The sequence below is a fragment of the Oenanthe melanoleuca genome, chromosome 4, assembly GCF_029582105.1.
Source record: "Oenanthe melanoleuca isolate GR-GAL-2019-014 chromosome 4, OMel1.0, whole genome shotgun sequence".
Taxonomy (NCBI): domain Eukaryota; kingdom Metazoa; phylum Chordata; class Aves; order Passeriformes; family Muscicapidae; genus Oenanthe; species Oenanthe melanoleuca.
Window position 1 is genome coordinate 24,721,290 of NC_079337.1, and position 72,089 is coordinate 24,793,378.

The 72,089-nt window shown below is 40.2% G+C and overlaps 1 protein-coding gene across 1 annotated transcript; it reads left to right on the forward strand.

Moving 5' to 3' along the window:
* The first annotated feature begins 18,196 nt into the window (after positions 1-18,196).
* ENPEP (glutamyl aminopeptidase) lies at positions 18,197-52,306 on the forward strand. The gene is made up of 20 exons (XM_056490352.1): positions 18,197-19,071; positions 23,937-24,078; positions 26,886-27,017; positions 31,086-31,206; positions 33,333-33,487; positions 34,113-34,226; positions 36,569-36,703; positions 40,575-40,640; positions 42,013-42,078; positions 43,258-43,409; positions 44,595-44,674; positions 46,510-46,637; positions 46,752-46,807; positions 47,637-47,787; positions 48,551-48,624; positions 48,720-48,821; positions 48,931-49,101; positions 50,871-51,011; positions 51,815-51,893; positions 52,102-52,306. Exons 1-20 carry the CDS (start codon positions 18,461-18,463, stop codon positions 52,246-52,248), a joined length of 2,823 nt encoding a protein of 940 aa, XP_056346327.1. The 5' UTR covers positions 18,197-18,460; the 3' UTR covers positions 52,249-52,306.
* Positions 52,307-72,089: the final 19,783 nt, after the last annotated feature.

The following is a 72,089-nucleotide window of genomic DNA, read 5'->3' on the forward strand; positions in this document are numbered from 1 at the left end:
TTAATGCTGTACTTGTTACTTGGCCAGCCAAATGAGACCATGAATATTATAAGTCAACGGCTGGGAAGCCTGGGGTTTAATACTTCATATAAATTCTGGCACCACTCAATTTTCTCAACAACATGTTCTCAGAGTCAACTGAAACTCCAAGGGGAGAAAAAGTGTTCCCATACATTAATGGGCTATGGAAAAACGCTGGTTCTGTCTTTGACAAAGTTTTAACCAGATGTATAATTCTTCTCATTAGCAAACTGAAGAGGTATGCATTTGTTACTGATGCAAATGAACATTTGTATGGATCAGTAAATAATTTTCCATAGCTATGTAAATAGGCTTGGCAGTTTGAATCTGCCACAAATTTCAGTGGTAATTATGCAAATGTCATACAATATCAAAGGAAAACAATTTCTTAAAATATTCATGTGGGAATATTTGTTATTATAGGAAGATATATAATATTCAAAGTGTACTGACCAACAAATGTCTATGACAGCTCTATTCTGCATTCTATATCTTACATGACCACCAGATCTAGACTGGCACTGGGCATATTAACCACTTCTGCCTCTGTACTATTGGGAAACCCACTGTCTTCAACTAGCAATATCTGGGCACGCAGAAAAATGCTACTCAGTCCTTTGTGACAAGGGACCCTTGACAGAATGAAGGATTCCCGACATTTTGACAATTTTAAAATGTAGCTTCTTGACAATGCATCATCACTTGTTGGCTCCTCTTCAGTGTTTAAAGGACCTGGATCTTTCCTAACAAGGTCACAGCACTGCCTATTTCAGGGAGATCCCACTATGAGTCCAGCTGGAATACCTACTACAGGTGTGGAAGCATGGGAATGCTAATAACCCTTCTGAAGATAAGCAGAGTAATTTTCACTGAGGTCTGTGGAAACAAAAGCAAAAATATGCCTATAATTCCTTTTCTGACCCTTTCATACCGCTGTGACCAGGATTCCAGGTTTTTAGATTAACCCACGACTGATGATGAAAAGGCTGGCCTCTATACCAGGCCATGACCACAAAGAAAGTGGCTATAAAATGGGAGATGTGAATGAAACTTGTGCAAGCCCTTAGACTGCAAAATCAGAGATTGGAAAGAAGAAAGTGGGTTGACAAAGAAATAGACCCTTGCCTCAGAAATCTGCAATCTGCCTCTTTATCTAAATTGGCCTGTACCAGTTGGCCAAAGGTTGTCACACTAGGGAAAGAGCAATAAATTATCATATAAATCTTATAATCTTTACTGCATTCATCCTGTTAATGATTATCTGCCTGCCAGCTGATGTCAGCAGCAAATTACACTATAGATGAAATCCCTAATTTCTGATCTGATCTCACTATTCCTTCTTTATTTCACAGTGTTACAATAGTACAGGCTACTCCAAAGATGAACTTCCTGCACTTCTAAAGTTAAAGTTTTTATAACTGCATTTAAGTTATGTAAGACTAACCTGTATTACTGATAATAATGATCTTTAACACAAGGATATCTAAGAAACAGGACATACTCTGAATCAAACATCACTGCATCGTTTTGGCCTAGAATACATCTTGATTTGATACTATGAGTATATATCTGACCATACAGAAAATATCCTTCTGCACCTGCAAATATCTCTGTATTTATTGTGCTCTGTCTAAAGAATCTAACAACAAGCCTTAGTATGGCAACAACTGTACAAATTCAAAGCTCTGCCTCCAAATTATTTTCTTGCTACCCATTTGGATTCAGGGTTAACATTTCCCTCAGCTGGTCTAGTGTAAGAGAGAGGGTAGGGTTCAAGAGGAGCACAAAATACAGACAAGGGCGATGGGTTATTCTGATCTCTTGAGGGAGCCTGTTTTGCCTTTTCCAAAGGACAACATCCAGTGCTACTCCATAGCCATACTAAATAACCAGCAGCTCAGTTTGTTGGCAAGAAGCAAAAAGCCCCTGCACCTCTGTGGCATTCACCTCTGCTCAGAGATCATCCTCCCCTTTGGATAGTGACATACACTAGCAGAGTGTCTCCTCAGCCCCTTCTCAGCCACACAAACAAACTCAGCACTCATCTGCTGCTGCTCATATTTCCAGTGAAGCACCCAATTCAGCTGCAGGCAGCAGAGGTCAAATAACTACCCTTAGGATCATGCAGGATCTGTTTTCCTCTTCTTCCCTCAGCTACTGCATTTGGGTGTCAGAATCACAGTCCCCAGAGAGCTTCTTTGAAAGAAATGATCCATGTAGTCCTTTTTTCCTGCTCATACCAGGAGCTGAGAAACTCCCTCCTCTCCAGGTCATGTTGCTAATACAGTGTGTGCAGCACAGTTCCCCCAAAAATGGGATTCAACAGGTCCTACTGCACCTGTTCAGCTCTTCTTCCTGTGGCCCTGAGGTTTCAACACACCCTAGAAATTCAAGTGTTTTCCTCTCCAGAACAGATGTCTCTAGTTATGTGGTATGCTCACAGAAGCTCTGCAGTAGCTATGTCTTCCACATGCTTTCAACATCCTTGCAACTTCCAAGGCTCCCTGATGAGCAGCTCCTCCTGTGAGCCAATCCAGCCACTTCTGCACCCAACAGCAACTGTGCTGTGAATTCACACACTCTTTCAGCTTCACTGGTAGGAAAAGCAGAGCTGGGGACTAAAGCTGGGAAATCAGCTGCTGTATCTAACTCTTTGTATTTTCCTACAGAATGAAAGCCAAAGCACACTTGATGGTGATTTCTGGATCTACAAAGAAGGAATCCTGAATTCTCATTCTCACTCTGACACATCTCTCCAGGCTGCATTGTTATTCCATAATCAAGTAGTTAATTTGAAACATATTAATGTTTTAATGAATATAGCCAAAATAATACTACTAATACTAATACTAATACTAATACTAATACTAATACTAATACTAATACTAATATACTAATACTAATACTAATACTAATATCCTGCAATGGTTAAATAATACAGCATATTAGGTACGTGACTCCATATTATTCAGAACTGGCTTTCGTGTCTCTGTATCCAACCCACCACCAATTATCACTAAAATGGGAGTGCTGGTTCCCAAGTCATGGTATCAGTAAGGAGTTGAATCCTTTTGCTATGCTGTTCCATATATACAATAACCATGCTACAACTATCATATATTTTTCAAACAGTTGTCTAAGCAATTTGCATAGCATGTCTTTTACTATTCTTGCTTTTTCTTATCTTTGGTGTGTGTTTCATCTGTAATTTAGATCTTGGCAAGTGCTTTGACGTACTTTGAGTTTCTTAAGGGAATCTCTTGCTAAGCACATTTCTATTTGCAACTTCATTTATACCTTCCTAGTTTTGAAGTTATTGCTGCTGATCACAGTAATCAGCATTTTGGCAAAGCTTCTTTTTTTATTGCTCCTCAAATACAGTCCTTGCTCAAGACCTCTTAGCAGTGCTAGAATAGTTGAATCTTACCTGTGTTGCCATGCCATGGTATAACACTCACTTGCCATTTCAATACTCTGCAAGAAAGGAAAGCCCTTTTTTCACCTTTGTGTCTGGCCTTGAGTGGCCTTAAAGGCCCTGACCAGCCTCACCTCAGATCCCCATCCACATCCCTACCTGTTGGGGCTCTATTTAGGGTCAGGTTGGGCTTTACCCTTATTCCCTTCTTCAAGCTCTTTCACAGCCTATGACTGGACAAGGACTCAAACTCTGGACTGACTTCCCAGCTAGACTCTAGCCTTGTGTCACCACTGTTAGCATCCAGATGGCATTCTGGTGCTCTCTCAGAAATCTCCCTTTTAAGGGTGGGGACTTTCCTCAAGGGATTATAAATTTTTTGTCCTATAACCAGGAAGTCTTTGACTTTCCCTTTGAGTAATGACAGCTTCTTCCTTGACATCAAAACCAGCCTATTCTGAAGTCCAAAGCAAAGGAAATAATAAGGGTTCAAGGAAAAACTGCTAATCCTGAAATATGCTAAATATCTGTTCTGTGGCCATGCAATGTTTTGCAAACCTTCCATTAGAGACGGAGTAAGGACCAAGATTTCAATCTTAAATCTAAGATGCTTCCAGGACAAAGAAACATTTCCAGGAATATTTAACATGGAGTCAAACTTCATGGCTATGCTCTGTTTTATTGTGAAATATAACATTTTATTGCTTTGTCTTCAGTTGACATAACTTAAGAATTTGAGCTCTCCTTGGCTTGCTTGTTTTTAAGTACCTTGCATGAAAATACCTAATCTCAGCACCATCTTTCATATTCTGAGCTGTAAGATGCCAGTAATCGTGTGATATCTAATGATGCTGCCACATACATACTGTAGAAAGACACTGTAATTCAAAAGTCACATCTCTGCACCAATTTTACAAATGCCTCAAAGGATGTTGAGTCCTCTGTTTATAATATTAATGGGAGCTCTTAGACCCTTCTTTTTGACAGAGTTATCCAGTGAAGGATATTGAGACAAGGTTAAACACTAATCCAATAACTTTCTGGTCATGGAAACTGAAGCCTTGTAACATTTGTCTTGTACCCAGGCATAGTGATAACAGGAGAATATCCTATGGGAGCACTGGATTTAATTTTTGTTAAGAGGTTACAGTATTCAGGTCTCCTGAATTGTGAATGTTTTTGTAATAACTGTCAATAAACTTATGGCAAACTGATTCTTTTTGCACTGAAATTTCAAGAATATGAGAAAACCCCACTGTTCTAACCCCCATTAGCATGACTTTAGAAAAAAAAAGTGGCATGTCAAGTAATTTCATTATTTCTTTAAAGCAGTGCAAGACCTGTCACTTCTATAAAATGCACATTGCTGTTCATGGCACTCTTTCCTCCTGCTCATTGCTCAGGCTATACTCTCATTCAGTATCCTATTAGTTGGTCAGTTTGAACATGAGTCTTTCTTGATTTGACATCCCTCTTCTCCCAGTAGAAAATTAATCTACTTATGGTATTTCTGATTTGCTAACCCTGAGGAACAGCATGCTTTGCCAGCTTGGAACCCAGCATTTCATGTCAGGCAAGCTGTACAACATGATGTGTTATCTGATAAAAAAACCTACAGGCTCTTCCTATTAACTGCTTCCTAATGAATGAGAGTTTAATTATTGTACTGCCCACCAGTCAGAATCTGCCACTAAAGACAACACTTTAGCTCTGGGAATGGACAAATGCTTCTAAGCATCTCCACTAAATAACTTGCTTCTGCAAGTGCTCCATCCTCATGTGAGAAGCATTAATACTATCCACTGGAAAACACACAAAATAAGACAAAATTAAGACTTGACAATAAGTACTGTACAGGTATATTGTTGACCAGGTCTCAGAGACTGAACACAGACAGACATGACATTATAGAATTGAGGAAAAACAGCTTCAGATGACATAAGAAAGTAACTGAGTAAGCATAAGTCTCACTGCAGTGAGAACAGTGAGCAGAGTCAGCAAAGTGTGAACTGGAACCTCACAGTCCTATGTGACATAGTGCAGCACTTCTCTTAGATAGCACCAGAATAAATACTGAGGATCTGAACAGCTAAACTTTGGGAGCCTGTGTATAGTCTTGTAAATGATCCCTGTCAACATCAGGTTTTTGAGAATAATAGAGTAGGGTCCTTTTTCATTACAGAGAAGTAACTTGCAGATATCAGGCACAAGGAATGGCACAACTCAAGTTATGTAGTAATGAAATATTGGAGTCTGGCTCTAAAAAGAAGATCAATTCATAAAAAGTACATTTGGGAACCAGAATGACTGAGTGCACCTTAAGTATTAGCAGCATTAAGCACCTAAATTCAGAATGGATGGTAGGGAAACTTAATCATTCTGCTGTTCCTATGAGAACACGAGTAATACAAGAGGTCACATAGAGGCATTAAGAGCCTGTCCTCTTAGTCTGTTGTTTTGGGATTTTTTAAAGGGGAAAAAAAAAAAAGGACACTGAAAGATTTACTTAAAGCACAGAAGTCATCAGGCAAGTGCTGGGCAATCTCCCAAATAAAACAACATTTGAAACTTGGGGCCTTGTTCCTACAAGGTTATTTAGCTGAAGGTCACTTTTCAAAATCTTCCTGTGGTAATAAACATTGATATCAGTCTATTTTTATTCCAGGTGAGAACACTAATGCTCTTTCTGTGCAATTTGACAACCATTAAAGCCACTCCTGATGAAAGAATAAAGTCCAACCAGATGTAATATGATAGAACCATTTCTAGCATTTCAAAATGTACTGCTGAATCCTGAGTAAACTATTAACCTGTTTACTGGAAGACTAATTGCAGTAGAACAGTACAGAAATTCTGCTGAAAATGAACACACAGTTTCTGTTCAAGTAATGTACTGCACTTAGAGCCAGCAGCTGTGGCTACCTATACTCAAAATACAGCAAATCTACAGCCCAAGTCTAAAACAGGGCAGTACCTTGACACTGTTTGAGTAACCAGACACATTGATTAGGGTTCCCTCACTGCCTCCTTCAGCTACAAACTCATTTGTTCTGTACTTCTGGGAAGGAGGAGAGAACAGGAGAGTTAAATCCAGTTGTCCTCAGGGCAGCATGGATGGGAGGGAGCACAGCCTGGCTTTTCCACTCCAGTCTGAATGATTGGCCAACACTGGAGCAGATTATCTTCACAGTGAAGCCAGTGTGAAGAAAGAAAAATTATACTAAATCAGAAGGAAATAATTTTATTATCCACACCTGCTCTTCATTGGTATGAAAGTGAAACATCTGTTCCTATTTATAAATGAGCAATGAAGCTGCACAGAGTAAAACAATGGAAGCTTGTCCTCACGAGAATAGCAAAACTACCTTTACAAGATAGGCAGCTCAAAAAAGCAGCATGAGTTTCCAGATTCTGGAACAGGAAGCTAAATCATAATCTGATATAAAAATCCCTCAGAGACATATTTCCAACACTTCTGGATTACTTAACTCACAACTTTTGGAATTCAATTATATAAGGTGTAGAAATAATCATACAGCTCTGGGGACAAGCAAAAACACAGGTCTGGTCCTGGCTGCCCTTACATTGATGGGAGATGGACATGAGAGGCTGCAGATGGAAGAGGAAATGAAATCAAAGTGTTATACATCTGTCATTGAGGCACACAGGTGCCAAAAATCAACCAACCAAAACCAAGCAGATTTCTTCATTAACTGCCCCATCAGGAAAATATTTTTACATATATCCATCCTACAGAGCATGTATATAGAAATCTTAGTGATCAGGCCTCACCTTAGAAAGCAAATTCCTTTAGCCATCACCTCCTTTGACCACTCTCTTCCCAGTGCTTTTATTCAGAGCAGTCGAGGCCATTCCCTCTGCTCCCTGGTCATTGCCTGGCTTCACCTCTTTCTTTCTGTAAATCCCAGCAGATCAAGGGATTTAGAACTGTATTTAAGATACTAGTTCATGCTGTTCCCAGGCAGAAGGCTGCTTTAGTGATTTGCTGAATAAAAGCACATTTTTTCCCTTGCTACAATGATTTCTGACACTACTAAAGCTATGAACCTGTGCTGGAAAATACCTGACAGGGTGAATTTTATACATTTTCCCCTAATAAAAGGCACTGATGTGTGAGGTGCTTTTCTGACCACAGAAGAGGAATGCAAATGCTTTGAGAAGACATTATAATTAGTGTTGCAGAAACAAATCAGAGACAGTAGAAACAATGGTCTGTCTGACTTGAGCTAGTTCCCAAGGATTTAATTAGCAAAGAGTATGACCTGACTGGATCCCTTACTGGAACAGACAGTACCCCACTTAGCCAGTCAGAGGGGTGGGATATAGGGCTGAATGTGGAATCAGCACTGCTTGGAAGAGTTGCTGAAATCCCTGCTACACTGGGTGCTCTGCCCTGGGTGAGGCTGTGGGATTAGTGCTAAATTTTGTTTTCTAGAGGAATGGTGGAGCCCTGCATTTACAGTCACCAGATAAAAGGCACATGGCCACAAAGAGAATTTGCTTGGACATCACCACTGGTCACGTGCATGACCTGAGGCAACATAACTCCTCTTTTCTTCAGGGCTCTGTAGATCAGGACTTTCAGTACATCTCAGGAGACAAAAAGTCCTGAGTCTTACTATACCTGCAGGAAAGGGATGGCACAAGGTGAATGCAGACACCTAGATAAATGTGGCAATGGCAGTAATCCAAAAGATCAGAGAAGCATAACCAGAATATTTCTGTTAAAATGAAGTGCAAGACTGTGTTTCATAGGATTCCAGGAATGTGAAGCTGCAGCAGGTAATACATACAGGCTTTCAGGATAATCCTGAAAAGCATGTACTGATTTTATTTTTCTACTACTTAAAGTTTTTTGTAAATTAAATTACAATTTTACTGTTTTGGTAGTTTGAGGTTTTGATTTTGATTGGGGTGTTTTTGGTTTGGTTTGGTTTTTTGTTTGTTGGGGGGGTCATAATTTAATTTTTTTTTCTGGAGAATTAGTGCTGAATTGGATACTTGAGTTCACTAGGAAGCATTTGAAAAACAGGGCTGCTTGTTAAAATGGTTCATGTGAATCTGGGAGTCTCAGATGAGTGTGTGCCTAAATAGTGTCACAGGACAATAGGGAACAGCTTGTGCAGCATGTTAAACTCCAGTGAGCCTGCCTGAAGGCAAGGCTCTGAACTCTGCTTTCTCTGCAGTACCAAATGTGCAGCTGTCTCTGAGAGGAAGATAAGAAAACCAAACTCCATCTTGGCAAAGCAGAAAAAGGCCTTTCTGTTTCTCTGTCTAGAACACTGAGAGGTTTTTACCTGGTATAGATAAAACTGCACATTTAAAATTTTCCACGTAGTCAGAAGCATTCCTTTGCAATCTAGGTGGAATATCCCCAGAATATCAAAATTCAGATATCTATCCTGCACTGGGACAATGGACAAATGGAAAATTAAGAAGGAAGGACTAGACCATGGAAATAGACTTCACTGTTCTTTTACATTAACAACTTTGTTACAAAGACAGTACAAAGACAGTTTTGTTTTGAGACACTCCATAAGTTGTTATTAGCTTTAGTTTCTTTTCCCAGTTTTCTCTCCTGTGGTCCCTTTGTGAAGATTTGAACATCTTTGTCAGTAATATATATTACAAGCCAAAATACATGAAAGGAAGGAGGTGTCATAGCTTTAGAAAGAAGACAGCTAACCCTCCAGCTGGAGTAGATGGTCTCAGATCTTGTAAAGAGATGCCCTTATAGTCAACTTGATTTACAAATTTTTATATAAAATTAAGAAAATTATTACAGCTTTGTCTCTGAGCTAGGTTTCTATTGACACTGTATAGAGTATCTTCCTCAAAAATCTTATTTCCATTCTAAGAGTCACGTTGAACTTAACGGTGTGAGAAGGATTTCAATAGATTGCACTTTGCTTTATTGTTATCCTAATTATATGTTGCGGAAACAACATTCTAATCTTGGAAAAATAAGATAGGGTCATTGTAAAACTATGCTGAACAGTTTGTCCTTTGACTTTTTAATCTTTAGACTGAATCTTCAATATTGAAAAATGTTGTTGACTGCATAGATATGAGTTCTGATAATTCAGTTGGTGATTGCTTTGTCTGAGAGTCCAAGAAGTGCTCTTCTTGGCTGAGCAGACATTTTAATGGAATTATTTAAATTAAAAGAACTTCATTTGAAGTTTTGCCATTATGAAGAGGAAGCCAACTGAATGAGAGCCTGTCAAGTAATATGAATTACCTGTAATCCAAATTGCATATGTTGAATTACAAATAATCATGATGAATAGCACATACCTACCTGCCCACATGGCTATGCTGATATAAGTGTCCTTATGCTTAATTCCATACTCCTCCTCCTTTTTTTAGTGCCTACTTTTCTCTTGTGTCTAAAACCAGCAGATTCAGTCTCTGGGCAAGGACCAAGCCTCTGATCTGTCTAAAACTATTAGGTTGCTCTTGAATATATGTACATAAATAGGAAAAAATTCTGTGAGAGACAAGAATCAAACAGTCTATGTCTAAGTGTTGCCCTTAGATCTAGCAATAAATGGAGGCAATTCTCTGCTTTACTTCTTGGTCTCTCTGTAGTGAATATAAATGGTATTACTGACTTCAGAAAGAACCAGAAACAGCATATACAAACTGTGCTATGTGTTTGTAAAAGACATTAGGACAGAGGCTGAAAAGTTGGTCTTTTTATTTATATATATATTTATATATATAATTTCTATTATTTTGATGTAACATTTCTGTTTCTTGGTATTTTTTGTGGCTTGTATCTCCAGAAGATCTTTGAAGGAAATTCTCTGTAGTAAAGGTAGGTTCCTGTTAAAGTCTGTCTTTGGCATTTGAAGAAAACAAAAATAAAAAAAATAAATTAAAGTAAGAAAGAAGGATCTGCAGGAAATACCTGGCTGTACATCCTGTAGTTTATCCTGGGAAACACCCAGCATTTAAATTTCTCCATGGACAGCAGAGGTAGCAATCCTACAAAATTAAAGGTGAATTGGTGCATATCATCCAATCTCATTTGGCATCTGATTACCAGTGGAGAAGCTCTTGGACAACAGGTTAAAACCTCTTATAGAATCCACATAGCCCAAGACACTAATGGGTTATTTCCCCAATGGTAAGCCTCCTTCTCTTCATTTGGTTTAGGACATAAAGGAAGCCAGTCCTTATTTGGTTTAAAAAAGAAGATTAAATACTCATCATCTGTAAGATTCCTGTATTTCTTTGATTTTGCTTGTGTCACATTTTCACCAGTGCAATTTTTAACAAGTGCTAATTTTTGCTGGTCTGTTTATTTATGCCCTTGGCAATCTTTTCTACTGTACACAAGCTCAAAATAATCTGTTATATACCTGAAGAGTAAAGATGTCCTTATTTTTGTGTGGGAACACCTATTACTTTGAATCCTGCTGGTAATAATAAAAATTAGTTTAAATATGAGGACTGTTGGCAAAAAAAATTGTACTCCCACATCAGCTTGGGTCTGCTAAAACAGAAAAGAATTATATTCTTCCTGTGTGAAAGCAATTTGCTGATTCTTGCTCTGAAGGACTGCTTTTTTCCTTTAAAAGCAGGGGCAAACTCAGAGGCAAAAAAAGAAAATGAAGCATTAGACAGCCCTGAAATGGTCTCTGCTCAGCCTGCAGGGAAGGATGGGACTTTCAAATAACATCAAATAAATATTGTTCATTTCAGAGCCCTCTTTCTTCAGGCAAATGTGCTATCTGGTATTCCCAGTGCATACACCTCACCTCACCACCTCACATACACCCTTTTGTGAAAGTATACGTGAGGAGCAATTTAGGAACTTGCCTGGGAATCAGTCCAGTCTCTGTCTATCTCCTGCTCTTCCCAACCACTGGAGCACCTGTTGCTGGTGGGTATGGGGAGGCAAGGACTGATGAAAACAGAGCTAGTCTGAGAGAGGGAGATATATTGTATGCAGGGCAAAACAGATGAAGCAAATGTTGTGGAAATCCCGAAGACATAGCTTGTTCTATTTCCATTTTGCATTCAAAGACATTCAGCTGGGAAGGGGGAAGGGAAGAGAGTCATATCTATAATTGTTGACTTTCTTTCATCCTCCAATCTCTTGATTCATTTTAAAATGCCTTAATGCAACCACAATCCTGTTTGCAAAGGGGAAAAAAGAGGATTTTTAAAATACAATAGCAAATGAAGCAGTTTATGCAACTGCAATTGTTTTCTTTTTCATCAGCTTCATCACCTAACCAAGAAAATGAAACAGGTAACAGACTTGGAAGTAACCTAAATACATATTGGCGGACAATTGCACTGAGATTATATCCCCAGCCAAGGAAAAGCTTGTATCATTGTTGTATCCTTTTCACTAACTTGGTTTCATTTAAGAAACTTTCCTAGCGCTGGAAATCACATGAGCAATTTTTTATCGGCAACTTGGAACAACTTCTGGTGCAGTTTCAGCAGCAAAGGATCACATGAATTTATACAGCCAAAGAGATCAGAAATCTCGGTCTGCTGCACTGCTTCTCAGTGGCTGGCATAAGGTGCTTCCCAACAGCATCTATGGCCCTTCATTATGAATTCTACATGAATGAGATATATGTGAGAATAACATGAACTGTTTCCTTCTAATTTGTGCTAAATTAACAACTTTTGAAAGTCCTATGAGTTTCCTTGCTATTATATGATGGCATAGTCAAGCTGTCTTAACCTAAGCTACACAATATTTTTACACTGTTATTAAACACTACTACTCTATTTCAGATTCTCAAATAGTTTGCTATTGACTGTTATGGAACTGTCCCCAGTGCATAGAGTTGTAAGAGTGGAAGATTCAGCCTCTTAATCCCTTTCAGTGATTAAAATGATGATTGATTCTTCTATTCTGCCTTGCCAGTTAGTTTGATGACTTCTTTTATTTCCACTGTATCTTTTCTAGTAAGATGAGAAACCCACAATTTACTGTAAGTGAAAACATGCGTGCAACTGCAAATACTGTTTTCCACAGTAATCTCCATTACCTGCTCCATGAAGCCAGTATCATACTTGGATTCAGTACTGCCTGTTCCTCGCTGAGCAGACACCCCTACTGGGCTGACTGATGATTCATTTTCACTCCTTCAGCCTCTGAACTTCCCCTGACTTTCAAAGGAGAAAGCAAGTTTGCCCTGGAGCCAGTCAAAGTAGGAAGGAAATTCTACACATCTTCTCCCTCAAAATGCTTTCCTTCTTGTGCTCTGCTTTCTAGAGATTGAAAAGGATCAATACAAGTGCATACTGATTGACACAGCTGTGCTTGAGGGTAGAGGTGGCGCCTCAGGAAACTCCAGCTCGTATTAAGTAGATTAAAAGCAGTCTCTTGATTTGCAAGTGGAGAGAGGAGGTCTTGTAAGACATCACTCTCACTCACAAAACAAAGTGAAGAGAGTAGAAAGCAAGTTTTTCATTCTAGAGGATAAAATGCCTCCAAAAGCTCATCAAGGAATTTCACACGGAATTTCTAAAATACAGTATTTCATTTTCCCGTGGGTCTGCTGGTAGGCCAATGTATCCTGGAACTTACACCATAATAGCTTGTTTCTCATTTTGTTTAGGAGTTTGTTAAACAAGATACATATTGAGTAATTTGAAAAAATTTGCTATATAAGTTAATTCATATTTTGTTGATACAATAGAATTCTCCTCAGGCATGTTTTTAAAGACATTGGAAGGTGAAGAGTGTATAGCCATAAACTGTAACTATTTTAATGGCCAAAAGGGTACAAAAATGTAAAAATAGTAAAACATGGTAGAATTGGACAGTTGGAACTGTATTCACCGGGATCCAGACTATTCTGGTTTTTATTAAAGGTTAATGATGAGAATGGAAAACCACAAGGAATCTCATCGTGGTAGCATTGCAGTGGAAGACGAAGTTATATAATAGAATATAATAAGATATCACATCAAACAATATCATCATGATTCAGTAGCAGAGGAACTTCTTACAAGGGCATGTAGGGCATGTAGGGCATGTAAGGATAGGATAAGGGGTAATGGCTTTAAACTGGCAGGGTAGATTAGATACTAGAAATTCTTCACCGTGAGGTTGGTGAGACACGCCCTGTTCCTGGATGTGTTCAAGGCCAGGTTGGATGGGCTTTGTGCAATCTGATTTAGTGGAAAATGTCCCTGGTCATGGCAGGAGGGTTGGGTCTAATTCTTAAGGTCTCTTCTAACTCAAGCTATTGTGTGATTTTATGGTAAGTGTTCGTTTGATTAGATATATAATATGATATCTTATCATGAACATAACATGATAGAGCAAACCAAATGAACGTTTGACTTGCTTTATTTACATGAATAGTGTAAGAGATGACATTCACATTTCAAGGCACAGAATCTACATCTAGGAATTTGAAACATGAAAAAAAGAGAGGAAGGAAACAAAGCCTCTGCTAATGGTAACACAGCAATTCACTGAGAACAGGCTTTGAGGTAACTTCCCTCAGCATCAACCCTAGTGATAAATACATCCAGCACTGACCTGCTGGGGAATACAGCAGAATCCAGAATAAGTTGTGGGGCTGCCCTGCACTTCAACTGGTGTGTTACAGACAGAACTTGTCAGTCTGCAGCAGGAAATAAAGCAGTCCTCCAAGGCAGAGCATCCAACAGTATCCCACAAACTGAGTACAGATTTTAAAGATCTGAATGGGAAAACAAGTAAGGCTAAATAAATCCTGACTTTCCCAAGTCAGTTCAAAACATTCACACTTTGAAACAACAGAAACACAAAAGAGCTTGTTTTGTAGTTAAAAACTGTCATAGAAAAGATTGTGAGTGGAACAAGTACCACTGCAAGCCAGTAATTACTAAGACTTGTGAACTCTAGGGGATTAATGATTGCTAGAGGATGCAAAGCCAAAAGATAGAGACAAAATCAGTCATTACAGACACAGGAAAACACTGGACAAGGGAATAATTTCTGACAATGTTTGTTTCTGACCTGGTGGAACAACAGTCTAACCAGTTTCATATTTCTCAGATTAATGACCTAAAGATTTTTTTGGTAGGGGCCACAGGGGAGAAGTCTACAAGTGCAGCTGTGCCAGAAAGCTGTCACGACAGCAGATTGCTTCATGTCTTCTTATTTTGCAATGAAAAATTGAAGGAGTGTTATTTTAGCATAAAGAGAGACAAATTCCTCCTGATGGAGGCAGAAAGGATCCATTTATTATTCCAAAATCTTGCAGGAAGGGCAGTTCAGAGAGCAGAAGGGAATCCTTAGACTGCTGCCCTCATGTTGCCTTAAAGTCCCTGGACACAGGGAGACAAAGAGAGCTCCTTGGCATTGGCCCAGTGTTTCATGTTATTCCAAGGATGACTTGGCTCAGAGGAGTTTCATTTGTTGAGAGTTGCAATGGAGTTTTTCTCTATTTTTTTTTATTATATTTAATTTATTTTCATGCCTTTGATGCTTTCCAGAGCAGCTCTTTTCTCATTGTCAGCTTCAATTAAGGATATCCTGGGAGTATGTGAGATTTCCCTGTGGGCTTGGAGCAGGCCTTTCCAAGTATTGATCCTGGCTGTCACTTGCAGAAATTTTATTCCACTTCCTATGCTTAAAATTGGAAATTGCACTGGAAATGAATGGCTGACAACTAGTTGATAAAAATTAGCATTTGTTACATTCCTGGTAGTTGTCTGAAAAGTTATCTGGGTATTGTTCCTACAAGCATCTACATGGTCACCAGCAATGACATGGCAGAGCAGGGTGATTCCATGCCCTTTGCATTTTAGGTATCCAAAGGGGCAGGGTTAAGGTGGTTGTGGTAATTCTGGTGCAAACTGGGAACTAAATTCTAGCTTGAAGTGAAATTGGTTGGATAAAAAAAACAAACAATTTTTTTTCTAACAGGTGTTAGCATTGCCCAGGTAACTGTAAAGACTGTTTAAATCTCATTTCTAGAAGTTAATCTAAAGCAATCTAAGCAATCCAACCTTGGCCAACACTTGCCCACAGTCGTGCTTGTAGTTCGTGCTGGAGCAGCCTGGGGGGAGCTTTCTTTGAATTTTCAGATCCATCATCTTATGCAGGTGGGGAGAGGGTAAATGAACTATCTATGCCTTGTCCATGGCCATGGTGCTCTTCTCTCTGGGGAGGTAGATCCCATTCCCTGCCCCTTTCTGCCTGGAAATGGCCAAACAAAGGGAATGCTGCCATTGCTTTTGGGAGCTCTGCCCTCCCACATTGCTCCTGTGTAGAGGAATTAACAGTTTGGGCCCTGTTTATCCTTGGACATGCTCATTGGGTCACTGGCAGCAGGGAGGCTTGTTAGCACTGCTGGATGACTGCAGGAGTGTCTGTAACAAAGCATATTTTGGATGTGGGAGGAGTAAGCCTGCTCCTAGCTTCCCATACCAGAAATATATCTAGTTTTGGCTGCAACAATGTTGGAATCTCAGTTATTACAAGGAGAAGATCAACACTAGAACTTGTGTATAACTACACTACTGCTCTTGACTGACAGCTTGTGATGGACTTTACTACCAGTATTGTCTTCAAGGTTTAGGATAAGAAATACATATATATTTGCTGTTTAGGACTAGGTCATCCACATTTGTTTTCTAGCTCTTCCTGAAAGAAGTAATTTTTACCAGCGAAGAAATCTTTGAGTGTCTTCAAAACTGCAGTAAATAACTTGCTCTGCAGTCTGTAAGTTCAAACAGCATTTTTCATCTTCAGGTTAAAAATGTAAGGAAAGGCTCTTGGCTTAGGAAAATAAAAACAGGAGTGATGTAAAAGCCATGTCTGAAATCAAGACACATTTATTATCTCATCACTTATGGCCTGCTCTGGTAAAGATGTCTTTAAAATCTGTTGTAACTCTTTTTCTTTGTCCTGCCCAATCAGAACAAAAGAAAAGATTAAATGGTTTTACATGTTAAGACTATGATCTTCAGTGCTGGCCCTGCTGCTAGAAGTGAGTTCTTACTCAATCCATTAAAGGGCACTGGTTTCCCATGTCATATCTAGTTTTGATCACAGCAGAGAAATGGGAAACAATAAAAACAGACATAATGTGAAACAGATTTTTAGCTTTCTGCTTCATTTTTCTTTGCATCAGTCTCTCACTTTTGAAAATATGTGAATAAGAGTTAATGTGATGATTTGCAAAAAAAAAAAAAAAGATTGTTTTTCCTGGTGGTGACTGACAGTATTTAGAAATGTGGCTTATGCTTATGAACAGATTAATTTCTAAACAGACTGGGTGAAATTCCCCAGTTCAGTGCACTTGAAGTTCACTTGAAGCCTGTGTTAACTGATTCTAAAACCTGAGTCAATCCATTCAGGTGAAACTTCATCCATCTGAAAAAGAAAAAGGAAGAAGGGAAGGGAAGGGAAGGGAAGGGAAGGGAAGGGAAGGGAAGGGAAGGGAAGGGAAGGGAAGGGAAGGGAAGGGAAGGGAAGGGAAGGGAAGGGAAGGGAAGGGAAGGGAAGGGAAGGGAAGGGAAGGGAAGGGAAGGGAAGGGAAGGGAAGGGAAGGGAAGGGAAGGGAAGGGAAGGGAAGGGAAGGGAAGGGAAGGGAAGGGAAGGGAAGGGAAGGGAAGGGAAGGGAAGGGAAGGGAAGGGAAGGGAAGGGAAGGGAAGGGAAGGGAAGGGAAGGGAAGGGAAGGGAAGGGAAGGGAAGGGAAGGGAAGGGAAGGGAAGGGAAGGGAAGGGAAGGGAAGGGAAGGGAAAGGCTAAGTAATCAGAGAGTTGTAACTGATATAAAAAGTAGGAATAATCATTCTTCTAATAAACTAAATCAGGAGGCAGAAAGCCAAACTGATGTGCCTGATTAAAAAATCTACTGAAGAGGACTACATAAGTGGAGAAATAGAGTTAAGAGATGCAGGGACTGACATTTCAATCCTAAACTATTTTCCTTTAGTCTAATTTCAAACAAGGTCAAGACTACCACTGTGCTCAGTTTCCTACTGCATTAGCAACATCTTGCTTGCAGGCTTAGCAAGGCCTTACTTACAATGAGTTCCCTCAAGCAGAATCAGGCTCTATGTAATTAATTTTCTTCAATGAAGTGCCGCATTGTGATGACAAGCAATAAATGGCAAATTAGATCTTTAGTGCATAAATCATACTTAGAAGTGTCCCTCACAGCAAGAGTTCACAGGCAGCACTATAATTGTGCTGACCAACAAAGAAATGCTACCCCAGGCTACCAGCTTGCATGCATGGTTATGGTCAATCTCCTAGAAAACTGGCCCTGTGAGGGGGAGAGGAATTAGACAACTGTTAAAGTTTGAAGCAGTGATCAACATTTATTGCTCCACTGTGTATTCATCTGTCTATGACTGCCTTGAGTTACTTGGCAAAGGTAAACGAGCCCAGAAAAGAGGGAAAACAGCTGAAAGATAAATGTAATTTCTGCAAGTTTTGAGATGTCATTTCACAAACTATAGGGTGGAAATTCAAGGAAATCTTTCTTAGTAAAAGGAAGAAAGAAAACAACCCAAACCACAAAAACCTAAACAAGACACAGCAGAGGAAGAGAGAAAGAGGTAGTGGTGAAGTTTGAGGGTTTGGAGCAGTTACACCTCTAGCTGCAAACTCCTTCTGAAAGCTGCTGACAGAGCTTTGGCATCTGATCACCTCCTGACTGCTGATTAACATAGCACTGTTTTATATTTAACTCGGGCCAGAACAGGAGGGGCTGGGGGGTGGGGTTGCACTGCTTATAAGGGGAGCACGGCAGAAACAATGTTCTTCTGTGCCAGTTCCCTCCGTGTCCCGGCCCAGCTGCACTTCTTTTGATATCTACATTGCCTCTAAATGCGTGTTGTCTTTAATTAATCGAGTGTCTCGTGGAAAGAGGTGCGGAAGAGAGGCAGAGAACAGCTATAGCTACACAATTAAAATACAAACCAAGACTGCTGAGTGTACTGAATGCACATGCTGAAGTGACTAATAAGCTTTTTTATGGTTAATGTTTTGCCCTGAGGGCAGACCTAGGAGCAGAGATGGAGGGCATGGATTTTGAGGATGAGAAGTCCAAGAGGTACTGCATGAAGACAAAGCACGTGGCCATCATCTGTGGAGTCGTGGTTGTTGTAGGACTTGCTGTGGGGCTTGGCGTGGGATTGAGCAGACCTAAACCTCCAAAGGCAACAGAGCCACCAACAACAGAAGAGCCTCCTCCCCCAGTGGATTTGGGTCCCTGTCCTTCCAAGAATGATGAGACTGGAGGTTGGAGGGATTTTAGGCTGCCCTCTTATGTCAAGCCTGTCCACTATGATCTGGAAATCAAGCCTGAAATGGAAAAAGACACTTACAGTGGGACAGTCAGTATATCTATTGCTTTGGAAAAACCAACCAGCGCCCTGTGGCTTCACCTGCGAGAGACCAAGGTTACAGAAATGCCCACGCTCCAGAAATCTTCAGGAGAGCAGATTGCTCTGAATGACTGCTTTGAGTACAAGCCACAAGAATACATTGTGATGAAGGCAGCAGCAGAGCTCTCTGTCACTAATGAAAGTAATCCCTATGTGCTCACCCTGAAGTTTCAAGGCTGGCTGAATGGTTCGCTGGTTGGATTTTATAGGACCACCTACACTGAGAATGGACAGATCAAGTAAAGCAGTTTTATTTATTAAACTTTCTACTCTATTTTTACTTGCTCAGGCCTCCTTTATTCCTGTTTCAGCTTTTCAGTCTTGTCTCTCATGAACTTGCTGACATTTCTGGGCTGTTCTTTAATTTTCTCATTCCTCTAAAGAAGATGCTATACTCAAACCCTTTGGCTTCTGACTAGTGAATCTGGGCTGGAGAGATGAGGGGTTTGTTCTTATTATTCTGAAAATCCTTTTCAAACTCTACTAGCCTGAGATTGCCTTTGAACTGAATGACTTACTCAAAGAGCTGGAGGGATCAAGGCCTGTTTTTATCTCTATAGTAAATAGTATACAACTATGTATGCAATAAATAGCATACAACTATCACCACTCTCTTCTGTTATCCCAAGGTAACAGTTTTGTGCAAAATGTTCTTCTGATAGTTTTCCTGATAGCGTACCTCCTTGATGTTGTAAGCCTGAGGAATACTCAAATCAGAACTTCCCTGTCCCTCTTGCAGCTGGTTTAAATTATATGTAGGAAAGTCGGAACAATTAGGGTCATCTTTTACTCTTTTTTTTTTTTTGTGCTTCATCTCTTCCTTATTAAAATATCAACAGTCACTGAAAGATTACAAAGCCTCTACTAGTTCAGCTAACCCATTCCACTTGCCAGGTTTGTACTGCTTTGAGGTAAAAGCTTGAAAAAGCCATTGCCCACTGCTCAAAGGCTTCTCTTCACAGTTAATATATGGAGAGGACCCTCACCCATTTTCTGGTATTTACATTTCTGAAGTGACTCTTTCCAGCCTTTACAGCAGGGAGATAAACTTGGCTAGACTTTTACAAGGTCCTGAAGGAGAACATGGAGACAAACATTGATGCATTTTCATGGCATTTCTTTGTCCTCCTGGGACAATGGTGTCATGAGTGAGAGTCTCATCAGCTCCACTCATCCACGGACAGGAGTAGCTGCAGTGACAGGCACCAGCAACAGCAGATCCAAGAGGGAGAGGATAAAGCAAGCACTGATTTTTCCTGTGGAGAGGTCATGCAGGGAACAGCTGGAAAACCAGGCAGCTCTTTTCCTCTTGTTTTCCTCCATCTATGACTGCAGCATTGCTCTGACTTAAAAGGTGCTTTGGCTTTATACTTTGAGCAGCTTTGGTTTCATACTTTGAGCATCTGATATCTCCACAGCAGTTTTAAAGTGCAACATCCTAACATCTTTCTAAGTTGAGGTGTGTTACTTCCTTTTCTTTAGTGAAGGATATCTAGATATTAAATTTATAGCCCCAGGTCTGTCACAGCAGGACCAGAACACAGGTCTTCTGAGTTGCAGAGCAGGAGAGGTGAGTGCCTGTCCCTCAAATCCAGGTAGACAAGGGCCAAGCATCTGATACCAGGAAGAAAGGAGAACTTTAAAACTAAAGAAAGTATAAAATGTGAGCTCACTTTGGTGTTCCTACTTCTTGAATTGGATGCTGGAAACTACAATTGCAAAGATGATCCTAGGCAGCTGTCTGAAAACTCTCAATGCAGAAAGAAACTTGAAGGTGTGAGGTTTTCAGGCTTGAGAAGGACTTTAACAAGAATGAGTGAATGGCAAATTCTGAAATATTTTTCATGTGGTTGAGTTTGGGCAGATTGTTTGTGGGGGTGGCAGAGGTGATGTGCATGATAGTGGTAAGTACAAAAAAAGCAAAGCAACCACCAGCCAAGTTGCTGCTGTGGAGCAGAGGGTAGGGGATAGGATGGAGTGAGGAAGAACAGTGATGGAAGGGTTTTATTACTTATTAAAAATTCCTTTTCCCCCAGCTTTTATCTTAAAAACAATGCTGACTGGAATTTGCATTTTTATTTTCCCTTTGCCTGAGGTAGACACCACCCTTGGAATATTTCAACCCAAATAGTTCTGTTCTTGTCATGTTGCAAGTAAATATAAATCAGATGAGGTAACAGCAATGATCAAACAAGTCTGTTAATAGTGGATGTTAAAGAGAAGGGGGCTGAGGTGAAAAGGAGATCCAGCATGTAATTAACCTACTCTATTATCCCTTCTGTACAATGTTAGAAGCAGCAGGACCTTTTGAGAGAATTAATAACACTGAAAGTCAGCTCCTAGAGCTGAGCTGCTCCCCAGATGTTTATCTGTGAAGGCAAAGGTTTGCCAAAGCATTGCTATAAGGCCTTTTGTTTACAAACTGGGCACATGTCCAGGCTCTGCTGTTGCTTAGATTCAAATCTCTTAGCCCACTTCCTAGAAAACAGGTAGAGATGTGCTGAACATGTCTCTAAGTCTGGGATCCTTGAGAGGCTTAGGGAGAAGAATGCCTCATTTGGGGATCCTGTTCAGACAGATCACACAATCCCCATCAGGAAAAAGGTGCCTTTGAACATGCCCTGAAGCAGATAGTGAGATACCTTGGAATCATGACTGTTTAAATTGATGTGCACATGCAGGTAGGAAACAGGAAAACAGAAATTTTGAAAATGTCAGTTTTGGGCATAGACCTGCCTAGATGCTTCTGTGGTTCCCAATTAAGTCCTTTGATAAAATTATTTCTCTGTTTGCACATTTCATTTCCCCATTGATGGAAAAGGAATAACAGTCCTTCCCTACTTTGCATGATGCAGTGAGCATGACTACATTACACTTGTATTGTTTTCAGATCTTATGGACAGGAGCAAAAGAAGAATCCTTGGCTGGTGTACTGGGTTATTCAAGTCACTAGTTTCTCTTCAGGAATGTACTAAAGCCCTCTTGTATTTTGTCATCAATATTAAAAAAAAAATACAAACATGTCACAACAGCTGGCTTTGATTTTGCACTACTATTAGTGACAAAATATGGCTTCCCATTTTTAGGAATTCCCTCTGTCATTCATAAGAGAGCAAGAGGCTGGCGCATGGCAAACAGGGATGAATTTATGATTTTATTGAATAGACAAGAGAAAAATTTTCTCCTGTATACAAAAGTAACACTGCTGACTTTCTTCCTCAAGGAGAAAATTTTCTCAGGAGAAGCAACAAGTCAGAAGTTTGAGAAAGACTAGGAGAAAAATGCTTTATTTAGTTCAGGGAGGAAGGATTTGACACTAACACCTTGTACTTCAGGGGAGGGGGAAAAAAGGAAAATTCATCATGGTTCTAAAAGTATTGCTGTTTTATTTTGAGAACAGCTGGATGCAGTCTCAGCCAAATCTTCACTTCTTATTACTATGATGTTTACAACTGTCAACTCTAGTTCATATTTAAAGGTCTGGATATCAAGAGCAGAGGCCACCAAAAAGTATAGAAAATCTTACCTAAAAACTACATTATGCAGTTTGAGAGTGAATTGCAACATTTCATGTTTCTATTGCCACTTCTATGCCATAGTCTGGAGTTCCCATAATCTAGCCTATAGGAAGGGTAGTGCTGAGGTTTTTCACTCCTAATGTCTGTCTGTCTCCACAAACATATGAGGATAGATAGATAGATTATCACCTTATAAATCAACAGATATATCACAATGTTATCAGTCTGTAGGAACAAGACATAAACGTGTCAAAATACATAGCCAAGTTTTTAACCAATAGCTATGAAGCACTGCCCTGGAGGCTTGGAGTTAACTTAATTGTGAAATAGATTTCAAATCCTATGAAAAGTAGAGAGTGACAGCAAAGAATGCACCAAGCTGAAGAAACTCTATTGAGTCTGAAATTATGTTAAGGTGAATGTTCATCATGCTTTCTGCCTGTGAAGCTTTGAGCTACTATTCCATGGAACATGAATGGAGAGAACCCAGACATATTACCTGTGTCAGGCTTGTACATGACCCTTGCTGCTACAAGTTCCTAATGACCAGTTTAGTATTTAACCGTCACAGGGAAATGCCAAGGGCAACAGAAACGTTGAAAAATTGGTTGTCAAGTGAGCTTCTAGGATTGCTGCAGATCTGTAATTTATGATGTACACTTTTAATTACTTTTTGGAAAGAAAAACTGCCTTAATATAGTTTGGAGCAGCTGTAGAAGTGCTGTCAGAAAATGCTCAACATTCCAGATTAATTGAAGGAGCATCTGTGATCCCTTTCACCATCAATCACTGGAGAATATTTTCTGCCACTGTGTGGGTCATTAAAGGGGGGAGCCTGATGTCACTGAGAGAAGCAAACACAATATGAATGCTCACAACCTTCACCTTATATTTTTATATGACCCCTATTGTCTAGCTCCTCCAGCTGGCTGTGCATAACTGAGATTACTTTCTGACTCCCCCAACACAGCTTGTGTAGCATCAGTTATGTACTAGGATGTTCACCTGAACTTCTGCCAGCAGTTTCACTAATGGAGTCAGGGGAGCATAAGAGTATGAGTGGAAAAATGTATGTGGTAAATGAAGAAAAAGAAACACACAAGCAGGATGAGATTTATTGGCATTTACACAGTTTCAAGGTGTCCCTTCAGGAGATATTCAAGAGCCTAATACCAAGATACGCTGTTGTGGGTGAACAACTATTACAGTGACATTCCTTTTAGGTGATATCATCAATTTTTTATTTTAGGTGCATAAATCAATGGGAAAGCTCAGAAAGAGGGTGAGCAAAGTTTTCACTGTGCATGAGAGGTCATGCCTCTCTTATTGCCTGGCTCCTAAAAATATTTGATGATAAGCAATTGCATTAGCTTTTGCTTTGAAACCTAGAGAATGTTGATGACAGACAGACTATGCAATGTCAGTCCATGCATTTCTGATGTGGCCTGCTTTTATGAATAGATAAATATGCACAAATATTTGTAGTTGAATTTAGTTTGTGAAATCATTGAAAAAAATGCTTCAAAATTGTAGACAAGATTTCAAAGCCATACAATGAAGTCTTGCCAACGTGTTGTCTGTTTCAGGAGCATTGCAGCTACTGATCATGAGCCAACAGATGCGAGGAAATCATTTCCCTGCTTTGATGAGCCAAACAAAAAGGCAACCTACAACATATCTATCATCCATCAAGATACGTACCAAGCGCTTTCAAACATGCCAGTGCAGGTTTGTATTTCCCAACTGCTGCCTAAGAACAGTTCTGTAGAGCTGCTGAAAGGTAATGTGGGTTGCCAGGTCTTACATGCTCACAGACTCTACCTCTCAGGCATTGTAAAACTCACGGTTAATAAACATTCCATGAACAGAACTGGTTGGCTGGTTCCTCTAAGTGGTCCACCAGCACACAACAGGGCAGAACAGAGTCAAATACAAAGCAAAAATGAAACATCTCTTCTGTCGTTAGCCAGCTGACCCTCTGTTCAGATGTTCTATGTGAGCATCCCCTGCTGACTATAAATAGATATTGGCAGGTTCTTCAGTCAAAATGGGTAAGCTCAGAGAATGAGTACTCTGAAAGACAGCTGCTTCCCAGACAGAAAGTCTGAAATAGTCACTAAAGCTGCATGATGGTCCAGAACAAGGATCTGCTGATCACAATTTAATGGCAAAGAATCCTGCCAGCCAGAAAGACTAGGATTATTCTTTTTAATAATGGAGGATCTGAAACCCCATCTGTCACCTCATGGGTGTGGACATTTGTTCCTCCACCATGTCTATAATTTCCTAAATAATCCATTTCTAGACCTACTGTGTCAAATTCCAAATTTTGCATGAAATTCTATGGCATCAATTATTTACCTCTGGGCCTTCTGGAAGAAGACTGAATGGCTTTCAGATGAGAGAGTTTCTACTGGTTTCTTCTAGTTCAACTGAATGTATAGTCTATTGCATAATTTCTAATAATAAGTTCTGAAGTGGGAGATTAAGTGCCAAGTTTAAAAAAGAAAAAAAAAAGGAAGGAAAAAGAGCTTCCAGCCTCCAGGCTGCTGGCATTTGCATTTTTCCAATCAGTCCCCCACCCAGAAAACAAAGGCTTTTATTTAGAGTCCCCCAAATTTATTTTCCTAGCAATGCAGCTGAGATATCTGTTACCAGGCTGATACAGATGCATCCATACTCTTTGCACATTTAAAGCTCTGACCCATTGTTATTAAAAATATTTCTATGATACCTAGAAGGCAACCTAGAAGGCACTTTGATGAACAGCACATGAAAGGAGATTGCTGTACCTTTCCTCACAGACCTCAGATAAGTGAGAGTACGAGTAAAGAAGTAAGGGGACAACACAGTATATTATCAAGATTTATTGTATTTTGAGATTTACTTTACACCTTGACATGTGGACCTTGCCTCTAGTATGGACCTACAATAATAAGCTTGCAAAGGGCTAACTGCTGCTTCTTAATTGATTTGTTAAAAAATAAGTACAGATAAGAAAATGTTGGTTATGCTGAATTCATATTGAGGCTTGACTAATGGATTATAGAAGGGCACTTTTTCATCTGGTCAAGGTCAGTAGCTCTGGTCTTAGTAGTGAAAGAACTTTGGGAAAGATCTTTTCCACAGATGGAATAAGAGTTTGTAAATGCAAGGCACGTTGTATGTTACATGTCCTGTAGCAGTTTGGGTGGTGTGGAGCTTTATTAATCAGCATGGCAAAATCAGATTAGAAAAATCAGAATCTTTTACATTTCATTTGCATTTTTCACTGGAGTTGAGTTTCTTCAAAATTTTTCCACTCAAGTTCTGACTTTGTTGAAATAACAGAAGGTATCAAAATAGAGTTAAAATGGTAAAATAATGGAAAATTAGATTGTGAATACCTTTTCCAAAAAGGAGTTACGAATATATCTGTGAATAGGTGGTTTTGCTCATGAAATCATATTACCTTAACTGTTTGGGCTTTATTTGTATTGTGTTTAAAACAAAGAAATCTCATGGACCACTGTAAATCTAGAAAGCTAATGTCTTTTATATGCTTCTGGCTTTTGTTCTATTTAAGTTAGTCATCCAGTCAGAAGCACAAGTTTCAGATTATAGCAGCAAAAGAATAGAAGAAATATATGTTTAGAATAGAATCTTAGAATAAGCTGAGTTGTAAGGCACCCCTCGAGATCATCAAGTCTAATTCCTGGCCCTGTGCAGGACATCCCAAGAGTCTCACCATGTCCCTGAGAGCATTGTTCAAATGCTTCTGTAATTTTGGTATTGTGACCACTTTCCTAGAGAGCCTGTTCCAGTTTTCACCCTCTTGATGAAAAACCTTTTCCTAAAATCAAACCTAAACCTCCCCTGACTCAACTTCATGCCATTTCCTTGAGTCCTGTCACTGGTCATGGGAAAGAAGAGACCAGTAGCTACCCCTTCCTATTTAGTGTTGTCAATAAACTTTGAGGAAAAAAGCATCTGTGAGAATCAAGAATGTTTTTTAATTGTTTAGCAAAATAAAATCTATGATCAACACTAAATTTTATGTATATTTAGGCAACTCACCAAGTAGCAGTGCTCATTTGTATTTGAATTAGTTCAGGATAGATTCATTAGACTGGTCTATAGTCCAGGTAGCATCCCTGCATCATGACTTAAATACATGATGCATGTATTTAAGAGAGGGGAGAACTTAGTCTCTTCTCTGCTCTGTCCAAAGTAATGTTATTTTATGCAACAATTGCAAGAACAAAGCATACACCAGAAAACTCCTGTTTGCAAAATTTCTGTTCATGTGAATGATTTCAAATCCCTGATAAAAATTAGAGCAAGGTAAACTTGTTTAGTGCCAAAAAAGAAAAGTACCATTTCATGTATTTCAGAAGAAAAATACCTTGTCTTTTTTCATGCCTTCAGTGAAATGCCAGAAGAGGAAGACCTGGAGAAGTGATTTGTTGCTCCTATGCAGTTGTAGCCTTCATACAAATATTGTACTCTTATGCATATGTTTGCAGTTTCAAAAACCAATTTGATTATTTCTGCAGAAAACGGAACCGCTCGGCGATGGCTGGAATCGAACAACTTTTGAGAAGTCAGTCCCCATGAGCACTTACTTGGTGTGCTTTGCAGTGCACCAGTTTACCTGGGTAGAGAGAACATCTGCAAGTGGAAAACCTGTAAGTCCTTCTGTAGCCTGAACGTGGTTCAGATGACAGATGTGCCTTGGTTTGCATTTTTTTCTTAAAAATCTCTTTTTACACAATCAGGGACATATTTTTCCACTTCCTATAGCTTATTTTATGCAGCCTATTTCATCAGATTAGGTGTTCACAGTGACCCTCTGAGCTTGACTACATATAGTGTTTTGCAGTCCTTCCCTGTCTCCCATCTTTGTGAGATCCCAGTTAGTACCCGCCATACAGGCACACAGGTGAGGGAGGAATACTCTTTTTCCAAACTCATCCCTGACTTGAAGCCTGTAACTGAAGCAATATTCAAGTTAGGGGGTACAGGAGAGTCACAGGCCGTGAATACAAATACTTTATCATTTTCTGTGGATTAAACAGTGTGAATTGCACTTGATGTTATTATAGCTGTTGAGACACAGGACTACAGTGCTATGTGCAATTATGTACTGACTTGCTTTATTTTACAACAGTGGCAACAGGCAATTTCCCAGTGTAAGTTCTGTAAAAATAAGTATAGAAGTGATAGTGTCTGCCTAAACAGGTGGATATTTGTTAGATCCCCTGATGAAGCGAATAGGTTTGAATCTGAATCTATTAAATTAAAATATCTCCTTCATTTAGATGCAGCAGGCAGGCCAATCCATTTCTTGCTTAGATCCAAATCTCTTGAAGATGTAGCTGATCAGGCATAAAGAGATCACAAGACATGACATTGACTCACAAACTGAAGTCCAAAATACAACTCGCACCTCAACAGAAACTCCTCATTTGGCCTAAACCTAGTTTGGGATACTCAACCTGATGTTTATTGCTTTAGATCTTTTTCTCATCTGATACAGTGAGTGATCCCTAGGGCTGTATGCCCCTGCTTCTTCCCCTCCCTTTCCCCTCATGTAACACAAGGTTTGTCGTTCACATGAGCTGGCAGTGCTTTCCTCTTTTTTGGAGACAGTGTCCCAAATGGACAAAGAATCTAGAATAAAACCCCAGCAAGGCTAGTTTCCCTTTCTCTTCCTTGGTTTCTTTAACCAAAAAAGCTCATCAAATCCTTCCCTACTTAAGGCTGTTAGCTGATGTTAAAATCTGTCTTACAGAAATCTCCAAAGTTCTGATTCTTAGCAAAGACTTCCTGTCACAGCACTGTGCTGAGGCTTCCCTCTGTGCCCTCACTAGTGTCATGCTGTATGCTTATATTATTACTTGACAAATAACTAAAGCTAAATTGCACTTAGGAAGGCAAATGGAGCCTGGTTTGAGATACAGACATAATGTTCTTTGTCTCTGCGGTTCGACTAGGTAATTCACAGGAGTACACTTTTAGGCCACCCAGTCACAAAATTTTGTTAACCAATTTCTCTTCAGCCTGGCTGATCCACTCATTATCAGGGACAGGACTTTGACTACTTGGTCTCAATAAATATTCTCTAGAGTTCAGTTCCTTTAAGAATCAGAATTTGTCTAGATTTTTGTGAAGAACATAGTGCAGTAGGGAAAACAAGTACTGAAGAAGTGTGTAACGCTGTTTTCTACATGCAAGAGTTAAACATTCACTACTTGTCCATGCCATGCTCCAGAGTATGGCCCAGAGGTCACTATTTGTTTTTTTCCCAAGCAAAACAGTACAGCCCACAATGTTCCTGACTGGATGTAGCTTTTCTAAATAGAAGGGAGTGTCCACTGAAACATGGTAATTAAAGTGTGTGTGTGTAGAAGCAGGGGTATTGGTGTCAGTACAGAGGTTGCCTGAAGAAACATTTTCTAATTCAGGCCTAAGTTACTTCATATTTTATTAACACTGTTCACTAAACAATGTCTGAGGGCTTGCCTGCACTAGAAAACTTGGGGTTTAAGCGAGGTTAAAATCATAACTTTCTCTTAACATGGATATAGTTTTACCAATATAAAATACATGCGTAAGATCCATCACTAAAAATTATCTTTTCCCCAGGGAAACCAGACTATCTTTAGAGGTTCTAATCATATACATAGAGAGTTATTCTTCTAACCTTTCCAAGGCTTCCTGTCCAAGAACTTTGAAGACCAGCTGAACAATGAGATATTTAAATTCACCAATTACTGAAAAGAACATTCCAGAGTTTGCTGTGTAAATTTCTAACAATAAATCCCTCATTCAACAGAAAGTTGAATCCACTTGATCCATAAATTACTTTCATAAACAACAGCAAGAGCATACAGCTCACATGACATAGTAAATTATTTAAAAACTCTGCCATTCACTCTGAAAGCCCTAACGAAAACATTCATGAAATCAGTGGTGGGAAATGTGCCTACAGCTGGAAACAATGCTCCTGAGCTGATTACCTGTCAGGAACCAAATGTCTGGCTTGGAAAATCACAGAGGAGATTATACAAATGAAACCCAAAGTCAGTTCTAGCGCAGGCTGAAGGTTTTGAAAACCATTAATATGGATCAGCTAGGGGACTGAAGACTGCTAAATTGGGTAAAGAGCTTACAGAAGTGGAAATTGCAGGTTGTGATTGCAAACTGACCCTGGGGGAAATCCTGGAGTGGCTGGAGTGGACTGCTGATCAAATTTCCTCAGCTTTCTTTGGTTTGTTTTTGTTTGTTTTTTTTTTTTTGGGGGGGGGTGGGGAGGGGGAGAGCAGGTTTTTTTGGTCTCTTGTTTTTGTGATTTTTGAGGGTTTTTTTTTGTTCCAGTTTTATTTCTGACCACTTTCCCATCCTCCCCTCTCTGGAGGAAGTGTAATTTATGGTATTGAAACCAATATGTTGTCAGGCTCCAAAAGTGTTTCTGGAACAGACCAGCTCCTTTTCTCAGCTTGGGCCCTAAACTCCTGGCTGTAAGACAGCACTGAAGGAGTAAACAAGCCACACCAGTGTAGTCAGATGAATGTGTCCTATTCATAAGAGTCATGGAGCTGGTAAAATGAGATAGATTGGTTTTCCTAAAACCAGAAACTTCACTCCATAGAGAAGTCTCTTATCCACACTGGAGATTTTCAGCTCCAGCAGGCTTTGGGACAAAGAGATTGAGGGAAAGATCCCCAAAAGGCTCCATGAATTCTGGACTCAAACTTTGCCTTCACAATGTGAGGATAACTTCTCAAAAGGTTTTTTCAAGTTGCAGCCTCCTCATCATGGGCATGAGTGCCATAAAGATTCTAATCCTCCACAGCTTGTTTCCTACTTCTTGACAGCAATAGCCAAAGCCATCCCAGGCATCAGGCTCAGGGATAGAAAGGTCAACATTCAACACATAATTTTTTACATTCATATACACAGTACACAGGAGGAGCACAGAAATAGTCACTCATCACATACAGGGCTACCAAATATGCCAGTTTTCCCTGACTTGCCTGGTCATAAAAATGACAACTGAGTTTTGGCTGTGATTTCCTGGGGCACAGCAGCCCAGAAGGCACCAAAGCTGTGACTGGGCTGTGACCATCCCAAGGTCCTGGTCAAACAGCCACTCAACCTGCACAGGCCAGCATGTCTGGGAAGGGTCACAGATCTAGTAAATGCACTGTCTTCAGTGAGTTTGAGATCTTCAAACATACAAGGACAAGAGGAAACTGTGATGATAATATGTAGGAAAGATATTAAGAAGTTCAATAAAATAAGGTGCTATGGGCTTCTGACACATTTCAATACAGATGTGCTCCTGAAGGTTGATCTGATGGGATCAGTCAAGATCAGTGAACTGCTCAGAACAAGTGGATCTCCTTTGACTGTGCTTGCCCAGGTTTCCTCCTTGAGAAAACCAGGCCATGGGGAAGTAGGGGCTGGCATGCAACCAAGCCTGCTCCAGGCTTGGCCACTATGGACATGAGTCTTGCCAGTTTTACAATTCAAACAGTGGAAAGTGTGCATGTGTTGACTTGGTCTCTCTTACGTATGACACTTGAAAAACTTTGTTGAATAAATGTGACAGGGAACAGAATTCGGTGTTTAGGTCAGTCTCAGAGAAAACCTGAAGTGTTACTGATATGTATGCTAAATGCCTTTTCAATGTTTGACACCTGATTCCTTTTAACTGAAAACTTTTCTGATTGTCTCTCTGTATTTTTCAGCTGAGAGTTTACGCCCAGCCACAGCAAATACACACAGCAGAATATGCAGCAAATGTAACAAAGATTGTATTCGACTTCTTTGAAGAGTACTTTAATTTGAGCTACTCTCTTCCAAAACTGGGTGAATATTAATATTTATATTTTTAATTTTTTTTAATTCAGTATGTGATTATGTTGCTCCTACAGATCTCTGTGCTTTGGTGGAAAACAGCATGAAAGCATTTGGTTGCTAACTGCTAACTGATATTATGTCAGCATGTTTTAAAACTGTACCAATGTAGTTCAAGATGTTTCTAAATGTCATGATGGATGAGTTGGTCTCAGTTACTGCTTAGTTACCAGTTCCCACTATTCAGTTTGCTAAAGAACTGGTCCTGACATGCTTACTTTAAAGCATCTTGTGGAAAATCAAGGCAAGCATCAGAAAAGGACCATCATGCATTAAAACAGCCAGAGGTTTCAGAAAAAGATATACCACTTCCATGTGAACTGGACAAAAGTCAGCAGTGAGACAAGTGAAGATGTAAACTGCCAGAGAGTATGTCATATTATTTATTAACCTTAGTGCAAAGTGGGTGTGTATAGACTTCTTAGAAAGATGAACATGGTCCGGCATATAATTTATAGTTTCTATTGCTGGGCTAAATAAAGATCTGGAACTAAATAAGAGTGGGCACACTGTCAAATTTTGCCCATGGTTACAAAACAAAGAGAAGGTAGTGCATTTGGGCATCCTTTAGCTTGGAATGTCTGGACTCTGGATCTGATTCATGCAGTTTAACATGCACAATAATCAAGCTGGGAATGCAATGAGAGTTTTGGGAATTCTCCCTCCTAACACCTTCAAAGAGGTAATTCAGTTAGGTTCATGAACTTAAAAGGATGGAAAAATACTAGCTGCAAACAAGTTGAGACAATATAGGGAGGAAAAATATCCCCCAAACTTTGAAGACAATTATTAATGCTGTGCAAACCTTTTGTTGGCTATTTGTACCTGTACCTATCAGGCTAATCTATATTATTTTAACAAAAGACTTTTGCCTCCTTTCAAAACAGCACCTAAGTTTACCATAAATATGTTTGCATTTCAATGACAACTGAATTAGGGAAACCAGTACAATATGTTGTTCTTTCTCACACTGGTCCCCAGTAATAATAGGTACTAAATTTCACCTGTGCTTTATATTCAAACTTTCACTGTCATGAAAGCCTGATGACTCTGCCATGGCAGGATAAAGGCCTGTCTGTGTGACAGGATGAACTGGTATCTTCAGGTCAGCAGTGTCACAAGATAGATATTTTTGTTGATTCTATACTGATTTTCCCAGAATATCTATTTGTTGGATCAGTAACCTTGACTTGCCGTGTTGCTCCCTCATTATTAGAAGTTATCCAAGTCAAACGTGATTATTCAGATATGTTTCTGCATAATGATTTATTTAAATATTGTATTTCGCATTGATTTATGGCTTCTGGCATTACCTTTCTCCTTGTATCCTCATTTTGACTGTCACTGAAGACCTTGCCAAACTATCAGCTTTGATTCTATAATCAAGTTGTTTAATTTAAAGTAAGTAATTCCTATCTTCTGTTGGAGTGGGGCGAGGGGTTTTCATTCTGTTCAGCTTTAAATCCATCTGTACTTTTTCACTAACCCATATAGAAAGCCTGTGGTCATTATTTGCAGAAGAAAATGCCACTTCAATTGAGTCTTCAATTCTCATTTAAGCCTGTATTGATTACTGACCATAAATGAGTGACCCCCACAAATTGCTAGGCATAGAAGCAGATGTTCACTGCACGGGGGATTTACTTCAGTTAACATGTCAATAAATATTTTTTAATACAACAGTGTGACAAACAATGTCATACCTCATTATTCTACAAATAGTTTCAGGAGGTTTACTGCCTACAGCACATCCCCAGACAATAATATTAATTTCTGGAGCCCAAATTAAGTAATGCATGATACATATGTTCCCAGGAGATGGCATAGCATCACCTCCCAGGACAGATCCTCAGCAAGAGCAACTGATCCTACCTCTGTCAATCTCAGCAGAGCCAAGGCACTTGCATCAGCTGCTTTAGGCTAGTTCTCTTCTTGAACACAGATCATAGCCTGCAGTCCACAGTAGTTAGCCAGAATCACAAATAGTAAGCCAAACAGGCTGTAAATACAGAGAGAGAGGACAAGCTAATTGATTCGAAGGATACAGTGGTAATCGTTGTCTCTTTCTTTATCTACAGATAAAATAGCAATTCCAGATTTCGGGACAGGTGCTATGGAGAACTGGGGGCTGATCACATACCGAGAAACAAACCTGCTGTATGATCCTAAGGAGTCAGCTACATCCAACAAACAGAGAGTAGCTGCTGTGATAGCCCATGAACTCGTTCACCAGGTATATTTTAGGAAATGAGTTACTTCTACAGTGTTTCAAATATATAGTCACAACATTTTAATCTTGAAAATACTGTCATTAACTTTGTCTCAGGATCTGCTACATGTGCTCAGAATCTGATTGCAAAATATCATCTGTTAAAACAGATCCCCAATAGAGCTTCAAAATACCTTGACTACTGCCTTGGAATTTTTCTCAGGAAGTTAGATGCTTGGACCCAGACTGCCAGCCAGTTTACAAAAATCTGTCTAAAATGTCGTAGAGAAACTAATTTATGTGTGCAGATGTCTCTTTTAGGCAGGCAAACAGGGACATTTATACACTGTGGAGGCTGTCTGAAAACATCCTGAAATCAAAAATCATCAAATCAAGAGGGAGAAACTAAAAATATTTTCAGTGGCACATGAATCATTAGCAATCTCCCGAGTAATATGTAATTTTATAATTAAAGTGATGTTTTAACACAAGGCAAAGCCTTCATTCCTATTCAAACCCCAGAATTATGATAATTTTCATCTGGCAGCAGAAAAAAGGAAGCAAGTGAATTTTCTATATGCAGATGTGAGATACTGAAACGTACATGTACTATTTGTCTAAACCTACATCTTTATGTTTATAACTGTAGTGGTTTGGAAATATTGTAACCATGGACTGGTGGGATGACCTGTGGTTAAATGAAGGATTTGCCAGTTATTTTGAGTACCTGGGAGCAAATGCATCAGAACCAGATTGGAAAATGGTAATTATTTCTGCCTTGTGGAGGTTTGGTGGGGCTGGGAGGAACATTTTGGGAGGGAGTAAAATTTAGGCAAGGATGATGAGGACTTAAAGTATATTTATAGAAAACTAACATAGTGTGATGCAACATAAAGAAAAAGTTGGTTTAAGTTTTCCACCTACCTTTGTTATGGTCTGAAACTAGTAAAAGTAAACTTTATGAAGTTTTAGTTTGCAGAGAAGGGTAATTCTTTTTTAACAAGTGAGTGAAGTGTTTGGTTATTATGGCAAATAACACCTAGGTGGGTTCTGGACAGAGCCTTAACAGTTTTGCAGAGTTGCTTAAAGGTCTAACTCTGAAAGACGGAGACTCTCCTGTATTTATTTAGCTGGGCTGTACTCTCTCCATGGGACTTAGGATCATTATCTGATCTGGTAAGGTCTGGGAACCTGGGCCTGTCTCCACAATTTGGTCTATTAACAAGGAAAATAGTGGACACCCATTCAGCTTCTGCCAGCATTGTAAGTGTCATTTCAAATGCTCCAACTCAGACAATCTCTATTCTGTGCAGTGCAAAAATAGGTGGTGACAGTGGATAGCAGAAGTGCTAACTGTGCCAACTCCAGACTCTTTAGGGCGTTGCAAAGAAGTTAGCCTTAAATATGCATTATACTCTGAATAAAGGGAGTTTTCTTGCTCCTTCCTTCCTCTCCTCCCAAATAGATGTGATGGCACATAGCATGCATATTTTCCCCAGCTGTCCAGATGTAATGAAGTTCTGGATGCTCACACATACACAATGTATACCAGTGGAAGGGAGTAGAGTAGGTTTTGCATGGTCTGAGCCTGTTGAAATCTACTATCTCCTGAGCCTAGTGACTTTAGTGACTTTAGAAGCAGTGCCTACTTGCTGCTTTCCCTCCCTCTCTCCTGCAGACAGGCTAAGAACAAAATCATTCCCTGGGTCACTTTTACCCTTGAAAGTAGAAGATTTATGGTGCTAACTATGTAAAAAAAATTCTAATTACTGAGTTTAAAAATTAAAATACCTTTTTTCATCTAGATACTATGTTCATCTAAGATCTAAGACATTTCAATGTTATCCTAGTGAATATTGCAGAGGAAAGCTAAATTGAATTTTAGTCTTTTTTTGGTCAATATTGATTAGGAAATAAGATGATTTTGGCTGCTGGCTACTTAATATTTTCTAAAAAATTCAAATCAATTTAAAAAAAAACATTATAAGACTTGGAATGGGGACCCCTGCCTTCCTCTTCCCTCCCTCCCTTCCTACCCAGCTCCTCTTTTGCAAGAGGAGATCATAATGCTTTGTAAATATTGTCACACTTCTGAAATTGGTAACACAGGCTACTCTTTTGGCCTACCAGGGGCAAGGGAGGGTGGGATGGGTGTGTCTGTGTGATGATATACACAAGAAAACAGGATCTTCAAAAGGCCATTTATCCTAGTTAATGAGAAATTATATCCCACCCCTCTCTGATGTAAAGCAAGAGTTTACAACAGAGGGCATGAAATTTCATTCTATTTCAAATAGCTGTCTTGGTTTGAAAAACAGGTGTCTGCTAAGACAAGCAGGAGCCTCTTTTTGAAACAGAAAATGTAAGCCCCCCTCCTCCAAATTATTATAATTTTGAAATTAAGGGGCTCTCAGGCAAAGATATGGGAATAGGAGTAACAGTTCTTTACTAGGAAAACTAAAATAGAAATACAATATTACAAAGAGCAATCCCAAAAACACTGACAGAGTCAGAATACATCCTGACACCCTGTCAGTCAGTGTGTTGGTAGCAGTCCCATTAAATGGTGGCTGCATCCTCCTGCAGTGACAGAAGTGGCTCAGCTGTAGCAGTGCTCCTGTAGAAGGGTGCAGTTTTCCTCTGAAGGTCCAGAGATGATGTGGAAAGGTTTTCTTCTGGAATTCAGTGGAAAAGGCTGCCTTGGGATTCCAAATCTCAGATTTTATCTAGGTAGGAAATGCTTGGCTCCTCTCCCTGGGTGGAGCATCTCCCAGTGGGATGATGTAATTTTATCAGTCATGCAGTGGGACTTAATGGCCCATTAACAGAGGATATCTCCCTTGAGGAAGGATGGATTGTGGAAAAGATAAAGAACACTTCCTCACCTGGTTTTTAGCAGATGGCCCATTAGAAGAGAATATCTCCCATGCAGATAATAATTCTGGATCTGGTTTCAACAGATGGTGATAGAATACATACTTTTGGTCACATCCTGTATTGCAGCTTAAGACAGTGGCCTAGAGAAGTTGAAGTTCAAGCTACTTATTTGTGGAGTAGTCATATACTCCTGCCTTTGTTTCTATTCTAATGTCTTCTCTTTCTCAGCTTGAACAGGTTTTAATTGAGGATGTGCTTCCTGTACTGAAGGATGACTCTTTGCTTTCTTCCCACCCAATTGTAGTCGATGTGTCATCTCCAGCTGAAATCACCTCTGTGTTTGATGGGATATCCTACAGTAAGGTAGGACTTTTGTGACTTTGGATGTAAAGGACGTGCCAGCTGTGGAGAGGAGTTAAATGTCGGGGGTACTCATTATCAGGACTCCTAATTCACTTGAGCTGTGTCTATGTAGATCTTTGTTCTGGGACATTCCCAACTGCTGTCAGTGATGATGCATTAAAAGCAGCTGTGACAGGAGCAGTGCAGCCAGAGCCTTGTCAGCCACTGCACACCATGCAGGCATGCTCACAGCATGCAGTGATGCAGCCAGAACACTGTCACCAGCCTCTGCCACTGCAATGTTTGGTTTAAAATTAAACTAAACCAGGTACTAATCACATTCCCCTCCCATCACCTCATGCTGATGCAGCCCAGTTATGTCAAGTCTCATAATCCAACACAAGGGCAGAGGAAGCAAGGGCAAATGTCCAGGTATCTTTTCTGTCACTTCTCCATCACACTTGCAGCCAGTATAACTTCTTTTTTGAGGAAGCAAGTCAGGGAACCAAGCAGGGAAAACAGGACTTTTTATCGCAAGTTGCTCACAGTATCCCAGCCACCCAAAAAACTTTAGCAAAGATGGGTTACACCAGCTTCTACTGGTATTGGCCTACCCTGGGAGATAAGTTAGCTCCACACTTCACTGAAAGTTGTGGAGGTCAGGAGTTCATTGGAGTATAGTAGTCTGTAGCCCAGGAGTTGGTAGCAGACACTCCATTAAGTATTTGACAAGATTTTTTGCTCATCCCATCCCAGTCAGTGGCAGTGAGGACCTGTGCCTACAAAGACTCCCTAAGGATCTAACTGGAAGAATACCTTGGGTCTGCCTTAGCAGAGATACACTGGAATGCTGGAGTCATCCAGCCACTGTTGTGAGCAGGGCACACAGAGGCCACTGGCAGGACTTGCCGTGTGGGGTGGCAGCCTGCAGGTCAGCACATGTGGGAAAGTGCTGTGAGGTCCAGAGCATGAGGGACACCACTAGCCGTGCTGAGGATCATCACTTTGAAGACCCAGCCTAGGGGGCTGAGGCCAGCTCATCTCCCTCCATGTCCACTCTGTCCTTAGACAAGCCTTAGACATGGAATAAAGCAGGTGTCTCCCTGTATCTCACCAGGGAGTCTCTTGAGTCAAAGGCCCCAACACTGTTCTCTCCAGTTGTCTTCTGCAGTGTATCAAGAGGCAAGCCCACAGAAGCACAGGAGAAACAGTGTTCCCTATCTGATGCCACAGCATGCTTCCATTGAACACACAAAATTCACCATTATTAAACACTGTTTGTTGTTTTCCCTCCAAGCTCCCATTATCAGCTAAATATAAAGTATATCTATTGCACTGACTTTAGTTTTAGCTGTGCTACAGTCTGAACTGTAGATACTACTTTTATTAGCTAGACTTGATCCATCCATTTCCATCAGTTTTCTGTTTTCAATTGTTAAATCCTCTATCCAACAATACAATCAGTATTTATTGCATGATAAATGCCTCACAGTCAAATCATAAAACATGTAAACCCTGCATTGTGTAACATTGTTTTTTAAATCAAGCTAACAAAAGTCACGAAATATACTGAGCTAAATCAAATACTCTCAATCAAAATGTATTTTAGTGGTGAATTAAGCAAGAGAATACTTTTGCAGGGTCTGTAAAAACAATGGGGAAAAAAAAAGACTAGCTTCTAGTCATCTCTTTGTGCCTAGATAATTGTTACATGAACTCATTTTTTTAAGCAAAAACACTTGAGGACTTGTGCATTGTTTTGGAACAGTTTGCTTGGGATATAATTTGGCTTGGGCTATAATTTGGCTTGAAAGAGAAAGTCTTTGCTTAGATTTAGCTCAAGTTACTGATGGTATTTATATATAAATGCATGACAAAATTAACTTGTTTCTTTTTGGCTTTATTTTGGCTTCTCTTTTGCATTTTTCTTTTAAAAACAATCTTCTCATGATAATATTCATCACTAAACAAATAAAGTCTAATTTGGAATGCTCTCTATTAGTCTTACCAGAACAACCAGAGATCTTATCCAATCCTAAGACCCTAATGAATTGCCTAAGGGAATTGTTGCAGCATATTCTGTACAGCTCCTCTAACTGCTGTGTGGTTGGTAGGGCATTATATGCCTAGGAAAGCTCTACTACAGTAGAGCTGGTGAGAAAAGTATTTTCATCTCATTTCTTTCCCAGTTTAATCATATCTCTTATTTTGAAAGGTTTTATTAAAGTAACAGTGATGTTTTTTGTCTTAAATAAATTCTGTGAGAAATTTTTTCTTGGACCCCCATATTTTTGGAACTTCTCTTCTACAGAAGTTTAGGATTCATCTTCCACATTTCTGCCACAAACAAATCTTATCATGTGCTTGGCAATTACTATGAAATTATGTAGGTGTTGATAAAAGACTCCCCCTTTATGCCCCCATCAGAGAACATCAGCTAGTCAGATTAAGGTCACTTTCCTGACAATACCCAAATAGTTGTAAGAAAGAAAGGTCATTAAAATACTGGCATTCAGTGATTTTTTGTTAGGATGAGTTTTTCTCAAACACACTCCATCATGGACTACAGAGGAATGACAAGAGAGGGGGGAAGAGACATAAAAATAATAGTAGAAGGTGTAAGTGACTAACTATACATTACAATTTTAAGCCAAAGAAGTCTCCACTGTTCCTAAAGGCATGTGTAAGTGTGTATTTCTACTTTTAATATAAATGGGAGGGGATGATTTATAAGAGGTAATATCAGATAAGAAGTGGCTGAGAGACAAAGCTGAGGAACTGGGGTTCCCTAGTGCATGGGATCATGGCCTTATGATCACCACTAATCACTAAGCAGCCTTACGATTACCACTAATGGATATCCATTCTAAATGTCACTGAATTTGTTTTGAACATATCCCATGGCAAACACATCAGATTTCTGTATCAGAAAAGAGTCATCTGCTGACCACTTTGACTCCCCAACAATAGCCTGGAAAGCAGTTTGAGACATATCTGAGACTGTTGAGACTGTTCAAACCATCCCTCTGCCATGACTCATCTAGCCATTATTCTCACACACAAAAATAGAGGAAAAATTATTTACTGAGAATTCAGAGAATATTCTTGTTTTCATGGGACAACTGGATTTTTAAACCATTCATAGCATTAGGCTCTCAACTGCCCCTTGATTTACCTTAGAAAATTAAAACATGCTAATTCCAAAATTGTATTTTGCATCTTAGCACCCCTTTCTTTTTCCCTTCATCATTTTGTGTACACTCTGTTCTTTGTACCACGCGGCTGTTCTATTTCTCTCTTTGTCTTCCTTTTGTTTCTTTCTTCTTTCAACATCCTAATTGTTTGGTTTCTTCCTGTGATGCCCAAGTTAGTAACTTCTCTGATCTCAAGTCTACCCTGCTTCAGAAGCCAGAGCTCTTACACCAGTCTTCAGCAAATCTCATTCTTTATCTTGAGATAGCATACCCATCCTGTAAAGCCCCATACTGGCAGCACCTTAAGAGTTTCCTTCCTGCTGTGTGTTCATCTGAAGTCACTTCCTCTCTCAGGCTGTTCCCCTGACATGGTCCTCAGCTGCCCTCACCCCTATCCGGTTCAACATGAAACCAGGAGCCTTGCTCACACAAACTGGTAGAGGGGCAGGACAGTAACCTACAGCAGCAGGGCTCAAGAGTTCATAGAAAAAAGTGTCTGATCACAACTAAAGACTGATTCTCACATCCAGATAGGCACACTATCCCACAGAGGAAATAGAAAATCCACTTCCTTCGTCTGATGGATGACTTCTATCTTTGCCTTATAAAATACTCATTTCCATGTTGCCTTTTAGATTAATGGAAACCTGTGTTACAGCAGTGTGAATTGACCTTCTCCCCTTTTCCTTCGTCCTCAGGGTGCATCAATCCTCAGAATGATTCAAGACTGGATTACCCCAGACCTCTTCCAGAAAGGCTGTCAGGTAAAGGTGGCACCAAAGCCTGCCAGAAATACAGCCCATCTTCATGTGACACTAGCAAAGCCATTGTTCAAAAAGTGAATATCAGAGATCCTGGTATTGGTAGCAAAAGTACTTAGTGCATTTCAGTACTGAGTGGCAACATGGAGGGGAAGAAGTTCCATGCTGCCACAAAAGCAGGAATGTGAACTGCATAAAGATTTGATAGCCAGACAGTGAGGACCTAAATTCCTGACAGCTTTTAATCGAAAAACCTCCTCTATCCCACTGTTATCCTGTTGTCAACTGGGATTCCCTCATTCCACTGTAAAGTGTATCTGGAGCTTCCTATGGCCAGGATCCTCCAACCCACACAAGGCTGATATGTAGGGACACTCTTAGAGGCATAACCTCATCCATGCCCTGATGTAGGGGCACCCAACCCTAGAAAGTCAAGGGAATAGGGAGAAGAAAAGGGCTATATTGCACAGTTCATAGTTCTTTCTTGTGGAGGAAAAAAGTGGTTATACAAAATTATGGGAGAAAAGAGCTGGCACAGAAGGAAAAAGGTTGCCTGTCCTTTATTCTGTACAGACATTGGTAACAAGAGTTACAGTGCAAGCTTACCACATTTGTTTTTGCTTCCCTCTCTCATAAAGAGCACATTTATGGGCTGCTACAAGATAGTTGTATTTTCCTGTACTTCCCCTTTCACATGAGAATCAGAAGAGTTACTCAAGATGGCAAAATACAGCCACCTTGTCCCCGAGAGCCCAACCCTTCCCCGCTGCTCAGAGCCTTCCAGAGCACTAACGTAGGCAGCTGTGGCCAACAGCGAAACAAACAGCACCATCTACCGACTGAACATCACCAGGAGCAGCTGATAGGGTAGGAAAACACCCGCCAAGCAGCCGGGGAAGACACAGGATGTGAATAAGATTTAGGTGTTGCAAACTCTTTGCTGTACACTATTGCTCCTTGTAACAATCACGATCAAAACTTAGAGGTGGCTACAATTTCCTACTTCCACTCTAAGTCCACAGGTAGTGAAATCTTATTAAATATCTTCCTCCTGCTAAACAGCCTCTTATATTAGTCAGAAATTTGCAACAAGGTATAGTGGTGTCCCTTTAAACAAAACACAAAGAACTCTTCAAGTACAAATTTATTTCTTACTAACAAGTCACTCTGGAAAATGCTGACTTTTGGTGTTATGGGATGCATTGGACAGCAAAGGAATTACATCACCTGAATACTGATCCATTTAATCTCCCATTAATGTGTGCATACTCTGTGCAACTGAGAGGTACTCTATGTGTCCCTGTGAATATGTGTATTGTTTTCATAGGCAAAGAAGAAACACTAGTAGTATTTTCAGTCTCCCATCTCCCTCTAGGCGTATTTGAAGAAACACCATTTCCAGAATGCCAAGACACAACAATTTTGGGAAGCTCTGGAAGAGGTATATTTTGCATCCACCCAAACCCTTGCTAATAAATGTTTAATATCTCACCCCCCGATTTCAGTTTCTCAAACTTTTCATATTCTGTAGTTCTTTTGTCAATGAGAGATCACAAGTTAGGCAGCCCTCCAGTATATTTTTTTTCTATTTTTTTTTTTTTTTTATAAGGCTGTGGGAGTGGAATAAGAAACAAGAAAGGAGGCCTTGCTAACAACCTGCTACTGAAACATTCCCTCTCCAACTCAAACTTATTTCATGTGTCAAAACACTTCTCATCCACCACACACATACACCCCATACTGTCTCTTTTCTCTCTCCAGATTCACATGTTTGAAAGTTTTCAGTAGTATCAATTCCCAAGTAATTTTGGTGCTTATCTCCCTCTCTAGATTCTGAGTCCCAGTTGGGACTTTCCTGTTCCATGAGGCTGGATTATTTTTCTCCATCTATCTCATTGCCAGGTTCTACCCTGATATTATTTCCTTTTCTTCCAACCCTGTGGACACACACAGAGCCCAAATTTTGTGTCTCTTTTCTAGTTTTGGTCTTCTCCTTGCTCCCAGACTTCTTCCTACTCAGCAGAACTTCCTACTTTCTCTCTCTAGTGCTTTGCATCTTCACATCATCTATCTCATCTGGAGAAGGAAACACTAGAAGTGACCCTAGCTCACTCCCCTCACAGGTGGCATTCTGGGGAGGAAGTGATAGGTTTCTCCAGCTCTAGTTCCTAGGAAAGATGTTCAGGGGTCACAGAATGAATTGGTGCAGCTGCTGGTGGTTCTTCCTTCACATTAAAAACATGACACACTGCAAAGAGGCTTCTGGCTTTAAAAATCCCCATGTCCTTTCTGTCCTGTTCAGCTTTTCTGTAAGAAAAAAAATGGAGTGATCTTAGAGCATGCAAGGGGCCTCAAAGATTCCTCACTATTTCTTATCCAAGATACTGGCCAGTCTCCTGCCTACACATTTCTCATTTCTTCTGTGGGTATTCAAGTTTCCAAATAATTTCTTTCTTCAATGACAGGCATCATAAAAGGATTTAATGGAGGAATATTTTGTTCTGAACATGCTCTTTCCTCTGCCCCTTTCTGCTCTTCTTTTTCTTAATACCAGAGATACTTTCCTTCCTCTTACGACTGAATTTCCATTTTCACTCCAACCTTCTTCCATCCTTCATAGGCAAGTAATAAACCTGTGAAGGAAGTAATGGACACATGGACTAGGCAGATGGGCTACCCTGTTTTGGAGATGGGAGATAATTTAGTATTCACACAGAAACGTTTTCTTTTGGATCCCAATGCAAACGCTTCTCATCCTCCTTCTGATCTTGGGTAAGTTCCTACTGCAAATGTTGATTCAAACCAAGTAGAAACTAAGTAGAATGTACCTCATCAAGTGCATTTACAAAAACAAGTTAACACAAAACCCCAAATTAACCAAAAAAAAAAAAAAAAAAGAAACCAACCAAACAAAAAACACAAATAGACAAACAAACCCAAAAAACCTGCATGGGTTTTCTCTTGGGAAACACAGTATCTCTCTAAATTCCATAGTAATAAGCTTCAAAAAAGAACTAGTAAAACTAAAATTGTATAAATCTTTTGAGATATTTTGTTTAGGAGATACAAAACAATAAATTTTTTTCCTGGAGGTAGGAAGAGACAACATAACCTTAATTTTATTTATTTTCTGGAATTTGGTGACCATTTACTTAACCCAGGGTTATAAAGATGACATATATTTTCCTATAGCATTTGTCACCAAGAAGAAATCTCCCTGGGATGAACTATAATATACTAATATGGAATATTATTAAACAGCAGTTGACTGCTCAAAAGGGCTTAATAACTTTAGCAGCCCTATGCCAATGGCTGACATTACGCTCACAGCATGCTCTGCTGTCTCATGTCCCTGACTGGGGCACAGTCTTGGTCACAGTCTTGGTCAGTCTTGGCTCCATTCCTGTCCAAATTTCTCATCTTTGTGCTGGGCATGCCCTGGACTGAGGAATCTGCACCTACCTAATAAAGGTATACAAGGAGCAAGAAGTAAGTTTGCATTTGCCACCCAGTGTTTTATAATAAAGGAATTAGAATTGTCTTGGAGAAGAAAAATAGGCTGGAAAAGGCGAGAGATCCTATTAACTGTATCACAGTGGTTGCTTAAACTCTTTCATTTTTTCAATCTGTAAAAAAACTTGTGTAACACTTAAACGTTTATTGCAAGTCAGCATTGCGAAGATTAACTAGTGTCTGCACAAAGCCCTAGACACATCAGCATTAACACTGACACCAGTTAGTAACATATCATCATATATTACTAAATTATTTGCTTTGTATCCTGCTAGAATTTTGCCTGACATATTTAGTAAATGTATATGTTCGTAAGCACAAGTCTGCTTCATTAAAAAAGATGTAAGCACTAAAATAAACAAAAAAAAAAGACATATTGGAAGGAGTTTTTAATCATTAGGCTTCAAATGTAATGTGATTTTCTTTCTCATTAAATAATTTCAGTTATAAATGGAATATACCAGTCAAATGGAGGTTTGGCAATTCATCATATTATACTTTCTACAACGCATCAAGTTCTACAGGTAAACATCTTCTCTTTTAAGGATAATGAATGGATAAAACTTTTCAATATCTTTTGCAAAAAACAAACCACAGAATGAACTTTCATGCTTTTTAGTTTTCAGATCTGGGAGCTAGCACACAGCTTGGTTGTACTGTAGTTACTAGTAATTTCAGTGATAAGATTACTATTTCCCCTGTACAAACATTGTGTCAATTTAGGCTCAGTTTCAGTATAGTGCTTAAGAATCTGTTTAAATACAGTCCTATTCAAATAAACATCTATGCATACTCTTAATTATAATGTACTAAAATCAATTTGGCTTAGAAATGGCCATTGTCCAGTTCAAGAAAAGAGAAGTAGAAGGCTGATGAATGCTTCTGTGGCATGGTAAACTGGGAATGTGAGCTCAATTAAAGAAAAAGAACCACAGATCACTAATGACCTTTTCTAATGCTTATTTCAGAACTGAGAAAATTCCTACTTTTTTTTTAATCATTGTTCTATTATGCAGTCAAATCTGAACTTCTTGTTCTACACCTCCAGTGGACAAAAATGTGGGGGAAAATTACTACTTTTTTCAGATTTTAAATTATATCCAATTGAATTTCAGAAATATTACAAACAGCTAAGCTTTTCTTGTACTTGTTTGTTACCCATTTTAAATGCAATTTTTGTTCTGGTTTTTTTGTTGGGTTTTTTTTGGTTTTTTTTTTTGGTTTTTTTTTTTTTGGTTTTTTTTTTTTTTTGTTTGTTTGTTTTGGTTTGGTTTGGTTTGGTTTGGTTTGGTTTGGTTTGGTTTGGTTTGGTTTTTTTTTTTTTTTTTTTTTTGTTTTGTTTTTTTTTTTTTTTTGTTTTTTTTTTTTTCGTTTGTTTGTTTGTTTTTTGTTTGTTTTTTTACCTGGCTGCTTTTAGTATCCATGCAAAAGCAAACAAAAAATACTTTGTGTCATGATACAAGTCAGAAGTTGACACAAATAAATTTTCTTTCTCTGGTTTCCACATGATATGAGGGCTATAATAGCAAGGGGCTATTAAATTCACAAAGACTGCAAAGTCATGACCAGGTGCTTACTTCTATATCCACAAAATTTCTGTTTTGCAGGGCAAACAGCAACTGTAGGGAAAAATCTCTTCAGAAATACTTTGTATGTATCATCCAAACAGAAATGTGCTTTAACTATAACCACCCTCAAACCATAGATTGAAGATGACTGTTTTCAATGGGAAATAGAAAAAATTTCATATGTAGCATCACCAACTGGACCAGGCCAAGCTTCTGAGAAAGGAACATTTTTCAATAATTCATTTTAAATAGAAAAAATCCTTAAGCATGAGTACTTGCATGAAGTCTCAGCTATTTTGTAAATCTTTTATCAATAGCTACAAAAATAGCATCAAAGAAGAGTGCAGGAAAGAAAAGTTAGTCACTTGAAACAAACTGAAAAATTAAACTAATGGAGGATAAAATACAAGAACTTTAATAGAGCACATGAGGATGAAAAACATTTAAAAATATTTATTTGCAAGAACTACTTCTTTGCAATTTTTTTACTTCTTATAATTATACTAAAACTCACCATCCTTACCCTACTCACAATGATCTCTATTTCAAATTTAACAAACTAGCTAGCCCAAGTAATTACCACAATTCATTGTTCTAAGACAAGTGCTGGCATTCCTCAAAATCTGAAATAACTCATCTTTACTCAGAGCCATTTAGAAATAAATAAAGAAATAAATGAAATTAATTATTTTGATATCCATTAAAACCAAATAATACTTTTGGAGTCAAGGAATCACCAGTGAGTTTCACATCATATCAGGTGTGCTAACGGATCAATGTTTGTTTTGTAGGAATTACAATACCAGCTCCTACTGATGCTTTTCTGAAGGTTAATCCAGACCACATTGGATTCTTTCGGGTGAATTATGATAGTCAAAACTGGGCCAGGTTCAGCAGTCTCCTGATCCAAAACCACACAGTGAGTGTTGTAATGTCTAACATCTGGTGGGTCTCCTAGAAGAGTTCTATAGGCTGGGGGGTTTCTGCAAATAATCTGTATATTCTTGATCCCTCTTTTCCTCTTTTCATACAGGATTTTTCAACTGCTGATCGTGCAGGGATTTTGGATGACGCTTTTTCTTTAGCAAGGTAAACTAATTCTCTGCAGAGATTTCAACACAAGTTTTTCACTTTCTGTTGACTAATAATTAGAATTCACACAACGCAGGTGGTTGAAAGAAATTTTCTGACATTGGTACAAGGTTTAATTCTTTGTTGCTTTATCTTGTCCTCCAAAAGGAGTGCATTTAAGTATGCATTTTCAACTTGTATTATGAATGCAATCAAGAGAAATGCTCCCTTTCAGTACCAGGGCAAGAAAAAAGCAGGCTTTAATCGCACAGGTCTTAGAAAGGAGGTGTTTTCTCCATATAATTAACAATAATAGAAGCACTTCAGAAGAAGTTAGGTATCCAGAAAAGTAGATGCATGCCTACAATGCTTACCAAGGCATTGAATAGCTACCACCTCAGCTAGTAGTTTGTTTAGAAACTTGATTGGAAACTTCTAGCTCTTGTGCCCAACCATGCTGACACAGATAAATTTTAGGCAATCCGTGACAGCCTCTAAGTTTAAGTCTCCTCAGTCTTCCAGGATGTCTCCAACCAGCAATTCCTTTATTTTTTGTGATACTAATGTAGTCAGTTAAGGACTGCCCACTTCTAGGCACACTGGGCTGCTGCACAATGCTTGCAGTCTTCTCACAATGGCACAATTCCTTTAGGTTAGGCATTGATCAACAGTGATCCTTGGTTATCTCTTTGAAAAACACCTTTCAAGTTACATTCCAGACTACTTTCTCCCTCACAAACTTTACTATTTCATGCCTTCTAAAGTAAATAGTAAACCTAGTATCTTTGAAGAAGCAAGTGCTTCAAATTCATTAAAATAACAGAAGTTATGTTTTCTTCTTCCACAGACCTGGACTTGTGGATTACTCTGTTCCACTGGACCTCACACTATACCTAAGAAACGAAACAGAGTATTTACCTTGGCATAGAGCTATATCAGCTGTAACTTACCTTGCAAACATGCTTGAAGATGATCAAAATATCTATCCCTTGTTTCAGGTGATGAAGCAAAATAAAAGCCAATCCATCTTGGGACCACTGAATCTGATAATTCAGAATCTCCAGCAAAAATAATACTGAAATTCAAGTGATTTTCAGTGTTGCTGAACTATTAATATTTACTTTTCATTACTGTTCTCTTAAAAAAACCCTCTAAACACTGCTTAGTAGTGGTATCTGAATTACTTGGATTCTGCATTCAGGACCATGCACTTGGAGAAAAGAAATTATGCTTAATTATTTTTATTATCTGTCACCATAAGGCATGTTACAGATATTTATTAGTCAAGGCTGTCCTGCATTCAATAAAGAAGTGTGTATAGGGCAGCAAAATCTCAGACACCTGTCCTCAGCACAAAGGACAGCTATATCTCTATGTGGCAATGAGTAGGTTTGTTAGTTGACCTAAAACACTGAACATGATTTAATGGCCACTAAAGTAAGTATGTCCTGGACTCTCTATCATCTCTGGAAAGGAACTGTGGCAGTGTGTCCTTGCTGTACTCCAGCCTTCATTTGGGAGTACAGACAAGGTTGGAGAGAAGCAGGTTGGCTTTGTCCTATCAGGATATCTGTATTGCAAGCATTCAGACTTGGCATGCTCTGGGGATCTGGGAAGATTGTGTGTGTGCCTGTTCGTGTTACTTTTCATTCAAAAGATGCTAGTTCTGAGAAAAAAATGAAGGAGAATAAACTATGAAATTAAATATATTATTATTTAAAGAAATCTACACATGTAACCAACATGCTTTTTCTACCTCAGACATACTTTCGCGATCTGGTAAAACCAACTGTGGATCAACTGCTCTGGGAGGATTCTGGAGACCATTTGCAGAAGTGGGACAATTTTTATTTTTTCCTTCTCATATTATTGATGCATTCAAAGAATAGTTAGCAGTAGGAAAATATCTCTCTCTCTCTCTTTCTCCAAGGCTTCTTCGTGCATCTGTTCTAGACTTTTCCTGCAGTATGAATGACCCAGAATCTTTGAGAAACGCTTCTGAACTCTTCAATAGATGGTTACAAGGAGAAACGTGAGTGCTCACATCCTTTGTGGTTTGTGAAGAACATAGCATGTGACTGGGTCACTGATCTCAAGTAGGAAAGAGGGAAGAATATTTAAGGACTGTTTCTTTATTTTAGTATTGCTGCAAATCTCCGACTTATAGTATATCGCTATGGGATGCAGAACTCAGGCAATGAGACATCATGGAATTACATGTTCAAGAAATACCAAGAAACTTCATTAGCCCAAGAAAAAGAAAAGCTGCTATATGGCCTGGCATCAGTGAGGAACATCACCCTTTTGGACAGGTGATTTAAACAAACACAGATTTCTCTTTTCCTACAAAAGCAACGGGTCATGTTTGCTCATTCCCCTCTTCCTCTCTTCTGTGCTGTCATTTTGGTCAGATTAGAGCATAAGGAGTGCAATACATTTTTAAGACCAGTTATCTAACATGCCCCTTCAAGACTGTACTACAGCAGGAAAAAAGCCTTGTTGTTTTAGTGGAAAGATACTGAAGATATAGTAGTTGCTGCACACAATCAACTACCTTCAGGTCTTCCAACAGTGCATTCACCCTGTGCAAATTTAGTTGCTTACTGTTTAAACATCAGGAGTAAATTAGTTTTCATCCATTTCCTCTTTAAAAAGTGAAGAGAGGCCAGACCTACAAAGCACTGCTTTTCCCAGACCAGGAAAGGGGCTTAAAATCAATGGGAAAAGCTGCTTTTGGGTGTTGTCAGTCGCCCTCCATTGGCTCCAGTTTGCTTAGCCTAGATGTCTACCTTCTAACCAGCTAAAATTAGGCAAACAGCCTTGAGCAATTGTTATTAACAGTCCTATGAAGGCATCCACATGAACTTGCAATGCTCCCTGAGGTGCTGTGCTGCAGTGCTCAAGCTAATGCAAAAAATATTGAATTCATGCTGCCTTGGCAATGATAAGGAGTCTGGATGCTGCCCCAGACTGGTCCAGCAGACTGTCGGACTGGGCAAGTATCTCACCAGGCTGTCACCCTGTGCATAGGCACACCAGCTACTTTAGGCTTATCTGATAACTTTGCATGTTGTATCATGTAGGACCCGTGCAAGTAAACATCTACACCAGGGCCATTCACCACTGTATTGTATCTAAATACTGTAACATGGAGCAACTTCTGCTTGAAAGAGTTCCAAGTTTAAAGGAGGTGAAACAAGGAAGTTTAGGAGATTCAGGAAGAGTAAATATAAGAATTAGAGTAATTGAAATAATGGTAGGAAGCACCTGCATTCCTAAATTCTTGTGACCACAAATGTCGTAATCTAAAACCATTAAATAGCTAATGGCTGAAATTATTAAGACATGAACTAATTAGCTAGATTAGCCTGTATTTGCAGAAAATAAAAAATCCCTCCTAAAGCAGGGAAAGCTTGTCTCTTAACCTACTATTAAAATAACAAGCAAAGAGGGAAGAGCAAACAGATTGAACAAAATTGTCCATTACATATAGGGAAAAAGAAGACAATCCTTAATCCCAACACACAACAGCTTGGAAAGGTGTTCTTCTGCAGCTACGCCTGTGAATCCATGACCATGCTACTCATCTCCCTGAAAACATGTGTTCTTCACCCTGTCAGTCAAAACCATCTGTGCCATAACTGGAAGTATGACTGCAGCACTTGCAGGCATGCTCAGTCCAAATTAATTTAAATTTTATATGGATAAAAGTTTCCAAACAAACAGCACAGATGTCAATGTAAGCAAGCTACCTGGGCATGTATTAATGGTCCCTGTGAGATCTTTAAAGTCTGGACAAATACTTTTTTGGTGCTTGGCTGAACTACTAACTGATCAGTTTTGTTTTCTCTACTGCATTAAAATATAGGAATAATAAAATGGGGTTTGGCTATTTTCAAGTCGGGACATAAATTCTGCCTACTTTGCAAAAGAGATTCCTAACTAAGATTTCTTTCAATACAATTATCTCTTGACACAGTTATGTTTTAGATCTGGGTACTTTACCTTTAAAATGCTGTAGGAAAAAAATAAATTCCTGTTTGGAAATGGGTCTCATTGATTCTTATGGCATTTCCCTTAGATATCTGAAATATATTTACAACACCAGCCTCATCAAAAGCCAAGATGTGTTCACAGTCCTGAGATACATCTCATATAACACCTATGGGAAAACGATGGCCTGGGACTGGATACGACTGAACTGGGAGTACTTAGTTGACAGGTACTGTCCTGAACTCATGGGAAACTACATCTGCCTGTAAATCTTGCTACATACCATATTTTTCTGTTTTTCCACTGTACAGCTATAATCAGTGGCCTCTGCAAAATGAAAACTGAAAGCTTATTCAACACAATTATATCCATTTGCTGTTGAACAAGTACTTTGTTGCTAACTTGAAAACCATTCTTTCCCTAAATGATCACTACCAGTAAATGGTGATAAAGGAGACAAAGTTTTACCAAGGCCACAGAAATCTGGTTATTGCACGGAAATTAGTGAATCAAGTCTCCACTCTTGTGACTGATTTCATACTAAGAAGTATACAGAGTATAAAATCAGGTTTTTTAAAAAAATTTATTCTAATGGTAACAGCAAGCAGCAGACATACAGATGAGAAATGGAAGTAATAGCAAACCTTGTAGTTTTTCTCCTCACTATTTAAGTGACTTCTCTCTCCTTCCATCTCCTTTCTAAGTGCTTAGTGAGAGCACAGAAGGAAAGCACACCTGCAAACCTAAAGTTGTGAACGGGGCAGTTTTTGTATTGCCAAGCAGCAATATTCCTAACTTCCAGCCTGAAACAATCAGTAATTACTTTACAAAAAAGATTCCACCCTAAGAGATTGCTCCATTAGTAAACATATGTAAGAACAGCTCAGAGATTACACAGGGGTGCTATTTTTCAACTATTTTTAAAAATGCTGAAATTTGAGTGTATCTTCTTTAATGTAACACAATTAGAAGTTTAAGCTTCAGATAATTATGGTTTTGCATCAAACATCATTTATCAAATTGTTTTTCTAGATTCACTATAAATGACAGAACCCTTGGTCGAATAGTAACTATTACGCAAACCTTCAACACTGAGCTCCAGCTTTGGCAGGTATGGTGACATCAATTCTCTTGGGTTTAAGTCAATATATTTAACAATCTTCTGGCAGGAAACTTAATTTTTTTGTCCTCTAAATGCTTAAAGCAGCAGGAGTTAACTGTAAAACTATTCCAGTGCTACTAGCATGAGCTTATGGATCTCTCCCAGTCAGAATTACCCCTGACCGTGTCTTCACATCAATTCTTTTTCTCTTTACCAGATGGAAAATTTCTTCGAAAAATATCCTAATGCTGGGGCAGGAGAAATGCCCAGGAGTCAGTCATTGGAGCAAGTGAAGAGCAACATTGAATGGCTAAAAGAAAACAAGAAGGAAATACAAACATGGATTCAAAGTCATATTTTGTGAAAAAGAAGAGGCACTCAGATCTTCGAAGATGTTTAGCAACGTGGATTTCTCAGCTAGATACCTTAGAGGACTAAGACCTAATATTTTTTTCTACAAACACTCAGAAGACCACTGCCAGAGCAATGTTTGTGTAGCTGCTTAGCAGGAATAGCTTTATATGTTGAGAACTGAATTTGCCTGAACAAACAGCACAAAGGTTTAAAGCCACTCAAGGCAGAAGTGATGGCAGAACTGGAGGCCTTGCTGATCACTCTGGTCTCACGCCTTATGCACACCACTCTCCAAAGCTACTTCTTGTTTTGCACAGAAGTATATCTAGTACACTCAGGGATTCCTTTCCAAGTGCACCTCATAGGAGCTTTCTCCTGAAGGAAAGGGAATTAAAACAGTAGTTTTGACAGTGTCTGAAAATCATCCCCTGTATTTATAGCTGTAGGAATTCTTCGACTGGGATTTAGGTTTGCTTTCTGATACTACAGAAAGGCCAGTTAAGCTTTCCTCTCAACTGATTTTTGAAGTTTAACTACCAGTACAGAAGGGATCAATATTATCAACTTCTTTTTCAATGTTATTAGATGGGATTCTGTAGCTTAGGGTAGGGGTTGTCTTGGTCACTTCTGTCTTTATTTCTAAATCTTAAAAAAAAAAAAAAAAAAAAAAAAAAAAAAAAGAGTGAGAACTTGTGGCAGCCAATACTGAAAACAAGACATGCTTTACTTACTGTTTCTTTTCTTATAGAAAAATAAAATTTAAAATCTACATGAAATCTCAGTGTCTTTCTAATGAAGTGTTTCACAGCTGTACTTACATAACAGCTTCAGTGACTTCTGAGGGGGGAGAAATCTATTAACTCCTCTAAGAAAACACAGAAAAAGTGGCAAATGCACCCAGAGGGATCAGATGACTCCCACTGCTGCAATTGAGTCTATTTCAGGAATACTGACAGCAAAGAAAGAATTCTCAGCCCCAAGTCCCTCTGCCCTTGTGATGCTAGAGAAAGTATCAGGGCTACTCTGCCTGTCTCTGCCAAGCTGGAAGCTGGGGGGCTTTGGAGTTCCCAGATTTCCATGTGCTGTGCCCTGGCACTGGACAAGCAGCAAATGTGAGCACCTCCTTGCCTTCTTCCTGGTCTCCTGGGCAGAGACCAGAACCAGCTAGAGTCAATGCCTGTCCAGATGTCCTGGGAGCAGAATCATAGAACACCTCATAGTAGGAAGCCCTGGGAGATTCCATGCACAGCTGTCAAGAAACCTGCAGTTGTATCAGAAGACAGAAGCATGGAAAAACACTCCTCTTACCTTCATCCTGCAACGCTATTCAAAGGGAAGAGGAGATGACTGTAAGGAAATTTCAGTACAGGTGATGTGCTTGCCTCTGAGGACTCCAGAACAACTTACACAGTCCCAGATGGAAACACTTTACTTGACTTCCACACTTCATTTTGGGCCTCTCTCTAGACCCCAAATAGCTGTGACAAGCCCAGACAAATCTGGTGACAAAGTCACTTGCCCTGTTGTGCTGGTTTGGGCTGGGATAGAGTTAATTTTCTTCACAGTAGCTGGTGTGAGCTATGTTTTCCATTTGTACTGGAAACAGTATTGATAAAACAGGGATGTTTTCATTACTGTCAAGCAAAGCTTACAGTGTCAGGACCTTTTCTGCCTCTTGCACCACCCTACCAACAAGGAGACTGAATGTCCATAAACTGGGAGGGCACAGAGCTGAGACAGCTGATCCCATTTCAGCCATGGGATATTCCATACCATAGGGCATCATGCTCAGCATACAAAGATGGAGGGGAGAAGAAGGAAGGGAGGGACATTCAGAGTGGTGGTGTTTGTGTTCCCAAGTAACTATTATGTGTGATGGAGTTCTGCTTTCATAGGGATGGCTGAACACCTGCCAGCTCATGGGAAGTGGTGAAGGAATTCCTTGTTTTTCTTTACTTGCATTCACTGCTTTTGCTTTAATTATTAAACTATCATTATCTTAACCATGAGTTTTCTTGTTTTCACATGCTCAATTCTCTCCCCCATCCCACCGAGAAGGAGCGAGTGAGTGGCTGTGTGAGGCTGAGATGCCAGCTGGGATTAAAACACAAGACCTGCCAAAGGAAAATTCCAGTCATTTGCCTCCTGTAAACAAAACATGGCAGAATTTTGACTTACAGTGGTTACAGCTTGCTAGAAACACCAGTTGCTCTTCAAGGTGAGGAGGTGGCAAAGGGCCAGGCAATTCCTTTCAGTTTTTCTTGTTGCTTAGATTCACACACAGCTGCCCATACCCAAAACTACCAGCAGCAGACAGGGAGCAGATTGTCCTTGGGCAGTTGCTAGCTCAGTACAACATATGACAACTCAGCTTCACTATTTTACACTTTTGATGAACTGAAGGAGTGGAAGCCAAACAAAAACTCTTTTAGTTTCAAGGTCACAAACAGGTTTGGTAGCATCACACAGTAATGCCATCAGCAGTTGGTATCACTTTGACTATCTACAGTACAACTATCTCTGAAATTTTTTCTGTGTACAGAATGTTTTGATTGAAGGTTTTTCATTTCAGCTGGCCATGATGTTCAACATTGCAAAACCAATAGGAGGATATCCAAGCACATAGCTCAGTCATTTTCCCTTTAAGAGACAATTTAATGAAATTTTGGAAAAAGTAACTGATTTTATTATTCATACATCTCTGCCACAAGTTGCTGCAGAAAGAGAAGTATGATTATTATGGGAATGGTACAAGATCAAGAAGTTACTTTAAGATATTTTATCCCTTGTTACATATAGTTCCAACTACAATCAAGTGCGACCAGCCTGGCCAACTTTGTCAGCTTCAGTAGTAGGCTTTCATCAAGGAAAACACAGAAAGTAATGAAGATTTTCTATGATGCTGGAAAGCTACAGCGAAAGCAGCCTTCATCCAAATCATACAGACAATACCACTGTTTCAGAAAAGACACACAGCAGTACCATTGTGTATGACTGTAGTAGAAAGAATAAAAAAGGTCAGAGAGAGAGGACAGAAACATATCACTAAAGCACGGAGAGAAAGAGAAGCCAAGGACAAGCCTGAACAACTACTGAGCTTATGATCCTGGGTGAATGGGGGAGAGAAGGAGATTTAAAGAGTGAACCAAGCAATTGCCACCTGTCATTTGATTCTCATTCTGTTCAGGAAGTTGTGATCAATTGCATCTTTTGTGCCTGGGCCACACTGGACCAGAATGAGTTCTGAGTAGTGGTCAGATAGTTTTTATGTTACAGAAAGGTTAGCTGGATTTCTGCACTGATCTTAAGTGGGTAGAGGAACATGGAAGAAAGTTCAATAGCCCCAGAAGGCAGCTGCTTTTATGACAGCATAAAGGTTCTGTCAATTTTAAATAATGTTCTTTAGATTATGCAGTACTCTTGCTACCTTTAAATGGCTCATGGAGAATGTACTGTATGTCATGAGCCTCTTTCAGACTGTTTGTCTGAGATGGATAACAAATCTGGTACATGCTAAATCTTTCAGTCAGAAACTGGTGCATTTATAAATGGTCTGTGATAAGCTTAAGAATGCCAATTTGAAACTGATTCCAAAGAAATGTGAACTGTTTTAAAAAGAGATAATTTTCCCCCGGTCATTCGATCAGCAAGGAAGGAATTTCTACTGATAAAGCTGAGTGAGGGAGTGCAGAACCAGCTGGCCCCTTAGATCCACACAGCTTTTTGAGACTCTGCTGTTCCTATTGTACCACACCAAAAGCTATTGCAGGCAGTGAGGCAGAGAAACATCTTGAGTAATCGAAGTGCAATGTGGTGGAGTTAAAGAGGGGCCACTTACAACTTTTGCAGTGTTGCCTTACACCAGCTCTGCAAATCCATCTCCTATCAGCTACAGCTGTGCGTCCTATAGAGCCTGAGCCCATCAGCCCCAGGAGGCTGTAAGCCTGATAGGAGCATGAAAATGCTTTATCTCGATAATTCAGGTAAAGAAACAACTGAAGACATTGTATTATTGCACACAGCAAAAAAAAAAAAGAACAGCACCAATGGGAACACCAAGGCGTCTACATCTCCCTGATTGAGCTAGTTTCTAAATCAGCAGTTAAGATCACTATGCAGACATTAAAAAAAAGATCCCCACCTTAAACATATGTATGTCTGTTGAAATTGACCATGGCTGGGAAGTATCCCTCCAGTCATCCCACAATAACCAGTACCAGTTCTTGGCATTTTGAGTGATGGCATCTGCCAGCAGCTCTGGGGACTCAAGGTGAGAGGGAAAAAGCTAGCCTGTGCTGGGCACAGGAATGCCATGATAAACAGGGTCTGAAGGATAGGAACTTATCCTGTTGCTAGCAACAACAATACCATACTGCCAGATTAGAACTTTGTCTTGTGTTATATGTATCCAGTTATGAACATTAATCAAACAAGGTTGAGTTTGCTTTCCCAAGCATTTACATGGAATCCAGTATTCCATTAGAAGTCAATTGTCCTGGAGGTATTTCAACTTCAAATCCACACTTACAGCAGTTGAACATATGCCAGTATGTGGAAAATTGGTACAGAAAGATATAAGTATATGAGACTAAGGAAGTATGCTCTAGCTCACAGGAACTACAGTGCTTCACAAGGCTGCCCAGATACCTGAATTTTTCCAAGATGTGCTTTGGGAAAACAAAAACAAAACAAAACAAAGGAAAAAACCCAACAAAACAACAACAAAAAAACAACCACAACCCCACCAAAAACCAAAACAACCTACAAATATACTAGCAAAGCATTTGAAATATATGTGGTTCAGGTAAGTCTGAGAGCTTCTGGTTTCCCAGTGTACATTCTAAAAAGTCATGAGGGAATAATCAAGTCCTGAAAAATATGACCACAATGTAGTGTGAAAGAAAATGACACAACTTCTGTTGCTGCAGAAATATCTGTTATACTTGTAACAAAACCTAAAATCTAAAAAATACCATTAGTAAGTAGCATTTGCTAGTTGTTTCAGTAATCCATCACTTGCAGAAAACCTTTCCATATCAACCCTCTCTTCTTCACGAATTGATATCCAGAGACTGCTACCATGCTGGCATCTGTTTGCTGATGGTTTAATGATGCTGAAACAATATGCATGGATGGTCTCAAGAACCTGGTAGCCACTGAAAGGAAGATCTCCAGGCATGAGAGCAGACTGGAGCCTAACTCTTCAAAAGGAAGGCTGGAGGTACATGGTCATTATTTTAGTAAAAAGAAAAAGTTAATTTGAAATAGGTGTTGCAGTTATAAATGTTATATCCACCACACAACCTTCACCCAGCTTAAACCATCAAGGTTCAATTTCCTTTGGAGATGGATGAGATGACCAAGTGACTTCTAAATATCCTCCCCAGTATTTTCTTTAACTGTTTGCAGTGAATCAGGGACTGATCACTGATGTGGTTTCTTCCAAGGAGTGCAAGGCCAGACATGGGTGACGTTCTGCTATTCCAGAGCTTCCATTCTGTTTTGCCTACTGTCAAATGCATTTCTACACTACAAGTCAGCAAGGAAGCCTGTCCAACCAGGAACTGCAAACCCCTGAGCTACAGAGCTCGTATCTGTAGCAGCTCTGCAACTTAGGGCTGGCTTTTGTCTTTCTCAAAGAGGGATCCTGTAACCAAAAAACTGTAGGATGCACTCTGGAGGGTTGCTAACATAGCTATTAGCCAGAGCAAAAGTTGAGGAATCTCATGCAAAAAAAAGGTGTTAAGCTGTAGGTCAAGCTCTCATAAGCCAAAGGTGTTACTGTGGCAACCTAAGAGGAAGATTTTCCAGGTGTCTGGTGGACAGCCAAAAATGGATTGGATTCATTTATTTTAGCAAATAGTCACTTTCAGCAAACTGAAATTATGGCCCACCCAGGTTCCTTAAGCAAATTCAGCTGGAGAAAACACTACAAGACCTGAAGTTACATAAACTCTGATGAAAAGTCATCATCCCTGCTTTTTTCTTGGGCTGGAGCATTTGCAAAGAAAGCAAACAGATCAAAGCTCAGTTCTGCCTCCTCCAAAGAAATGCACATGAACTCTTCCACATTACTCTACTGGGCCTGGTCTTTCAAATTTTCCCATGGTACTTAAATAATAGCTGGAATCAAAAGAAATTAATAACTTCCTAGTTTGTTGCTTTGCATGAGCATCTGAGAACACAGGATTGCCAGACATTTTTATTAGCATTTTATTGCAGAGTATTTTTATCATTACTTTAAGTAAATATGGATATCTTCAACAGAGACTGCTAATGAGCTCAGATCTGTATCAGTAGGCCCTAAGTAATTAGAAATGCAGAGGAGCTCAGTTCCATAGTACAGTGATTTGAGTAAAAGCCTGAAAGGACAGACATGTGGTTTAAAATTCTCTCCAGCAGAAACAATAATTCATGAAGTCTTCCACTTCCCACTCAAGATCTTAAACCACTGCATGTAAGAGACATTCCTCTGCTCCAGTGCTCTTGTAAATGCAGCCCTTATTTTACCCTACCACCTCAAGGACTCCAAATTAAAATGTTCAGTCCTGTGCAAGGGAATATTTCTATGTCAGGTGAGACAAGACTTCAGCTTTCTATTTCTTCAGCAGAAAACAAAGCTTCCTTCAAGCTGCATAGACATACACCCCTTCTCCCTAATTCAGGAGAAAAACAAACAAAAATGTGCTCCTTCTTTAAATGCCCCAAAATAGCATGACTTGGCTTCACAAACAAGTTGTTCAGCTCCCTGGCCCAACTGCAACAGAGGAAAGACAAGCTCCAGGCATTAAAGACAACCAGTGCAAACTAGGAAGTGAACCAGAGCAAACTGCCCCCTCAGGTATCACCTTAGCCACAAAACAGAAGCACACAATTGAGCAATTTGAAAAGGGTTGATGCAAGCTGGGGCTGGTTTTAATGAACATCAAGTCAGTCACCAAGTATTACAAAAAAGCACAGCCAGCAGCAGAGCCAACAACACGTAACACTGAAACCGCAACCAAGGGCAAGGTCAGCCATGGCTGAAATCAGCAGGAAGGGGAAATCAGCTACAACAGGAAAGGGCACATCTTATCTGGCACTAGTGTGGCCCAGTCAGAAAGTCAGAGCTAGGCCAAAGGATGGTATTCATGCACTAACACACCAGTGCAGTGCCTTTGTGCTGCACCCCAGACAGACCCCTCCTCACATTCTGTACTCGTGGCTGCAGATGCACAGCTAGGAAAAACTGAGCAGAGCAAGAAAGGTTTGGCCATCTTTGCATTTTGAATGAAGGGAGAACAACTCATTTGGCCAAAACTGCTCATCCTGCTGTAATGGATGGGTGGGTTTACTGAGGAAAAAGACATGTTTGGGGTGCATTCTGGGCTGCCAAGGTGAATGTGGAAACAGTGCAGGACAGGGAAACAGAGGCAGTTAAGTTACCAAAGCAAGTTGACGCCCATGTCCTAGTGACACACACACACACACACAGCTTGTGTTTTGTTTATTTAAACACTCTTGGCCTAGGGCCTAACTGTTCTGCAGAAAATATTTAAGAGTTCTTTGCAAAATATTGAAGGTATTTTTATTCTTTAGTGATGACTCCTTGCATAGGAGATTAATGCAATCTGCCCAAGACAAATCAGATGGGCAAGATTAGAGACAGGAAAAAAAGCAAGCATCAGAAAACGTATTTATGAAGTATCATTAAGTTTTTACTATGGGAAATATATTGTCCCAAAAACATATATTAAAGCAAAATATAAATTTCCAACTATAATTTCAGGAGTTATTTCTCAAATATTTATTAAAATGCAATACAAAAATTTTGATCTATTTGCTGTGTTCACAAGAAAAACAATGAGCATTGGTGGTCTGGGATATGGTTTGGTTTGTCCTTGCATTGGATTGTAATAGCAAGAGTGATTTTTATAGTTAAACAAATCTTTAGCAATGGAAATAAATAGGATAATCATGAAGATGCATCATGGTGATGAACTTATTTTCCTCTTGTTAAAGAAAGGAAAAAACCTACTTTATGGGAGATAGAGGATGTGTAGTGAATTTTTTCCCTATTTTTATTTCTTCAAGGTGTATTAAGAGCAGCCTCTAGTGACAGTTAGTAGCCATTACATTTAATTACGCTGGCTTTAACACAGAGTGCAGAAACAGAACCACCTCCTTAACTATTTATAATACATATTTAAAAAATAAACAAAACAGCCCCGATCTGGTCTTGGAGATCAGTCCCTAAGCACACAGGGGCTTCTAAGTAACACTGCATAAAACTATTTAACCTAGAAAAAATGATAATCATAAAGGCTAAAATTTATAGGTATGAAAATAAAACGACCAACACATAAAAAGCTTCACTTTTTAAGGTTACACTTAACCATTGTAATCATAAAATAGCCTGGGTTGGAAAGGAGATTAAAGATCATCTCATTCAACCCCCTTGCTGCAGGCAGGGACACCTTCCACTAGACCAGGTTGCTCAAAGGCACTTGAACACCTGCAGGGATGGGACACTCATAGTTTCTCTGTGCAGCCTGTGCCTCACCACCCTTGCAATAAAGAATTTCTTCCTAATATCCAGCTTAAACCGACCCTCCTTCTGCTTAAAGCCATTCCCCCTTTTCCCATCCCTACATGCCCTTGTATAATGTTCCTCTCCATCTCTCTTGTAGGCTCCCCCTAGAGTCTCCCTGCTGCAAGGCTGCTGTAAGGTCTCCCCAGAGCCTTCTCTCCTCCAGGCTGAACAACCCAAACTCTTTCAATCTGTCTTTATAGGAGAGGTGCTCCTGTCCTGTGACATCTTTGTGACCTTGCACCAGTTTTGGTCCAACAGGTCCATGCCCTTCTTACACCGGGGGCCCCAGAGCTGAACACAGTGTTCCTGGTGTTCATGGTAGGGTCTCACGAGAGCAGAGCAGAAGGGCAGAATCCCCTCCCTCACCCTGCTGGCCACACTGCTTTGGATGCAGCCCAGGACAACGTTTGGCTCTCTGGGCTGCAAACATACATTCCTTGGTCATGTTTAGCTTCTCATCCATCAACATCCCCAAGTCCTTCTCCTCAGGGCTGCTCTCAATCCATTCTCTGTTCAGCCTGCATTTGTGCTTGGAATTGCCCTGACCCAGGTGCAGGACCTTGGCACTCGTCCTTGCTGAACTTCATGATATTCACACAAGACCACCCCTCAAGCCTGTCAAGGCCCCACTGCATGGCATCCCTTCCCTCCAGTATGTTGACCACACCACACAGCTTAGTGTTATTGGCAAACTGCCTGAGAGAGCACTCAATCCCCCTGTCCATGTTGTCAACGAAGATGTTAAACAGTGCTGGTCCCAATGCCAACCTCTGAGAAACACCACTCACCTTTAGAAATTGCTGAAAATGCAAGTCATGTTTCAAAAAGCAGCGGGCACTGCAATGATGAATCAAAAGGTCAAACACTCAGAACACAAGGAGCTTGCATACACATCTGTATACAGAAGATGTGCTGGATTCTGGCATGATGGCTATTTTACCTCAAGCAGTTGCTTGCAACTTAAAAAAAAGTTTCATAGCAAAACCAGGAATGTGTAATATGCAACAATCATAAATGTCCATAAACTCCCTAACATCATTCTGAGCTAGGTATTTTTTAGCTTTTTTCACTGATAGCCACTGAGACATTAAGAAGATATTTCCTCTTCTTGCAAACTTGTCTTTCTTTTTGGATGTAGACACACAAACACTTGTGCTTTGTGGAAACAAGCACCTGTGATTGTGTGGGGTTCCCATGCTCAGCAAAATGCTGAGGGGTCATGGCAGGACCCAAACAAGTTCTGGCTGCCTGAGGTGTGGCTGGGAATGGCAAAGCCAGGCAGTGTCCTATCACAGTTCTGCTAGTAGCCCACAACAATGCCCTTAGCATTTCCAAAACAGGCCTATGTTTGTTTTTTAATCCATTGCTTTGGGGAGTCATATGTTCTTTTATTCCTCACTGAAAAGAAGTCAGGAAATATTTGTTTAAGAAGCCTGAGCACCTGCTTTTAAATAATTTCTTCATTTACAGAAGGAGGACTCATCTACCACTGCCTGTGGCAGCTGCTGTCCTGCACACGTGGCTCTGACCCAAGCTCTGGAGAATTGCTCTGGCCAGCCAAGCTTTGCTTATAGAAAATGAACCCAGGTTCACAGTCATGATACAGTTCACAGTCTGCAGCCTCAGCATTTCAGCAACATTTCTGCAGCTTTACAAAGGGAGGCTGGAGAGCCAGGGAGAGCAGGAATGTTGTTCAGCAGGACAGCAGCAAGGCATCAGGCACCTGTCCTCTCAGCACCACAGGCACAAGCAGTGCAGCCCCTCAGCCAGGCAGGCTGGAAGGAGAACCTGCCAGAGGGATGGGCTCCTCTCATGGCCGCCTTCCATGAGCTACGGGAAACAAAACCTTACAGCCGGTGGTGGGGCAGTGCTCGCCCTGGTGGAGGCGGGGTTTGAACATCAGGTCCCGGTATTGAGGCAGGTCTGCCGCCTCCCTCACACCGCCTCCCGTAGGTGAGGTTGGGGTGGCCTTGCTCTTATGCAGTCCGAGGGGGCTGAGGCCTATTCCAGACTCTCACCTCACACCAGCTGAGCTGCTCGTTCACTGCTTTGAAGTATAAAGCCTCCCTGATACGGGGCCCTGGCCACAGCCGAGTGGGGTTCTGTGGCCTGCCATCCCGGACAGCTGCACCCCTCCAGCACCTGGGGCGGCTCTGGCTTCATCTCCCGTCCCTGGCTCTCCTACGGTCACTATCGTGAGGGGGATTGATCTCTCTTAGGGGTGCAGGAGCCTGCCAAGCCTTTGTATCTCCATGAAGCAGGCAGGAAGAAGCAGGGAGAAGGAAAGGCCCTGGCTGCATCTGTGTGATCTGCAGCACATTTCCCTGCCCGGGCTGGGCAGCACCCAAACCTCGGGCGGTCGAGCCCCCCCGCCGGCGCACCGGGAGGGCAGGGGTGGGTGGCCGCTGCTCTCCTTACAGCCACTCATCGGCTGCTAATCCAATCACGCCGCTAATGAAATCCGGCTGTGCCACTAATGAAATCACCCTGCAGCAGCCAGCAGGGCTTCTGCTTCTGCTGCTGTCAGCATCAGGTCGGCCGTGCTGGTGGCACCCTGTGCCCACAGCCCCAGAGCTGCTCGGGCAGCGCGGGCTCCAGGCTGCGCCACCGCGGGCCGAAGGGAGCAGAGAGTAGGATGGCTCTGAACAAGGCACCAGTCTCTGGTTTTACTTCCCTGCGAGCATGGATTTGCTCGGGGAGCTGCTGTCCACGTGTCCTGGGAGGGGACACCGGCTCGGGTGCCACATGCCGCCCCAGACCTTGTGGCAGGGATGCTCAGGGAGGGAGCTGAGGTCTGCAGCACTCACGGCCGCCGCACAGCCAGCTTCGGGATAGTGCTGCTGATGAGTGTCTCCCACAGATTAGCAGAGAAGCATCTCAGCACCCTGGCTCTGGCCTCTTTGGGATTTATTCCCAAATGTTCCCTGAGTATTTATCAAAGTGAGAAAGGGCAACCTTTTCCTTATGAAATGCTTTACTTCTGATACTATCATGCCAACAGGCTAGAAAGAGATAAAAAGAATGCTATTTCCTTTAAATATCTTCTTTTCCTCAGGACACTTTTCAAGTTGCCATAAAATATACCATATGAATGTTCCTTTTTTACATTAAAAGCTGCTGGACACAGGGTACCAAATTGAAGCATCCAGATCATGTTTGGAGCAAAGTCTGCCTTAAATCGAATGGGGTTTTTTTTTCAAGCAACTTGGAGCTGAAAGAAATTAAGGAGATGGTGATAGCAGCATTGTTTGTATGAAACTTATTCACAGCAAAGGCTTTAGCATTTAATTGGTGCATTGTTTAAGGGAAGATTTTAATGGTGTAGGAGGCATAAGACTTTGTAAATAATATTATCTTAAATGCAGAAGGCCTTATCATGCATTCCTTGCTCAGGCAAGTCTCATCTTGAGATCATCTGGAGTTTTGTGTAAGAAGCACAGAATCAAGTCTATAATGACCCAGCTGCTTAATCGAGTGATATGGAGAAACACATTCAAGCAGTTTTCAGGCACATCTGCTAGACATCAGTACTGCCGTGATCTCACTAGAGGGAGCAATTTATTTTGAAATACTAGTCAATATTAGCTCAGCGCTTAGCTGGGCCACCAGTGGGTCAAAATTAAGAAGTCTTTTCTCAAGCAAATACACATTTTAAGATACAAAGACAAACAAGAGGAATAGAGAAATGGAAAGACAGTAATAGTTTAAAATCCCAGCTTCTGAAACAATGAGTTGTAAACAGAAAAAGGATTTTGTGTGACATATGGAGATGATTTTTATAATGTTTTTCCTGCTGAAAAATCTACAGTAGAGGTTTTGTTCCTGTTTCCAGTAGAAATTCCTGTTTTCAGGAATAGCAGATCATTTTGGTTGGCCCTTGATGTGAGATTTTAAAACATGGATAAGCTATTCCCTTTTTTTATCATAGGCTGTAAAAGGAAATAAATTCCCAGATGCATCGAGATTCTGAGAAGCATTGCTAGCACTCAGGCTCTGTCAACATTTCCATCTAAAACTATTATTTAATGTAGAGTCATAAACACCTTTCTGTAAACATTTATTTAGTGCCTGGCAAGATCTCCCCTCTAAAGGAGTGGGGGATGGTGTTGTTCCAAAAAAACAGGGGTGTAAAATATTTTTAATGATATCTTTAAAGGCTGTGTTCTAAATCTGTCTCAGTTCAATACTGTCCTTATTCAAATTCTATATTGGGGTAAGTTTGTTCTGGACTCATGCAGTGCCTGGCACAGTAAGGTTCTCAGAGACCTAAGGCACTGCAGCGAAAGCAAATAATACAGACTTAATACTGACTGTGTTTATGCAGTCTGACCCTGAGTACTGCTTAGCTCCTGGGTCCTGCTGTCTGGCTCAGCTATGTCTTGACTCTGTGTTGGGGTGAAATGTGGGAATGTGATCCCTCTGCTTTGCCCCCTGCCCAGTCTGAAGGGAGGAAAGAGGATCTGTGGACTAGCAGGAAGCCAAAGCAACCTCCCTGAGGTGTGGTAACATGGAGCACCACTGTTCCACAGGCAAGGCACGGCCACCAGGATTTAATCCCTCCTCACAAAGCCCAAATGATCAGATTGTGCATCTATGTGAGCAGAAGCTGTGTCTTTGTTTCGTGTGCTCAGCGGTCTCTGTATGCAAGATCACTGAGTCTGTTAGCTCTGGTGGGTTTTGGATACAGCCTTTAAAAACCCTAAACTTGCCATCTCGTTCACTAGAGAGGAGCCTTCTTTCTTCAGAGCACCGTGTGATGCAATTTGCAGGATGAGAGCTGAGAAGTCGTGTGTTAGTAAGTGAAAAAACACCCTGCCTCCTCCCAGGTGTATTAGATACTTATTATTGTTATGAGCAGAAATTACAAGCATCACAGTTAGTTGGAGATGGTGCTTATTGAAACAAAAATCGGCTGTCATTTCCAGATGTGACACACACACAAAGGATGGCTTACGCCCGTACCTTCGCTGCATTTCGGGAGGCTGGATGGAGGTATGTGCTCCACGCTCCCCCACGTGCTGGTACAGAGAGCACAGTGGTATGCTTAAGGAAGCTGTGCTGGCAATACAGCAGGATCCACCTGGATCTAGGTGCCATTTATCACAGAGTAAGAAGTTGACCCCATGGAAGAGAAGAGGAAAAGCAGGTCTGTGCAATTTCCATCTCTATCATGACCTGCAAGAAAAGCCTCACTTTAACTGCTGCTGGCATTTTACTGAGAAAATCAAATCTCAATTTTTAGTGGAAAAATTAAAAAAGAGGGGTAAGTGAGTGCAAGTGAGTGCAGATGTAAGGCTATCTTCAAACATGATTGAATAGTGGAAGAAAATAAGATTCTATAGTTTTAATCTCTACTAATCCACAAGGTTGGGGTTTACTTGTTGCAGATTGAAATTTTCTGGTAATGCTTTATATAAAAACATCCAGTCCTGGTCTGTTCTACTTGCTTTAGTCTAGAAGTGAATAGAGATTTGGTAGATGTGCTATCAGGCAAGGAGGAACCAAAATCTGACAGACCGACAGAATGTGACTAATAACCAGTACATACAGAAAGTATTTTTGTTAACATTGATGTAACTCCTTTGCTAAGACAGCAGGCAAAAATCTGCTTGGTTCTTTCAGCAAAGCACTGAAGCAAAAATCTAACCTTAACTATGTGAATATCACTTGGCTTTTGTACATATAACTAGTTTCAGAAATTTCAAAGTATTTGCATATTCATTTAATTGCTGAAGGATCTCCCACTGCTTCAGAAAATTTCCAGAAATTTCTGAATACTTAAAGGCATTTCTGGTGGCACCTGTCAATGTGTGTCTATATATACTTTTTTGTTGTTGTTGTTGGTTTTGTTTGGGTTTTTTTGTTTGTTTTGTTTTCTTAGAATTATCAGAGCACCTGTCTTTATTCCATTGGCTCAGATAGTACTGATGTAATTGAATGGTAAGTAGGATATAAGAGACCATGTAATATCTAAAAATTCCTTTAGCAGCTTAGCTCAACTGAGGTAGCAGCAGTGGCCTGGATTCTGGAATGCTTGATTTGTATTGAAAATCCTGAATGGCTTAAAACCCAGTCTAAACAAGTATGTATGTAAAGTGCACTAAAGTGTACATAATCCTTTAATAAATCCATAATGTTTAGCTGTCCATTTCATAAGAAGCTTCTTTACAGACCAAGTCTCCTTTGGACTTGCAACAGGGTCAACAAGACCAAGTTAGCTCTTACCAAATTTATGATTTTATTTTTTTCCCATTAAAATGTGTTGCCAGATTAATGGAGATTGAGATTCTTAGCATTACAGGGATTTTAGGAAAACTTCAGAGGGCTCTGTATTGCTATTATTTTTAAAGGTTTAGTATTACATGTAAAGCCAAACATGTTATATGTAAAAGAATAAATGAATAGAGATGTTGCATTTTTTTTGCAATCCTCGAGCACAAATTTCTTCCTTTCCCACGTTTGGCTGGGAGAAGGGTGATTAAGCCTCTACATCCACCAAACTACACCTAGTTCACATGAGCAGATTGCTGTACAAAATCCACAAAGGCATCCAGTAATCAATTCTTTAGAGGAAAGTGGGTTCATCTATTTTAGCTACAAGGAAAAGTTGTTCTTTGCAAAAGGCCCTTTGCCCTTTGCCATATGAATTAGCAGTACACTGCTGTTAGTCTAAGTGGATTAAAAAAGGGTAAAGACTCCTGGTCCATGAAAACCTGCTCTATAGCTAGATTTTGTACAAGTCTAATTGTGTCAGTTGTGTGAGAGACCTGGTGAGGGGGAGGCACAAGGGGGGTCTTTTAACTTCATCTACAGCTCCTGGTATCAATGCACTTACAGTGGCAGGAAGGTGCTTGCAATTAATTCCTTTTCCTGGTGAAGAACAACGACATCAGTATGGGGTCTTTATGTTGGTATAATGGCAGTCACAATATGGGGCAGAGGGGAATGGCTGTGTTGGTGCTCTTATGCCCGAGTGGTGGAAGAGACACAGCTCCTGTGTGCAGCCGAAATAATGCGCTTCCCAAGGAATTCAACTGTGCCTCTGCAGCTATAAAGCACTGGGCTTAAGAATTTTGCTTGTGAGCATATCAAGGAGTTTGGCATGCTGACTAGATAAATGTTTAAAAATAAGTCTAGTGCCCAAGCTGACAAGCTTGTGCCTTTTTGAATATATTAATCTGAAGAAGAAAATGGATTTAGCTGGGAGTTTGTTTCATTTGACTGAGGCTCTCATCAGGGATGTAACCATGCTTGCCATTTTTGTTACTCACCTGAATATTTTTGGTATCTTGAAACAGGGAAGATAAAGAGAGTTGTATTCTATTAATCACCGTCCTCTTTGTTCTGAAGCTGGCTACCTCTGTTCCTTTTATCCCTCTTCCAATCATACCTCCCTTGCCAAATCTGTAGACAAAAGGTAATCGCTGCTATACTCTTTCAGGGACTCTAGCACTTACTGGTACAACATGTAATTCTTGTGTCAAATTTGTGTTTTTGTCATCTGACTGGAAGCCAGTAAAAAAAAAATCACATTAAAATTAAAATCTATAAATAACAGATATTAACTTTTTTTTCCCCCCTATGAAAAATGTTTGGGTTTTAAAATGTTCAAAATTTTCAAGAAAAAAAAGAAACAACTAATTCTGTTTGCTCTTTTTGATTTTTCTTCATTTTCTTTTGTTCTTTTCTCTATTTTCCTGAGCTTAGAGGACAAATAAAAATTTCCCCAGGCAAGACAAAGAAGGAAGAGTATTGTCTTTGGTTTTATCATGGTGAAGTAAGCACAGAGAGTGTAAAGTCAAGAATTTTCCACAAAATTGGAATACAAGAGAGGTTATATTGTGTACTTCAGGTACTCACCATTACACGGTACAAATTCCACTGGCATTATTCACAAGTAACTTGTCTAGCAATTATTTTCACTGGATAAAATAGGGCTTGAAGAAGGATTTGGAAGAAAGTTGTGTAGTTTGGTGTTACCTTCGGGTCAACACATTTGATAGCCTCCTCTTCTGTATGAATAACTGAGGGGCACTGATTGCAAACATCCTCAAACTCCAGCTCCCCACAGCTCCCCTCTCTAGCCATCAAAACAATCTCCATGCACAGGTATAACACTGTTCATGTATAGAGATATAAGCTACTAACAGTCAATGCTGGCTGCTGACAGAGCTACTGTGTGCCTCAAGTCTCCATCCCAGGGCCTATTGTAGCTCCATGCCAGGCATGGGACGTATTGCACAACAAGGTCCTGATGTGACATGGGCTAGGGACATCACTGGGACATGTGTGTGCACAGTATGAGTCTAAAGAGTTGTTCAGTCCTAAAATACGTATGCACCGCCCTCGAACTGAAGGCTGCACACCAGTGCTGCTCTTTGGCCCCATGTTCCGACCCATGGGTAAATGTTCAGCTTGAGGCTTCTCAGAAAAACCATTTTCTTCTCCTGGGATAAGTAGAGAAAGACAGAGGGGGCTGTCTTCCAGAGGGAAGAAAGAATGGTGTGGGCTGGAACTGGGTTCCTGTGTGCAAAATATTGGGGATGGAATAATGTCATTCCCAGACCAACTCATAGTGACAGTCTGCTTCCTCTCCAGCCACAGCTGCTGCCACCTCAGCCCTGAGCCCTTCCTGGGTGGAAACAGCAGCCTGGCTTTGTATGTCTGTGGCAGAGATGAAATAGGCAACAGGGCACACTCAGGCTGAGCTCTTCCCCCAGCATGTTCTTCACCATGGTGATGGAAAATCTCTTCTAAACAAAATCACTGTTGTTACCTTCCTTATCCATGCCCATTGCCCACTACTCACACTTACAAACTGCAGAGTGGATATGATCCATCACATTAGTTCTTCCTAATGGCCCAGTGCCCTTATCTGTTCTGTCTTGGGCTGTCACGGTCTCGGGCTGTGAGTGTTCTGATTCAAACATTGTTTAATTCCCCACCATCTCTACAGAGAAAGCGCTCAGTCCTTCCTAAATTTCAGCCTGGCCTGGATAAATGAATTCTTTTGTCAAGTTCTGCTTTAAAAAAGTGGTGATTCCAGCTGTCACTTGACCACAAACGCTCTTTAAGATCTTCCAAGCTGGCCAAGGAAAAGCCTGCCCATCCCAGTGGAGCCTGGGCTGGATAGCTGGGGTTCAGAAGGACAGCCTGCGGGTCTGTTTGACAGATGCCTGGGTGGTTCCAAGGAGTGAAGCAAGCAGCAGCCCTGTCTTACCATCAGTGCAGGGAGCTGGCTGGGGCATACTGCAGCAGCTTGGCTTTGTAACACATTGGTGCATGTTTCCTGCAGCAGCCACAGTTTGGATGCAAGCTGCAGGCGCATAAGCTTGAGACAATTTAGCTGCCCAGCTCTACAAAGTCTTTCTAGATGACATCCAAACTAGAATTTCAGAAATTTGGCTGATAATATTTAGGAAAGGGCGTATTCCTCACACCAGCATAACCTTTTCAGCAAATTAACATCCCTGCCCCTAAGCACATACAAGCCACTGCTTTGCAGCAGGATGAGAGTGTTTTTCTCTCTTTGGAAAATGAGCCAAATGAGGGATTAATTTCATTATCTCTGGAAACACTGGATGAGCTATTTGTGTTGAATCTTTAATCAAAAGATATATAAATCAGTAACCAAGGTTAGACAACCATCATGGATGTTTTTCATATGAAGGAAAGTATGGAAAAATTTTAAGTGCCTAAAATAGTAATTTACAGAGCAACTTTGCATTCTAATGGACACAATGTAGTGCTGTATTTCCCAATTACAGCAATTACTAATACAGGCATCTGTGTCACACCTTTTGCTAAAGCACTTCTTCAAGAAACATATTTCACAAATAGTGTGTTAAAAATTATTACACTTTTCTTAATGCATTAGCAATGAATTTAAATATGATTCATAATGGGATCTTCCCCCAGCTGCTGAGATCCTGTTATCCAAAGAACCTCCTGTATGCTGTCTTCCTCTCCCCTACACAGGCAAATTAAGCTGTCCCTATCCTATTCCCATCTTTCCCTTGCTACAGCTGCAAGAAGCCAACTGAGTTGCAGGCAAAAATATCAGTGTCTGCTCTGATGGCTTGAAGGCATCTAAGAGAATAAAGTTCAGTCTGGGTCTTCATGATGGACCAGCAACATCCTCCCCCTCAAGGGTCTTCAAAACAGCTACAACCAGCAGTACTCTAGGAATGCAGCTTCCATGCAGCACTTCTTTTTGGTGCAGTATCTAGTCTACTGAACATGGTCCTGTTCATTGCTCATTGAGGAAAAAAACTTCTCCCAGAATCTTCACAAGCCGATTCCTGGAAGGATCAAAGGTCTGGATCTATTCCAAAAGAAGTAGAATTTTTCTGTGAATGAGAAATCATTGTTGCCTTTTGCATATAGATGGATTGAGGTGGGGAGCTTAAGCAACATACCCAGGGTTACAAAGCAACCAAGTGGTAGAACAGAAACAGACATCTGGCATCCTGGCTCCTATTTGTCTTTAGTTTCTATTCTCTCTTTCACTGATGCTTTCAAATCTTTAGTTAACATTGCTGTAATGCGTTTAGAAATGAATACAAATAAGTATTTTTTTCTAGTGGGCAATAAAGATGGGTTGATTTTGCACAGTTGTAAAATTCTGTTACATATAAAGGATTCTTTATTTTATAATAGCTATTAGAATGTTTGTTTGTGGGATTTTCTTGGGCTGGAAACTTCAGATGGAGCATTGCTTTGAGCTAATCATTTAGCAGAGGACAAAGATACCTTAGATTGCTGACTTGTCCTATAGTTAATGGTTCTCTCAGGCTTTTCTCTGTCAAATGTGGCAACTATGACATCAAATGTTATCTCTGTAAACACATGCCAACTCAAAATAGCACATGAGGAGGGGAGAAGGACAAAGAGTTCCTTATCCTATATTTTAGCCAAGATTATGGTCACCAGCATATTCCTCTCAGCATAGAAAAAAAATAGACTTCAGTTCACCTACACTTCACAAAATTTAATTTTCAAAAATAAATGACTGATATAACAAACCATTTAACTTTCAAGTTAGCCACATTAGGGGATCATGCTTTAAGTGGGTGAAGTATGGAATTCTTAATACTGGGATGTCAGAATTTGAGTTATATCACCTGCAGAGGGGCACTACAGGCATGAGGATAGCTACAGCTATTAGAGACCTCTTTCTAAAGATTTCCCAAGGCAGTAGACTGGCACTTCAGACAACCAGACTGTTTTGTTGATCTGCCACTGATCTGCCATGTGACCTTGAGCAAGTCTTTTCACTT

Coding starts and splice junctions, on each gene's coding strand:
- ENPEP (XM_056490352.1), top strand. CDS start 18,461: ATGGAGGGCATGGATTTTGAGGATGAGAAGTCCAAGAGGTACTGCATG. Junction 19,072..23,936: donor ACTGAGAATGGACAGATCAA/GTAAAGCAGTTT, acceptor TGTCTGTTTCAG/GAGCATTGCAGCTACTGATC. Junction 44,675..46,509: donor CAACGCATCAAGTTCTACAG/GTAAACATCTTC, acceptor TTTGTTTTGTAG/GAATTACAATACCAGCTCCT.